Here is a 72089-nt window from a genome sequence, read left to right as displayed (position 1 = left end):
ATATAAATTATCCTTAAAATTCAATATTGTTTTTTGTAGGCATACCTAGTTAGGTGAATAGTTTTTAGGGTAAGTTTCCCCCTCGGTTAATAAAGTAGGGTTCGGCAGGTTAATGCGAGTGTGAAGCACTCTAGTTCGTTCAGATGAGTTTACGACTTTCATGTGAAATAGTTTACGACTTTCATGTGAAATAGGGCCGGAAAATAGGCCGTTAACACGTTATTTATTTAGCTGTACTAATATTGAGAATTCAAAAGGAATTAAATTGTTAAATTGGGATTGTAGTTACAGATATTATGAACTAGGTATGTATTCTTCATAATTTAAAACGAATTCATACAGCGCGTGTCGTAATTAACAAACTCGTACTGTGTAGGTATGTATTTCTTTTTCCTTATTTTCTCGTAATGCATGTTAATTATAAGATGTAATTTTTTTTTTAAAATGTGTCCCGCCGAGTTTGTTGCCGGTCCCATATTGGGATACCCTCCTCCAATTGAGGGGGGATTTAAATCTTCTCGGGGCAGAGGTGTAGGGTTGGAGCCGGTCTACCTAGCTTTATTTGACGTTCATAAGCGCATTGTAATTATGCCTACTTGAATAAACTATCTTTTATCTTATCTTTATCTTTATTGGTACAATTGAAAAGGCTTCAGGTCTAATTAAGTCCATTATTTTACCCTCTTTGTAGGAACTTGACTTCTGAGTTCAAAAGCTGCCCCATCCAAAATAACTGAAAAAAATACCACTATTGTTTGTAAAACAGCACGGTTATTTCTTGAACTTCCCAAACAAAAGGTATGCCGGCTAAAATACCGGTGTCAGAATTGCCACGGCTATTTTATTGCATGTGCCGCCCGCAAACCATTATTATCTTTATCTACACGGGCGACGTTAATCCTACTTACCTACTTCTTTACAACAAAACCGCGGTATTCGGAAAATAAGATAAGCTCTAGAGAAGAGAATATGTAGGTACAGTCAGCAGCAATAGTTGCTAAGCTGGCCAGGTGTTCAAAATGATCTTGACGCGACTTTTTTGTTCATGGAATAAGAGCGCGTCAAGGTAATTTTGAACACCTCGCCCGCTTAGCAACTTCTGCTGCTGACTGTACTAGATACCTGGTATAGTTTAGATTTCAACTAGATATCTTTTGCAGCTCAATTCGGATAACCAATGTCACTACAGTACGTAGCGGCCCCCTTTCTTAAATATCTTTCGTTAAATTGAAATAATCACGATTATTTAGCAGTGGCGCTAGTGTGCGCGTTGATGGGTTCTTAAGCTAGTTTTTATACTTTTCGTCAGGATAGACACATTACATAATTATAAGTCTATCGACGCAGCTTTAAAAATGTACTGTCAATACATTTGTTCATTTTGAGGCTCCGTAAAGCTTCCTTTGTCATACGTAAAAGGTAAAGTAGCATGTGCTATATGCTACTCGTATTTATGTCACCGTCGTCAACGCGGTATGGAAATTGTTTTCATGGCACCTGTCGCAAAAGGAAAATATAACATGCTACGTTATGAATATTTATTTAATTTTAAAAATTGCTGTATAAATTCTGAAATTTGCGGCCGCTAATAAAAAAACCGGCCAAGTGCGAGTCGGACTCGCGTTCCAAGTTCCCGTTCACGCTTGACTGCACATTTCTCTAATAAGTTTTCCTGTCATCTATAGGTAAAGAACTATTTTGTGTATTTTTTTCAAAACTTTAGACCCAGTAGTTTCGGAGATAAGGGGGGGGGGGGGGGGGGGGGAATGGTCATTTTTTGCCTATTTTCTTGAATAACTGCTAAACCAGCGGTGGCAAACCTTTTAGCAGCCAAGGGCCACATAGTAGTTAACGAAGTTGACGCGGGCCGCACTTTGTTAATACCTATTTATGACTAGACTAGACATTGTCGTTTGTCAATATTACGTACATACAAAATAGCCAAAGAGGCTCGTGGGCCGCAAGTGACAGGATCACGGGCCGCGGGTTGCCGACCGCTGTGCTAAACTATTAATCCTAAAATTATAAAAAATATATATTTGAGATCCTTACAATGAGCTATTTTATTTGGTATATAACACGATATAGTTTGAAAAACTTTATTTTTTAATTTTCTCATTTACACCCCAAAATGGCCTCCATATTTAAAATTCATTTATTTACACGTCCATCTTTGGGTCACAAACTTACATATGTGTGCCAAATTTCAACTTTTAATTGGTCCAGTAGTTTCGGAGAAAATAGGCTGTGACAGACGGACGGACAGACAGACGCACGAGTGATCCTATTAGGGTTCCGTTTTTTCCTTTTGAGGCGTACCTCCGGCGGCGTAGGGTTCCGTAGAACCCTAAAAAAGGAGGGGGGATTGTTTTTTTTTCTTTCTCTAGCAATATGGGTACCAAATGAAAGCTAGTGAAAATACCATTTCAAAAATATAATTATGTAAACTGTCGGGTTTTTTGTTTGTTTTAATAATAGTTGCAGTTATTATACTTTTTTCAACTTGATGTACTTTTCTTATATTTTGATATATCTGGTTAATTATTTTTTAATATTATATAGAGGATATTCACAGTCACTTGGTATGTATTTAGGACTATTTAGAGCAGTTAGAAGTCAACTGTGGGTTGTGACATTTTTGAACGTTTTCTAATAATTTGTTAGACCAAATATTGAAAATGTTACATTATGTTATATATTTGTGATCTACTCATAAAGCCCTTTCATTTGGTACCCCACATGGTATGTTTAAAAGAAAGAAAAAAACTTTGTACTGCCGGCTTTATGACGTCACAGCAACTACCCCCACCACTTTCGCGCTTGTCATCTCATATATTTGTGTTCAGGGCATTACACTGAATACATCGATACCATATTCACCCATATCCGAGACGACATGAGCGAAAATCGATTTCTAAAAGACTTTTCTTTCGCTGGCCGCTTTAGCGCAATATAGGATTTTGAGAGTTTTGGGACGGGTAAAACAAACTGAATTACGCATTAAAAAAATAACGTAACGAAACTAAATCGCGTGTGGGATGCGAACAGTCTGCTTTCCAATGTGTAAAATGGGATTCGATTTCTAAGAAGTACGATTTTATATGACAGAAATCAGAAATTATTTGCATCGATACAGTATGGGGATGTTACAATATATAGTGTTACAGATCATGTACCTAGCTTGCATGCAATCGTGCAAATTCATCATTATAATCACCACCCCACCAGCCCACCATCAGCCCACCGCTAATGTTGTAAAATACGATCAAATATCAAATGATCATGTAATGATGTAGGTATGTGCCAACATTTTGATTACCTATTTAATATCAAATAAATATCAAATCATTTATTTGCTATTAATACAGTCAAGTGGATGTTGTTAAATACATTTCAAAGAACAGTGTATTCAGCCAGCCGATGGGCATGTAATTCTTACGTATATAAAGAAAGTAAAATTAATTAAGCAGTATTTTCCTATAACTGTGACTACATTTTATGATAACAGCATATTAGAAAAATAATAAAGTTACAGACTTATACCTACAACATTATAGTAAATTTAATAAATATGCGGCATATACGCGTAGCTGTACGGTATCTGATAGCTGCCCTCGCTGACCCAAAAAGAAAATCCATCCTGTATATTATATCAAATTAGTGCCGTTATTCATAACCGCTCACCTACAATAACTTACGTAGGTAGGTAGTTTAATTTAAATTAAACGATGAGAATGACAATCCTATCCGCTTGGTGGTGCAATCGTCGACATGACACGTTATTCCGCTGTTGAGCGGTCTCGCGGCCTAAATGGATCAGAGATTTAGGGGATGAAAACCTAATCAGGACGACACGTGCGTGCGGCACATACTTACTGTCATACGAGAGCGACCAGTCCCGTGTTCACTTAAATTGAGTAATTACCAATAATTATCTCAATCAATCACGGGCAGATTAAGGCGGCTTTATTGTTTTTGTATGTCCGGTCGGAAATGAATTATTATTGATATGTCATGAATTGTATTCTTAAAAGTGGTGCCGTTCCCCCCACCACCCCCTTGAAAATCCCATATAAAATGTTCATAGTCTTCTAATGGTTTTAATTTATTTTTAATGACTTATTCGTGTTAAAATAATGACATATACCGTGATATATAGAATAGTTTGACGGAGCTGTTTTTGACGGTCGAGGCTTAGCGAGGTCGTCAAGTAATAAGTTTTATGAGCAGTTCAAATATGGACTAGTATAATAATTTGCACACTACAGGGACGTTAAATCTATATTGGATAGTTTTTATTGCATATACAGGTAAACAAAATGATGATGAACATTTTTGTAAGTAAGTTTTTCTTTAAATTTTCAAATAATTTCTTCTGGTCTAATACTGTTTATAAGGCGTTATTATAATATAATAAAAAAGTCAAAAATAGGTGGACCAAAGTACCTGGATTGCAGAGATTTCTTTGTGAGCGCTGAAAATAAGTTACAACTTGTAAAATTTCTTTGCAGTTTGCTCTCATGCTTGCACTTATGCCCCAGTAGACGATAACTGAGAGTTAAATACATATATATATATTTCCGGTGGGTTTGAAGATCCCACAAAATGTTTTAAATTAGAAGGTGCTGGGATCTAGAGATGCACCGGATATCCGGTTACTATCCGGTATCCGGCCTATCCGGCCGGTATTTTCGTATCCGGCCGGATACCGAATAGTAACTTACTATCCGGCCGGATACCGGATAGTAAAATTAACACATATTGGGGTAAAAAATGGAATCTAAAAAACAGTCACGGTCATAATGCTAACGACACAGTAGATAGAAATGAATACGTAACCAATGTCACACAATACACTTATTTGTTTACACAAAAATACGCGCGCGCACTTGTAACTATAAACGAACTTAGTCATTTAGTCATTTATTCAATATTGCATTGTCATGTACATAATAAGGTGTTACAATTTAAGAGGCCAGTTCATGACACCCTGTAAGGGCACACAATAGTAGGTACTTATATTTACAGTTATATATTACTTACTATACGTAATGACATGATAAAACTTAAAACTCGTTACGATCCTAGAAATGTGTCCGCGCGAACGTTCACTACCTGCAAAACTCAAAATATAGGTATAGTTCCGCCGGCCGAATAGCCGGCGGCCGGATACCGGATATCCGGCCTAGATCCTGGCCGGATATCCGGTATCCGGTATCCGGCCAAACAACTATCCGTTGCATCTCTACTGGGATCCTTTTAATGTACCGAAACTTTTATGACCAACTTTCGTTTCGCAACCAAATTTTACCAACTGCACGTTTGTCAACTCAATCTTTCCCATATACCTAAACATTTGACAAACTTAAAATCCGACAAATAATAATTTCCCATCAAACTCTTACTTTGCAACTTTTATAAGACCAACTGTTTTTTTTTCCAGATGTTTTACATGGACTATAAATGTTCGCTCAAATTTATTTTTGTCAAATAAATCACTGGACAAAATTATTTTGTCCAAAAATATATTTACTCACTTTAATACAAGATACAGTACATAGCGGCCCCCTTTTTTTTAAATATATTTCGTTAAATCTAATACCTTTAAACGAGCAATTCTTGTTTATTTATATATTTATTTATATATATATATATTTCGGGGATCTCGGAAACGGCTCTAACGATTTAGATGAAATTTGCTATATGGGGGTTTTCGGGGGCGAAAAATCGATCTAGCTAGGTCTTATATCTCTGGGAAAACGCGCATTTTCGAGTTTTTATATGTTTTCCGAGCGAAGCTCGGTCACCCAGATATTTTTATATAATCACGATTATTTAGCAGTAGCGCTCTTTAGTCTCTCTTTCCACGACGCGATAGGAACGAACATATCAGTCTGGCGGTAATTGAAAGCTCGTAAAATAAGATAAATTTAATAGCGTAGGGATCGGATTTGCTGCCGGCGGGGCTGTGTCTGTACGTGTACAGTATAATATGTATGTACGTACCTGTGCTGTCGTGCTGATACTCCCACGGCATATCGAGAACTTTGCTTCGGGCGTACAGGGGGCCTAGCCAAGATAACAATCGTTGATTAAAAACGTTAATCGAAACTTAAATAATGTACTCATGTACTAGGTATGGAATTAAAACATCTTTTATAATCATTTATTTACAAACAAGATATATACAGTGTATTACTAAAAGAAATTAAAAACTAGCTTAAATCTAAAATAGGCCCTTGAGGCATTGTACCAAGGATGCTGGCGACATTTCCTCGCTGTATCGCAATGCTGATACGTTGTGCGAGGTAGCCGCCAGCTCTTCGGTCACCAGTTACGTCAACCAGACGCTTCGCGATTTCTGCGAACAACTTATGCGCGCTGGGACCCCATGGACCTAGAGTTTCAACTCCAAATGGTACAAAATGGTACTCTCTACCGAGGCTCTTATATTTGTTACGTTTTAAAATTTCGGCGCTTTCCGCCGCCCCGCCCGCTCCAAGGAACTAAGGACACCCCATCGGGCCTCTTGCCATCGTCTCTGAAAATGCCAGTCGGCTCAAGAAGAGCAGGCACATTGATGGTGGCAAGAGACCGACGGATTATGTCATTAAGCGACGCATGTCTCGAAAAGCGTCCTGCACTTTTTTGACAAGATAAAATCCATGTATGGTATGGAATTAGTCACGTGATCCCAATTTTTTTTCTATTCCTTTGGCGTTTGTCGATGCACGATTCTGCCGGCCTAGCCTAGGTGAAAATCGCTATCGCTATACAACAACGAAACGCTTTGTGTCTCTCTGTCACTCTTCCGTATTAGTGTTATAGTGACAGCTATAGGCAGTCTGATCTTGGCTAGGTGCTCAGTAGTCTCAGTACGGATAGATTAGATTAGATTAGATGATTTATTTCATGAAAGACAATTACATAATAAGTTTGCATTGATGTCAAAAATATAAGAATTTCTCATCATGATAGTCAAAATAATAACAATATGAATGAAATAAAATTATAGCTCTAATAAGGATTATCAACACAATACTTAGGTACTTAGGTACTTACTACTTAAAAAAATAAATTTACGAAATTACAAAAACAGTAAAAATAAAAACAATGAATAAAAGTCAATTTCCAATTGGAACAGTCGTTAATAAGAGTAAGTAGGTATAAAATAATATAAAATTATATCTCCCAACACACAACATCAACAATATAAAAAAAACAATGAAATACCTAGTATCTCCCAATAAGGATCGTCTCTGATAACTGAAACAATGGCAATAAGAAAACAATAAGAATAAAGCTATTTCTGAATTAAAATGTAATTTCCATGAACTCATTATTTATTGAGTACAGAGGGTTTTTCAACAAAAGGTTTCTCAATTTACGCCTGAATATTTCGTCGCATTGCTCGTTTCTTATCTCGGCAGGTAGGTGCTCGAAATATGTAGGTCCGACGATTCGTGGGTTCTTTTTTGAAAGCACCAAGCGACGAGGAAATGTTCTGAGACGACCTGTGTTACGCAAATGTTTTCCCGGACAATCTACACGAGAAAATTGAGCAATATTGTTTCTGACATAAATTATTAAATCAAACAGGTGTTGTGAGTAGTCCGTCATTATGCGTTCCGAAATAAAACGTTCCTTACAAGGGTGTCTGTGTTTTACTCCAGCAAGTGTACAAATTGCTCTCTTCTGAACTATCAGGACTAGGGTTTGCAATCCGGATCCGAAATGTATGCAATTATCCGGATCTGGATCCGGATCCGCGGATCTTCCCATACATTTCGGATCCGTCGTGCAAACCCTAATCAGGACTCTTCTGGCATCAGTGGCATCAGTGGAGTTACCCCAAATGAGCGTGCCGTACGACATGATAGAATGGAAGTGAGCAAAAGTATACCTGCTTTAGAGCAGGGATGTTGCGGATACAGATTTTTTGACATCCGCGGAGGCGGATGCGGATGCGGATATTTAAAGGCTCACATCCGCGGATGCGGATGCGGATGTCAAGATTAAGTAGGTACTTAGAAAACGTCAAAGATTACATTTTTAGTATTTTTTTATTAAAAAAAAACGAAACGTTTAGTATTTGAGCAAGAATATAAGTGCGTTATTTTTAATAAACAGTAACTTGGCCGACTTTTCTGGATCTAGACGATTTCGTTAGGTATAGGTAATGACAAAATTACCTAGCACTTACGCCGCCGCTAAGACGTTCCTGTACCGACTTGTTCGACATCCGCATCCGCATAAGCTCCGCATCGATTTCATGCGGATGCGGATGTTGAAAATAATGCGGAAGTTCCGCGGTTGCGGATGCGGATGCGGATGTTCGCAACATCCCTGCTTTAGAGCTTCCTTCGAGATAAGTGGCTTCATCTTTCGCAACTCAAAAGATTGCACTGTCACAGACATAGTCAACATGGTGCTTCCAATTTAGGTTACTGTCAACTATAAACCCAAGAAACCTACTCTCATTGCACACTGGCATCGGACTATTGGCAAAGCATGGTGCCAGTGGAATCTTCCGACCAGAGAATAGCATCACGTTTAACTTGGAACAATTTAGTATGAGCCCATTTGCTGAAAACCAGGTCTGCAAGGTCTGTAAGTAACTGCGCACAAGCATTACTTATCTGTGTGACAGTGTCCGACTCTTTGATCGGGTTTACATTTGTAAGTTTTACTCATGTAAGTAACTTACGCGAGTAACTTATGGTGAATTTGCAAATGTAAACACCCTCGTAAGTCGCTTATCATAATTTCTTCCTACTAGTTAGGCCGGGTTTAGACTTGTAAGTTTCTAACGTAAAATTTGAATTTGAAAAATTGCCCCCAGCGTTTTTGGGTCGAAAATATAATCAAAACGATGCCTTTTGAAGAGGTAATACTGTAACGTATTACATTTTCTTAAATTTTAATTAAATATATTTGGGTTGATTCATAATTAAAAGTAATAGTATTTTATACAATCGTGATATAATGGAGAGCTTTTCAGTCGTTATATCACTATTGTATACAATACTTTTTCTACGAGTCAACAAAAAAAAAATACTTAAAACTAGTAGAAGAATCATATATGTAGGTAAAAAAACCAAAAGTATACAGCTAAGATGCGCGAGCAGCCGCGATACCTTCATACTCGTACGCGACCCGGCCCCCCCTCCCCGCGCCCCCGGCCGGTTGCTCAACGACACCTTCTCGTAACTCATGAGGCCCTGGTACTTGCTCCGCGCTTTCGATTGGTCAATTTCATTATAGTTGACTAAACTGTATCGAAATGAATATTATAGTTGCCTAAACAGTATCATAATGAATATTATAGTTGCCTAAACAGTATCGAAATGAATATTATAGTTGAGTTGGGGTCCCATAGTGAAAAAAGTATGCGATTTCACTTTGGTATACGAAGTCTTAATTCAAGCATTGCAGTCGAAGAGTAGAAAAAATACCTTTTTCTTATTTCAACGATTTTAACAATACACTGATTTAAACTTTCACTATTTTTACACATTATTAAATTGTACAACGGGACTTAATCGCGTATCTAAGTTTTAAGATTTACCTCCGACGTTTCGAGGACGGCGTTGTCCCCGTGGTCTCGGAGAAGACTGGCTTAAGTTGACATCAGCATCTTCTAACCGCGCGAGTTTTTCGAACTACCCGCACTTGGTCTTGTTTATCCGCTTGAACGTTTTGCGCACTAGGGATGTCACTCTGTCGACACACAACACTAACGATATTCGATATTTTAACAATATCCTAAACAAACTCGATTGGTTGTATTTCTATGCATAATCTGTTGCATTCAGATGCACTTTTTGATGCTTATCTGTATCGGGGTTGTCGTATAAGTTAAAACAACCGGCCAAGTGCGAGTCGGACTCGCGTTCCAAGGGTTCCGTACATTACACAATTTAATTTTTTATGTGAAACGTGAGTGAAATGTCTATTAAAAACCCGTAGGGGTCGGATCAAAAACTAAGTAATTAAGTCCTACTCACGCTTGACCTCACATTTCTAATAGGTTTTCCTGTCATCTATGGGTAAAGAGCTATTATGTGTATTTTTTTTCATAATTTTATACCCAGTAGTTTCGGAGATAAGGATGGGAATGATCATTTTTTGCCTATTTTCTTGAATTACCCCTAAACTATTTATCCTAAAATAATATATATTTGAGATTCTCACAATGAGCACTTTCATTTGATATGTAACACGATATAGTTTGAAAAACTTTATTTTTTAATTTTCTTATTTACCCCCCAAAAGAGGCCTCCATATTTAAAATTAATTTGTTTACGTTACATGTCCGTCTTTGGGTCACAAACTTACATAGGTATGTGTACCAAATTTCAACTTAATTGGTCCAGTAGTTTCGGAGAAAATAGGCTGTGACAGACGGACGGACAGACGCACGACTGCCGTGTCACGCGCATCTCATGTAACTTTAAAAGTTGAGTTTCGAGATAATTACGTTTAAAGATACAAATGCTGTTATCGTTGACGGTTCATCGTAATTTTTTAATTTTTTCTAATCTACATGTAGGAAATATGGTCACAGAATAGGATCTTTAATTTTTTTTTCGCATAATTGAATAGTTTTAATTTTATTCGAATTAAATGGTTTCGCATAACCACCACTTCCATACTATAGTGGTCACACGAAGTCATGTAAGTCAAGTTACATGACATAATACGCGTGATCAGACGTGGCAGGTATTACTTTACCAATAAGTTTCCTGACTTATTTTTTCTGCATTTGAAAAACTATTGTACCTGATTCAAGTCTTCGTCGAACTCAAATTTGTCAACAATTTAATTGATCCTTTTATGTTAGGTACGCATAAAATGTCATGAATTATGCTTGAGTTTAGTAAAAGGTACCTATAGACCTATACCACTTTGTCGGTTGTTGCTAAGGTTCCAAATTAATCTTTATGGCATTAGCGCCTTATGGACAACCGACAAAGTCGTACCTTTAGCCGAAAAACGTCACAATTTATGGGTTTTGTTCGTGATTCGTGATTCGTGATCGTGTTATCGTGGTATCAAGTCGGTTAGAAATTTTGCAGCCGGCTCTTCTACCATTACTACCAACATACAAATTCACGCGAAGTCGCGGGCAACACAGCTAGTACTTAAATACATAGATGACAACCATAATGACTCAGGAACAAATATCTGTGCTCATCACACAAATAAATGCCCTTACCGGGATTCGAACCCAGGACCATCGGCTTCATAAGCAGGGCCAACTAGGTCAGACTGGTCAGATCCGATAGGATATTTAAAAGTACCTACCTACTAAGTGACTGCTGGTGGATTTTGACTGTTTTGACTTAGATTATATATTTACCTTCATATGACTTTCTCATAAAACCGTTTTCATAATTGTCCTGGTCTACTAATCTGACCTACATCATACAAACACTGCTAAATAAACTAAAAAACAATTGTCAATGGTTGTTTTGAGAGAATGAACTGAACGCAATCATTCTCCACTTTATCACTGTAATGAGTCGTTGACGACAGATCACTACGCGTAGGTAGGTAACCACTTAAAATCAAACTCTCAACTCAAGTCAAGTACCAAAATGACACATCGATAAGATAACCACAGGCATCCAGCCCTATTTCCTTGACACTTATATTGACACCGATAAAGGAAAAACCTAAAATCTATTTTTTTATTCGGTAGACTAAAATGATATTTCATAGTATGAAATGACACATGATGTTCATACTATGAAATGTCATTTTAGTCTACGGAATAAAAAAATAGAGTTTAGAGTCGGACTAAGCTGACTCTGCAAGCAATTTGCAATAACAAAGTGTGGCCATGTTATCATTAATGTCAAACTTATATGAAAAGGTTCATAATGACACTCAAGTCACTTATGAGTATGACACTCACAATGTCACTATTGTCACTCACTTACTCGTATGTTCAAGTCGGAACAAAGTTAGCTTAGACGGACTCTACGAGTATTGCTGCAATGCATGGCTTCATTTCAACATGGCGTATTTTATAAAGGTACTTCTTAGAGCATACAGTAACTGCAGTGCCCTTGCAGTAACTTACCTCATTGTCAAAAACTTTGCAAAATGTGCAAACAATCATATAAAGACATTTTTCTACTCCCGTACTTTTATTTGTCATTTAGAGGGTCGTACATACACCTTTAAACCCCTATCTTATAGTTGTCAAGACAAGTCTTTAGTCTATTCCCCAAAAAATATTTGTGCATACACGCAGTATCTTTTTGGCACTATTACGATACTTCGTGTAATCACCACTTAAAAAATATTGTATGAAATACATTGTTGCCAACCTAATTTTAATTGTCATCTCTGACAGATGAGTGAACCACAGACATGTTTTTTTTTATTTCATTCATTCTTTTCCCGCCCGTACGGCATTGTTTGCTACTTCTTGAATGGAAAATATTTGTTAAAACAATTTTATTTCAAAGTAAGTGCTTGGTCGTAGAAAAAGTATTGTATGCAACGTTGTTTAACTGAGTCAAAAAATACTCATGGCGTCTTTATTCACAATTTTCGGCTTCGCCTCAAATTGTTACTCACGCCACTCGCCTTTTTTGACCTCTCTTAAACAACGGTTGCATAAAATACTATTCTTTGTGTGAAAAAAAATAATCGGCATAAAAATTCGGCATACATTTTTGTACGCGAATACGACAAATAATATGTATAAGGTTACTCCAGTTACTGTACAACCACAGAACGTATTGTACAACTAAGCGTGCAAGTTACAATTTCTAAACAGTTTCTAAAGCCTAAACCGGCAACATTATCATCATTTTCATAATTGATCAACGAACTACGTTATCAATGTTGCAATTCTTTGAAAATCAGGGTTGGCAAATGTCTCTACCGCAGGGAACCCTAAGTGATGCCAAACTACGCCGAAGTAAAATATTTAAATCATAATTTTACCAATAAATAGATATCCATTAAATTCACAATAGAAAGAGCTGAGTAAAAATTAAAAGAGCTGAGTTAAAAATTATCCTACCTATCGATAGGCCCTGTTTAGTGTTATTCGAGCATTGCTTATTCCATACAGCAATCAAAATAAAAAGTAGAAATGGCGAGAAAACAATCGCAATAAACGTATTCGCATTTGATTGTTTTCCATAAGTAGGTATAGAACAATCCACAAATATATTATATTATGAAGTATTCTCAGAGAGACGGTGAATTATATTATAAGTATGATATGCCAGCACCAGAGTTTAATGTTACCAAATTGAATGAATAATTGATTTATTGCATTATAACAGCTATGCTTTGCGGCGTCGAAGCTGAAAGTAGGCACAGTTTGTAGTTTTGTAGTTTACCGAGCTTTGGGCGCTTAAGGCGAACACGAAAACGCTTTCGGTTCCCACTTATAGTTAGGTTTTTTTAGCATTAGAAAGAACTTGCAAGAAGGTAAGCGATCTTGTCATGTCTTTTAAATGAAAAACGCTTTTTTAAAATCAAAAACTATTACTTATGAAAGCAGAAGAATATAAATGATCGTATTAGATTCATAATTGTTACATATTTGCCGTAACTTATTTTTAAAATGTGTTTTTCAATTAAAAGACACATCAAGATTGTTTACCTTATTTCTAATGCTAAAAAAAACGAATTATAATTGTAAGACGCAAACTTGGTTTGATATCATAAGGACACTAGTCCAGGCTTTAAGTAGGCTCATAGTTATGAATAATAAAAAGCAGATACATATATATATATATATATATATATATATATATATATAGTAATACCTATATTATAAAATGTTAGGGGCTTAATTAAAGGATAACTGGAACAATACTAAAAGCAATTAAACATTATAGTTTGATAATGGAATACTGTCATATAGACATAGTCAGAATCAGAATGTGGTCAGAATCATGCTGTCTTTAGAAGTGAATAGTTTTCATTTAATTCTACTGTTAGGTAAGTAGGTACTGCAAAGTTTGCTTTGCCGTAAATTATTTTCGTTTTATAACATTACATTATCAATGTAATGTCTAAACCAAAATACCAAAACATCGATCTGCGACCAATTGCAACGTGAAACATTAGGTACTTCGGTGTATGATGAATTGTAAACATAGTATACACAAAATAGAAACAGCATATGGTGGAGCTTTGGTTCGAGAAACAATTTTAGAACTCGGTTACGTTGAATGTGATAGTCTGACAGTGAAAGACATTTCGTAACGGGGACCTTAGGTCATGAGCCTGTTTCATTGAACACTGCACAAGTGCAGTATGTTCTTCATATAATAATACTTATTTTCAAACCTTCTTGCAACAATTACATCGACCTGAAATGTAGGTATGTTTACTCGTAAAATGTTATTAATGGTAAGGGATTTGACTGGCCACTCCGGCCAGTCGGACTCGGCTCCCTTGAATGAAGATGGCTATACATCTCCCTCGTGTCAAATCAACTGTTTCAATATGAAACGTTGAAAGGGTTTAATACCTACCCGCCTACTCGTACTTGGGAACAATAAGATAATTTGGTTAGCGTTCCTCGTAAAAATCTATAGAGTCTGAATCTCTTTCAAAAACACGAGTTCTAATAGATTACAATATCACGTAAGATTTTGTAACAGGTAGTATAACAGTATTGTGATTTATAACTATATTAGTACCTATACTTGACTAGGCTGACAGTTGCTATCAGATATACAGGGTGCCCAGTAATTAATGGATAACCATCTAACCACCAACAGGGCACCTTAGGCTGGTCTAGAAAATGCACTTATAGGTCTAGTAAAAGTTTCGTGGTTTTCGAGATAATCCAACTTTTCTTTTTTTTTTATCTAAATTTGAAGTATGGTGCTAGCATACTTCAAATTTAGAAAAGTGCGATTATCTCGAAAACCACGAAACTTTTACTAGACCTATAAGTGCATTTTTTGGACCAGCCTAAGGTGCCCTGTCGGTGGTTAGGTTATCCATTAATTACTGGGCACCCTGTATAGGAGCGGCGAGCGGCCAAGGTGTTCACATAGGTATATCTGAACAAAGCTTACGCCCTTTGAGCCTACAGTAGTCGTTATATTCTCAAGATGTTATAGTCTATGTTAAGATATTTTGAGCACCTTGGCAGCTCCGATATATGTGATGGTGACTGTACTATGTTTTTTGCGGAAAAATCTAGGTTTATATTTAAGAAATTATTGGTTTTCGAGTTAAAATATTTACAAAGTATATAAAATTGCAGATGATGTCTAAATTCAATACTAGCAAAGCTTTGTAAATAACAATGCTCTTAACTATTTAAGAAAGCGTATAACGGCATAGCTAATAAATTTACTTTGCGAATAATATACAGTTACACCGTTATTACTTACCTACCTAATAGAGTCTCGCTTGTTGTTACGTAATGGCCGACAACGTTCGTCTTTTATTTTATGTTACAAGCACTTTCGCTAACGTATTTGTGCTAGTCGACAGAGGAGCTGGATTCCTGACGTCAATGTTGCTTTATGACTCAATCCGACGTTGGGTAGTGAGCTCTCTTTCAGCTGAGTGCAGCCCGCGCTAAAAATATACATCAATTTACATACAATTTTAATAGGCCACCTAAGGCGCCATCCCTTGCAGGCCACCATGGAAACCATGTTTCACCCTAATATGTATCCGTGACATCGAATACTTTGAAACAATTTCATTGTAAGGACGGACGGCAATGTTGAGTGTTTGATAGATCGCGACCGCACTTATCGAGTGTTTCTGCACTGACTAAAGTTAAGTAGGGATGTGTTGCGTACATTGAGGAAGTCGTGAAGGGTTGTGCTTGGCCACAGAATAAATAATAGTACTAAGTACAGAAGACTCACTCTCTAACAAAACGCGTCTGTTACGATCAGCACAGATATGGCCGCTAGGTGGCGACAGCGCCACGCGCGGCTTATGGCTTTCCCCAAAAGTGGGGCCGATCGGATGTACTTTTAGCTACCTGTAGCAAAGCGACGAAATCGCGGAGTGAGACACGCCTGGCTTGGCGCGTGATGGGTGCTTGGGAGACGAACACAGCACAGTGTAGGATTTTTCCTGAATTTTGTTCATCATGTGTTTATCGTTTTAATCGTCGCTTCATTCTATAAGAAAGCCAATATGGAAACTCCCAGTCGTCTAACATGTTTACATTTCAAGAAAAAAAATGTTAAAGATTAGATCAATGACGTCATCAAAACATATTTTTATCTTTCCGGTGGCGAATGCACTAGTCTCAAAACGCACTATTAGTCAATACACTCTAATTTCGAAAGCCCCTCTTCTCATAAGAAACTAGACCCAAAATACCATATTTCCAAAAAGGCTCATTCTTGATTTACACGAGAACCATTGAGAACTAGTCCCAAAATACCCCAAATTGTGTTCACCTGTGCGTGGCGTAATACTTTATTCTCATAATGCATAGGTCTCAAAACACTCTAGTTCCAAAATACCCTATTTTTTTGGAATGTCTCTTTATAATTGCTTTAATCAGCCGTAACCATTACCCGTTTGATGGCAAAATATTTTTTGCAAAAATAGGATTTATTTAATTATTATTTTGAGCTATACAGGGTGTAATCGTTAAGTGTTGCTCGGCGATATTAGTTCCGTAAATATAGCAGATATCAGAAAATTTCAAAATGATAATATCGAAAGTGTATACAGTGAAAGTGAAGGGCAATATACACACGAGTGTTGTAATGCCTAATTATGATAGTTCCATACACTGCTTTATCCACACAGGCATTAAAACACTCGTGTGATGTTATTATGAAACTCGGCTGACGCCTCGTTTCATAAACCCACGCTCGTCTTTTAATGCCTTTCATCATATACAGACACATAATAGAAGTTTATGCAACAGTGATATAATAAGGGTTATTAAAACTCAAGGGTAGCCATTACAAAACGAGACGTAGTCGAGTAATAGACCCGAGAGTTTTAAGAACCCTTACTTTCACTTTATGCACTACTACTAAGAAAAAAATTAAATTAAAATATTGCAGGATTTGAGAGATATGAATTTACAAATAATTAAGTTAGGGTTGTCACTTTTTAAGTAGGTATACCTATACGATTTCAAGTTTAATTATGAAGTGTTATTTTCTTTTTGAAATGAAACTAAATTTATTAATGTATGTTGAGAAAGGGTTTTTCGAATTAAAGCTATTGTACTTCATTTGATTTCCTGTAGGTTTACTTGAAAGTTGGTAGCTATGAAGATGAGTCCCCCAATTGGTTGTTGGTCATGCGCATTGGTACGGTTTAACTGAGACTATTATATTCGGCGCACGCTTTGAGTGCAACGCACATGAGTTAGGAAACGTAAGATAAGTACTCCGAACGATTGTGTCAGCAATCAGCATAATCTGTTAAATCTCTGATGAAGGATATCATGTAGCATTGGGAAGGGCTCCGCCCTCTTTAAGCAATTGCTGAAACCCAATGCCAGTAATGCACTTTCGATATCAATTTGGAATTTTCTGATATCTGCTATATTTACGGAACTATCGCCGAGCAACACTTAACGATTACACCCTGTATAGCTCAAAATAATAATTAAATAATTTTGCAAAAAATATTTTTGGCATCAAACGGGTAATGGTTACGGCTTATTAAAGCAATCACAAAGATACATTCCAAAAAATTGGGTATTTTGGAACTAGAGTGTTTTGAGACCTATGCATTATGAGAATAAAGTATTACGCCACGCACAGGTGAACACAATTTGGGGTATTTTGGGAAAGGTGAATTTTGGGACTAGTTCTCAATGGTTCTCGTGTAAATCGAGAATGAGCCTTTTTGGAAATATGGTATTTTGGGCCTAGTTTCTTATGAGAAGAGGGGCTTTCGAAATTAGAGTGTATTGACTAATAGTGCGTTTTGAGACTAGTGCATTACAGGAAATGAAATGAAGTACAATAGCTTTAATTCGAAAACCCTTTCTCAACATACATTAATAAATTTCATTTCATTTCAAAAAGAAAATAACACAAATTTGTCGACAAAAAAATATTTTTGAAATTATGAAAAAATTGGTGATACCGTCCTCTAGAGTCATCAATTTCAATTTCTAGTAAATGATATCGGTGTATTAAAAATACCTTAACATAAATTTATAAGAATGATTTTTAAACAGAGGCAGGAAATGTGAGTAATTACAGTTTTCAGGTTTATATGGACTTCTATGGAGGTTTCTCTATTTTTCGAAAATATTCAAAACTATGATACATAGGACTACGGGAGTTTCAATGTTCGTTATCATTTGATATGGCAGACAAATTAAACAATTAAACATAGTTTCGCAAAATTGAGGAAAAATCCCACACTGTGCACAGGTGCTCAATTATTTTATTTTATTTTTATTTTTATTTTATTTATTATCACTTAGCAAATTAAGAACAGTTAAAAACGAGCTCGCCTCGTAAGATCGTAACTAGATGGAAAGAAACACGAGGAACGTGCTGCGAAGCCTTTTCGCCTTAAAAACATCGCACATTCGTAGGATTCACGTAATTATATCGAGTTTATTCTATCTATAGATTTTTTTGAAAGTATTGTATGATTTTAATACCTTCAATTGGGAACTGTAGCCCAATCCCTCTCGTGCATAGAGGCCTGTGAACAGCAGTGGGACCTGAACCAAGTCTTGCTATTCCCAGCTATAATAAAAAAAAAAAAAAAAAAATGTTGGTGGGGGCCAGCATTCCTACTTAACTTTCTCCACTTTGCCTTGTCCTTGACATCGTTCTCAATTCTCAAATAACTTGCACTCAATATTTATCTTTTAGCTAGCACCATATCCTTCCACCTTGTTCTGTGTGTGCCCGGAGGTTCGATCTGAGATGGAAAGGTGTAGTGCCTTTCCTACGTAGTCGGAAGGCCTTCTCTTTACGTGATCAAACCATTCAGCATGCTCTCTCTCATTTTGTCGTTTAATATCGGATAGCCGCTGCTTGGCTAAAATGGCGAGAAGTGACTGTAATGTGACTTGTGATAGGAGAATACCGGTCAAACTCAAGGGTCTGGTATATACATATAATAAGGCCGATTCTTATACAGAGTGCTTCCTGTAACAGGAGCAATAAATTAAACTGTAGGCTGTACTCCTCAAACTGACCAACATTTGTTCAGCAACTTTTGAAAATAACTCTGGTTTTGATTTTTATTACAATTTAAAGTTTATTCTAAGACGCAATGTATTGCAAATTTTGTTATGTTTAAAGCGTGACAAGCAACGTCAAACACACTGATGTGTGCGTACATTGAAGGCAATATTTATTTTGTATGAAAAAGAGGAAGTCTAAAGGATTGATTATTTTCCTTAGAGCCTTTCCTAATAAATCATCCTGTATGGGTTAGAGTCTAACTGTCTAACCGTTAAACAGTACCTACTTTTGAACATCGAAGGGTCATGATCTACAAATAGTTTTTCATACCTATACTCCGTAGATTCTGCAAGAGATTAGTGAAATGAAAGAATCACCACATTACCGTCAACACCGCCGCTTGCGCACGCTCTTTACGATCTTTTGGTGTTTCCGAGGCACTAAACAATACACATTTTATTAATAGCCGCATTTAATAGGCACGCCATGGCTACCCTATTTCTGTTCTGAGATTTGGTAAGTACCATTGTTGTGTAATTGTTTACTGCGCAAAGGTAAAACTGACGAATGCTTAGAAAATATCGCGTTCCAAATAGTTCATAGTTGCTATTAATTATGTAAACTGTTTGATTTATATTGAAAGGGTTCAATTTAGTAATTCTGTGTCGGATTATTATTTATGGCCACGAGTTCGAGAACTTACAAAAATAGATAGAGTAATTAAACAAACGTATTAGTCAATGCAACGAACATAAATCATAAATCATTTATTTTTCGTAATAAACTAGTTAAACATACAAAAGTAACATAATAAAGTAACTTGATTGAGTGATATGAAGAAGTATATAGATGTATATATTATATAGATGGTATTGTAGAGAAAGTACGTTTATTTACCTTTACAATTTAACCTTGTTGTTAAATTACCTTGTTATTGTATAAGTAGTATTTTAGTACATAGTTTCATTTAACAGAAAATTATACTGATATTCCAACTGATGTACTTTTCTTAATTTTTGCTATATGTACTTATCTGGTTTATTATTTATACCTAGACAATAGATAGAGGATATTCAGAGTCACTTATTGTTAGTAGGTATGTATTTTGGAATAATCCAGTTAGTCGTTATCTAATAATTTGTTAGACCAAGTAGTGAAAATGTTACCTATATATAGTATGTCATTATAAATATATTTGCAATCTACTCACAAACAAAGACCTGAAAGAATTGATAACTTTAAGGGGAAAAGAGAGAGTTTGTATTATGTTAGAAAAATAAAATCCTTGATGATTAAGCTGACTATAAATAAAATTTCAACAAAGCAAGGCCTGAACAAAGGAACAACCAGACATTTGATATGATCACTTCGCAGTCTTGTCAGTAGACTGTCATCTTCAGCCTCTGTGTCATTCTTTTCAGGGGGCCTAGCCAAGACGACTATCGTTCGCAGAGAAACGAAACGAAACGCTAGCAGTCGCTCTATCGCACTTATAAGGAAGAGTGATATGGCTATTAAGGTCTATTTATTCTTTCCGTAGACTAAAATGACATTTCATGTGTTGCTAGTTTTTTACGTCTTTATAAATAGTGATGTGCTACAACCGGTACTAACCGAAAATAAACTATTGGGAGATACTTATATTTGTTGATGAAGTGTCTGTAACACAATGAATGGATACCCGTGACGTGCTAAAAGGGGACACTAGGAGAGGTTTTAAAAATATGAAATAGCGTAGGTAAAAATGCCATCATTTTGAGGTATTTAGAAATTTTGTATCCAGGTCTATACACAATATTTCTAATATTTTAAAGCGATTTTATTGTAAGATTAACAGTCACATCGAAGCTACATATCATATAGCTCATAATGCACCAAGTTACTCATCCTATTTCTCTACGTATATGTACTAAGTTTTATGAGAACCTTACTTTGTACTTTTCGTGACCTGTTTTATAAAGGAACCATTTAGAGTTCATTTTTTGTTTATTTTGAATCAAAAATATATTTATCGGTTATTCACAAACCGAAATCAAAGTGTAGTGAGGCCACACAGCTGATCACAGCTGATCAGCTGACAAATAGATAAATTATAATTCTTTTCACGCTTCAATAATAATCGGCATTCCAATGTAACTCGAGACGACACAATAAAATACAATTAATATTATTATGATTCATTGCGATTTTCCACATGATTGAACTCAGACAAAGGATGTAATAGTAGTTTATGCAACAGTGATATAATAAGGGTTCTTAAAATTCAAGGGTCGAAGTTACAAAACGAGACGTAGTCGAGTTTTGTAAAAAAAGACCCGAGAATTTTAAGAACCAATTATGAGCTGTTGCATACATTACTTTTTCTATGACAGCTGCAGCAAAAAAAAAAGAGTTATTATTAAAAAAAAAGAGTTATTATTTAAAAAAAATTGAGTTATTATTTAAAAAAAAAAGAGTTATTATTGTAAATGAAAACATACCTCTTTCAATCAAGATGATCGGAACTTGTATCTTTAAAAAAAATAAAGCAGTTGTATTATACTCATAAGATGACTGCTAGCAGTCATCTTATGAGCCTATAGACAAATCATTCAAATGACATTGCTTTAGATATCACTGTCAGTCATTTAATTGACACATTTAAGTGCTGGAGTAGAAAAATTAGTATATAAGGCCAACAGTTTCTATTAAAGTATTCATTATTTACCCGACTATAGTGGTGTTACTTTCTACCCTTCCGCATCATATTTCATGGCGACCCTGCCAGTCGGGCTGCTTGAGGCAGCCCCAGTTTAGACGCCGCCCAGTAGCCAGCCAGCCAGCCAGCCACCCAGCCAGCCAGCCAGCCAGTCAGCCAGCCAGCCAGCCAGCCAGCCACTACCAACACCGCCTGTGCCCAACAGCAACCACCAGATGACTACAGGGCATGACGAGTGCGGCATGCGCGCGCCGGCCGCCGACGCCAGCGTGCCCCCGCACCTGCGCTACAACACCGAGGCCGCCCGGCTCCGCACCTTCAAACACTGGCCCAAGAGCATGAAGCAGAAGCCCGAGGAGTTCGCCGAGGCCGGCTTCTACTACACCGGCCAGAGCGACAAGACCAAGTGCTTCTACTGCGACGGAGGACTCAAGGACTGGGAGAAGGACGAAGTCCCGTGGGAGCAACACGCGCGTTGGTTCGACCGGTGCGCGTACGTTCAGCTCGTCAAGGGAGGAGATTACGTCCAGAAGGTCATATCGAAGACGTGCGTCGTCCCCAAAACGGTACCCAATATGAAAACGAACAAGTAAGCACACCAACTACTTAAGATTATTATATCGCCTTATTAAAATTATCAGTTAAAATTAACATTAAGTATAATATTAATCAAATCCATACTTTATCTATCTATGGGAAGATAGATCTATAATCTTAATAATGTATAATCTATTCTTTAAATATGCAGATTCGTCTGCGAGCGATATTCCAAATTCTACTATCTATTTATCTATTAATACAATTTTAATTAATTTACGATTACTACTTTATGACGAAAAACAAAACATGAATACATGTCAAAAAAAAAAAATACATATAAATACATATTCACCAGTAAACCACAAGTAATTAATTTTAAAGTAAACAAAAAACAAAAATATATTTTTCACAGTAAAAAAAAAAAAAATGGTTATATACATACATATAGATAAAATCAAATATCAACAACTTATTAAAATAAAACAAGTAATAAAACATACATATAGATAAAATTAAATATCAACAACTTATTAAAACAAAACAAGTAATAAAACATACATATAGATAAAATTAAATATCAACAACTAATTAAAATAAAACAGCTAATAAAACAAAAACATTTTCTAGTATCCATCAATAATTACACATATAACGCGTCGCATGGTTAACTCAAAAAACTTTACACAATCAGCAACGTTAAATAATTAACACGGGGGTGCATTCCATTATTCCCATCTTTGCAATTAACTTAAGTATATTATATATTTTAAAGACCACAATATAAAAAAAAAAACCACCTCAACAATAACACTAACATTGACGTCATAATAACATCATTTAGCTTCAGTAAAAACGAAACAAATCACTAACCCACCACCACCCACCACTAACACTAACACTAACAAACTAACCTAACATTTCAAAACAAAACCCATTTCCCAAGACAAGGACAAAACCACTAACAAACTAACCTAACATTAACTTTGACTAGCTGACAAACACTAGAATCTACTATTCCACACATTAAACAACATCACTTATGGTCTTTTCAAATTATTATCCAATTTAACATAAAAAAAAGTAGCTTTCACACCATTTGGTTTTCAATAGGTAACATATTAATATATTTTTGCAAAGGCCCTCTTAACCAGTTACAAATTAATTTCGTGTTTCCAAAAAAAAAAAACCCCAATCAAATCATATCACTATTGCAATTAATCAATCAAACTTTTATTGGTAAAATAGAAGTATTTTATATGTCAGCACTTCATTACTATTCCAAAACACATTATTATTTTATACATGAAAACATTACTTACACAGAATATTATTATTATTTTAGGTCAAATAATTTCAGCTTACATATACTTTAATATCTTTAATGCGAATTATAATCTATTTTTTTTAATATTATCTGTTCAATTTAATAATTTGATTTCATTTTTTTTTATTGATTAACGATATAACTTATTTCTATGACATGTAGTCAATCTGAGTAAATATTGTGTTTTTAAATCTAAAGTGGATAAATAACAATCTTACATTAACATACATTAACTTACATTTATATATCAATAATATTCAATCCGCGAATCTACTACATAACTAATGAATTATTGCATAAAAATAAGAAAATGCCATCACCCACTCACCACTCTCATATAAGTACTTATAACAACCAAATATAAGGAATAATACAAAAATTTAATAAGAAAAACAATATTCACATCCAACAAATTACCAATAACAACAAAACATACAAAGTAACACAAACATATCAACACTAACTACTAATCAACTTAAACATATGATTAATGGAATGCACCAGACTTGTGAAGGCCGCGTCACGCGTGCTCGTCACACGTCAACCAATACGGAAGCACATGCAACATATGCTATGTCATCTAAAAATTTCGAGTACATAGAAACAAGAAAAATAAATAACCACACAAAAAAAAAAATATACATTTGACGCATTAAAAAAAATATATATATAAAACTAGAAATTATTCACAACATTTAGGTATTATACGAGTAGCTATAAAAAAAAAATATATAATGAAAGAAATAAAATAAAAAGAAAGGAAAAATATAAATAACACATTGAGAGAGCTAAATCAGATAAGTGTTGCAAACAAACAATTAGCCTGATCACCTAAAAGTTATTGCGACTCTTATATGCTTTAAGTTTTCAAAATGATGGTTTCCTTTCAAAACTGGGAAGCTCGTGGAAATAAATAATGTAAGCAAGGTACACCAGGATACAACCAGGCAATAACCCTTGAAACCTAGACAATTCGAGCGAGCTCTCAATTGCAGCGGTCCTTGGGCACACGGAAAGTTTTTTACAGCTGTTCCGATGTGTGAAAACAACTGTCTGGCAATACATATTAACGCGTAATATGTATTAGCGCGCTATAATAAATAATAAATAATGAATTTTTGTATCCTTAATAAATATGTTGTATGTAAACAAAGGGTCGGCCGACCGAGAGCGCTATTAAAAGGCGCCGTGTACTTTTTAAAAGACAGGTGACAAGAATCACGAAGTCAGCTTACATTATTAGGTCACAATGCAGACATTACAAAATGGCTCATTGGCAATCGATTCTTGGAATAATAAACAATTTCCCACAAATACCGAGCAAGAATTATGATTTAAAAAAAAAAAAAAAAAAAGAAGAAAAAAAACCCAGGAAAATAATAGACACTATAACACTATTAGGTTAGATTTTTTTTTTACTACCAAACACTGAATCCTTGAGACATCATACGGTCGAGTTACCTAGCATGAATGTCTTTGGACACATAGTATGTTTATTAATATAAACATGTGTTAAAAAACAGCCTGTAAAAAAAAAAAAAAAAAAATCATATAAAAATCTAAATATAACATTACACTAAATAAATAAATAAATAACAACTCAAACAATACAGAAAAGAAAATAAATATATAATTAAATAAATTATGAACTAAATATATTTAAGAATAAAACTAAATTAAAACAAAGAACATTAACCATATCTAAATTAAACGTAATACTTACATTAAATAAATACCTAAAATTACAGTGATAATGATAAATAAATCAAGTAAACAACAATATAAATACATACTTAATTAAATAATTAATAATAATAATTTTATATTTTACTTTTATATTCATATTAAAAAAAAAACCTAACCTAAGATGAAAGATAAATAAAGAATAAAATAATAATCACATAAAATACCTTACATGTAAAATATGAATACAATACACGTTGTATTGTGTCAAGAATATAATAATAAATTAGTGAATTAATGAATAGTTTACATGTCGAAGAGAATTAGCAAAAATAAGTACCTAACAATCTACTTGCCATACCTACAATAGGTCCATATAAAAAAATATAAAAAAATGAATAAAACAAAATAAAATAAAACCCACTTAATTTAAAAGTTAGAGTTTGTTCGTCATCAATGTAGAAAAATTCTTTGTAACCACATAGTTATAACTACCCAATGTATAAAGGAGCCATTTACTGTTATTCAAAATCAGGGTACAAATATTAGCATTCAGTAAAGCATACACACACACATTTTTATGAAACCTTTATATTGTCAATGACATATTATCAAAAGTATTATTTAATACTTTTCGGCATCTAAAAAAAAAAAAAAAAGTTTAAATTAAACCGTAATCATATATAACAAATATTGTAAAACAAATAGACCCATTATAATTTTAACTCTTATCCCATAGACCTTAAGTATAGATTACAAAAATCCCAAGAGGATGCTAGAAATAATTTAATTAAGTCAAAATTATCAAGAAAAACTAATTATGATGTAAAAACCAATCCCATAAATTATAAAACAGGAGATTTAGTATTAGTGAAAAAGGAAAATAGAGATAAAATGGACCCAGTGTATACGGGACCATATACGGTAATTCAAGATCAAAGTGAAAATGTTAAAATATTAGTTTCAGGAAAAGAATATTTGGTGCATAAAAACCGAACAAAACCCTACCATGTATAAATAAAAACAACAAACAAAAAAAAAATTTTTAAGAAAGAAAGTGAATAAATAAATCCAAGATAATAATGTAACAAAAAACCTAAGATCTGAGCACATACCGCCATCCAAATAAGGAACCATAAGTAAAAGAGTGTCCTATAACGCATAACATGTAGATAAAGATAAACACATGTTAGTGCAACAATGCATTCAATAGGTATCTTAAAAATGTAATGTTAGAAATAGGCATGTAAGCAAATTATGTATCCAGGTAGCAGTAAGATTTGTTTATTTAATTTTTAAGAACCAATATGTATACTGTAGAATTAAGTACATATACTTGTAAATCAAAAATAGTTCTGTAAATGTACTATTTTTGTCTCAAAAAAAAAGGAGAGAGTTGTAGTGAGGCCACACAGCTGATCACAGCTGATCAGCTGACAAATAGATAAATTAAAAATTCTTTTCACGCTTCAATAATAATCGGCATTCCAATGTAACTCGAGACGACACAATAAAATACAATTAATATTATTATGATTCATTGCGATTTTCCACATGATTGAACTCAGACAAAGGATGTAAATTAGTATATAAGGCCAACAGTTTCTATTAAAGTATTCATTATTTACCCGACTATAGTGGTGTTACTTTCTACCCTTCCGCATCATATTTCAAAAGATCATCACTGTTTGTTTTAAGCTGGCCACATTATTTCTACGTTTGACATTTGTGGTTGTCATTTTAGTCTACGGAAAGAATAAATAGACTTTAGGCCGGCAAGTGTCAGGTGTCCTACGATATCGTTTGTTTTAAGGGGAAAATATTTATTTGTTTTACAAGGGGGCAAAGTTAATTGTTGTTTAACTGCTCGTGCTAATATCGATACCAGAGCAAGCGAAAGATTCCAAGAAAAATGGAACCTTGAGCGTTGCGAGGGTTTCAAAGGACGAGGGTTAAACAAAATTTGCCCCTGAGTGAAACACAAACATTTTTACTACACATCCCAACAAACAAAAATTCTTCTTGTTGTGGTTTAAAACGCCAAAAATAATATTCTTATATGAGCCATATTGTTATTAAAATTCCGGACGGAGGTGGTGAATTTTTTTTTGCTATTTTTGAGGCACGTCGTCGCTGCTTCATTAAAAAGCACGTAACGTATTATCGCAAGAGATGACAACATCGAATATTTTAAATTCTTAAACGTCATATCGTGGGAAATGACGGGTTAATTAGTTTGTCTATTTAATATATAAAATTTGATTTAATAACTTTTAATTTATACTTAGTTGCTATGTAGATTTCACTTTGTAGTATAATTTATAGCTATAACTACTCTTTAAGTAGGCCAATTAAATTCGATCCATGAAAGCGTTTTGAGGCATGAATTCCCAGCAAGCTGGAAATCTAGTAACTTTAAATACGTGTAATCCGAATTTGCGCAATCCCAGGAGGTGTGCGCAACCTGTCATTTAAATAATTTAGCCCCTCAAATCGATTGTTTGCATTTTAAAATAAAAAAAATAGGTTCAATTGTTATTACTGGGAATACCGCCACTCATTTTCGAATGGTAGCTTGTAGCCGTACTGTGAAAAGTATTGTAATGGAGTGGTCGCGTGCTAAGGCTGCGTCCTAGTTAGGGGATGGGAGAGCTCCCATATGCGTGCAGAGAGGCCGGCCCCTATTTCACCACGGCGACAGGTGCGACAATTCGACAAATGTCACTGTTGCTGACGTCACAGGGCATCCATGGGCTACGGTTACCGCTTACCTACCATCGGGCGGGCCGTATTCCAGTTTGCCTCCATCATTGTATTATTTAAAAAAAAACTTTATTATATCGGCAAAAACAGGTCTCTTTCGAAGTTTATGATGATGATGATGACAATTGTCACACGATTTAATAGAACTTTCGAGAATTCTTGACAGGTAATGAGTTCTGTGTCGGAAGTTCGTGACAATTGTCGTGTTTATTGTGACAATTGTCATTAGCTTCGCAAAATAAGTAGGTACTTATTTATTGGCGATATAATGCAGTTTTTTTTAATTAATATGTTGGTGGTAAACAAGCACATCGCCCGTCCGATGGTTAAGCGGTTACCGTAGTCTATGGAGGCCTGTGACGTCAGTAACGTGATGTCGACAATTGTCGCACCTGTCACCGTGGTGAAATAGGGGCCAGGGAGCGACGCGGGCACGTATCGCGGCTTCACGGCGGCTTTTCTTCTAACGATAGAGACATATGCATGCCAACATACATACACTTTACAATTCGATTTTTCATCCCATTTCTCAGTTTGTCAGGTGTACCTACTGTGCTGTACACTAGTTTAGTGGGAAATAAATATTAAGTATAAATATCTACTTACCTATTATATGTATAAGAATTAAGATTAAAGTGAGCGGGTTTATATAAACGTCATATTTTCATATAATTTTGATATTAATGATGACAAGTTCACACTTTGTCACTGCAAATGCCATGCAGAGTTATCTTGGCCCGACTTTACATAAGTATGTGTAGAAAACTGTAAACATAAGATTATTTCGTTTTCTTTTCTTTTGTATTACGCCTGAAAATGAATGCTAACAAGTTTTAATTTTGAATGTAGGTAGGTATTTTTATTTTAAGAAACAGGGTGCGTAGCCAACGTGCCAATCGTTAACGCTCCGTAGCGAACGAAACGCAACTGGTACTGTCGCATAGTGTGAAAGAGTGATAGAGCTCTCTCTATCACTCTTTCACACTATGCGACATAGTCATCTCTATGACTACGGAGCGTTAACGATTGGCACGTTGGCTACGCACCCTGGTAACCCATAATGGGAGAAGGAAGGTCACTCAACATACACACCTACTTATCATACCTCAAGTCTAATACTTATGTCTCTTGCTACAATTTCTTCGCATTTACATAAATATATTTACGCAGTCCTAACCCTTTTTAGCATTAATTTGGTTTATTTGAATACAGAAGTAGTTAGGTAGGTACCTGCCTAAATCCGACCGGTCATTACGGGCGACCTAAACGGCAGGTACTTTTTCGAACGTACCTCGCTGAGCTCTCAACTTTATCTTGATATCTATATCATTTTAGTTACTAAGCCAAGTTTAGTACCTATCATTTTCGTATAAATCGGGGATGCCGAATTCATTTATAATATCATAATGACACCATTCCGATGTAAAAAGATGCAACGGATAGTTGTTTGGCCGGATACCGGATACCGGATATCCGGCCTTGGCACTGGAAGAATATCCGGTATCCGGCCGCCGGATATTCGGCCGGCGGAACTATACCTATATTTTGAGTTTTGCAGGTGCGCGTCGTGCAGGTTTCGACTACTTTCGACCTGTTTCGTAGTGAACGTTCGCGCGGACACATTTCTAGGATCGTAACGAGTTTTATCATGTCATTAGGTAGTAAGTTCGTTTATAGTTACAAGTGCGCGCGCGTATTTTTGTGTAAACAAATAAGTGTATCGAGTGACATTGGTTACGTATTCATTTCCATCTACTGTGTCGTTAGCATTATGACCGTGACTGTTTTTTAGTTTCCATTTTTTACCCCAAAATGTGTTAATTTTACTATCCGGTATCCGGCCGGATAGTAGGTCACTATCCGGTATCCGGCCGGATAGTAGGTCACTATCCGGTATCCGGCCGGATAGTAGGTCACTATCCGGTATCCGGCCGGATACTAAAATAACGGCCGGATAGGCCGGATACCGGATAGTAACCGGATATCCGGTGCATCTCTAGTAAAAACACATAAAATATGAAAAAAAAAATCTTTTTTTTTAAATTCCTCTTAACGCTTAAACTGCTGAACCAATTTAGTTGAAATTTGGTATAGAGATGGTTTGAGTCCCAGGGAAGAACATAGCTTACTTTTAATCTCAAAAATAATCCCTTAAGGGTGTAAAAAGGGAGGTGGAAATTTGTATCCCTTACGCCCTTTGAGCCTACGGTAGTCGATATGTCTCCGACTTGGCCGGTGGTACGCATACTATACAACAGATGGCGCCTGTGTTTGCTTAACGAGAATGTTCAGTCGAATTTGTATGAACGCACTTATCCCTACTTAATATCGTTGGTTGAAAATGATACTAAACTTGACTTAGAACCTAAACTAAACAGAATTATTCAGACGTCGCAAAAGCTTAAAACCCCTCCAACCCCCACCTGCAACAAAAATCTGGGTGGCTCCACTTCTTAAATCCATGCTTGGGTCCTAATAAGGACCAATCCTGCCAAAGGAAATCTCTTGTTCACGCAACGCCGTCGTTGACCTTTTTATGCTCTGAGCACACTCGACTAAAGTAATATCCTTTGTGCAAACATACAATTCTATTCATATTTTTTGGCAACCGTAGATCTAAAAGCTCTACGGTTTGCTGGCTGAACGCACTGCACCTTAATATCTCGCCCTATTTCAAGTATGGTTAAGTTTTAGGAGCAATCGACTGAGCTTTCAATTGCAGCATTAGTAGTTTTAGTTTACTTCATTAGAGGAGTCTTTGTTTGAACTAGTGCGGACTGCGACTAGCGCGGATTGTTTGAACTGCAAATCCGGAACTCAGCCCAGAAATTTTCCCTTAGACTTGGCTCGTTACAACTTTTACAGCGGAAGAACCAAGCTATTGTCACTGAAGTTCTTCAATAATAATGGCGGTTCTTAGTGGCGGTTCTCGGGTAAACCGTACCAGGTGCTGTACGGTTACCATCAGTTTGTCACTGACATTTTAAACGCCGTCGAGAACGTAATTTACTTTCTATACATCTCGCTCGCACTCGCATATTCGTGCAAACGGGATGTTTAGAAAGTAAATTACGTTCTCGACGGTGTTTATGTCAGTGACAAACTGATGGTAACCGTACTGTGCTGTTAATGGCTTCGAGACACTGTGGCGCGCCTTCGATTCAGATTATTGTATTTTATTTAGTTTTGCTCTAACAGAAAAAACTGTCAAACACATACGCCACGAACATGTAACATACCTATATCTGTCTGATATCAATGTCTGTTGCTAAAAATTGTACATACATACATACATATAATCACGGCTATTTCCCGGAGGGGTAGGCAGAGACCACGGAGGGACGGACCACTTGCTACGATCCTGGCATACCTCTTTCGCTTCCTTCACTTTTATAACATTCCTCATACACGCTCGCCGGTTTGGGGTGCTCTTGACCTGGCCATTCTTCAGGATTTCCCCGATCTGATCAGAGAAAGTCCGCCGAGGTCTACTACCTCTTCCGACTCCCGCTTCTACTTCTCCCTACAAATTGTATAGCGAGTAGAAGTTTTGTACGTAAAAAGCTTACTTACTTAATTGTTTACGTTACTTTTGTACGTGTGTGTCTTAATACTTAACTTAATCTAGATTGCAGCTTCCCGCGAATTGAAAAAAATACGGTGAATAACGCTAGTGAATTATTAACCAAATCTAAAAATATGGATTAAGTACATATTTCTACGTTGATTGCTATTCTAGATTGCAAAGATAGTAGAATTTTGTAATTTATGGAAGACCGGGAGGTCAATTCACATCCAAGTCAAGTTTACATTAGATGTCAAAATTATGTAATTTTGTGTACAAGTAACCATAGGTTTTCATTTAATAGCCAACACGTGTATGTGCAATGCATATTTTGGGTGCAATATGCAATATTCGCAACAAGGCGGGAGTCATTTTGATGACGTCATTCCGCTGAAGTAGATGGCCGGCGCCGCTGTCTCCCGGCAGTTTTGGAGACGAAATACCATGCCCAACAACATACTAAAAGTTGGTAGCGGTTTCCGGATCTGAACTATCTCTTCGACCGTTTCCCATAAGGCATGGTACTATAAAACAAACTTCGCCACCCGAAATGTCAGCAACCGTTCTGTCGGTTTTTCAGCCGTGTGATTTTAAGCTACAGTGACACACTAAACCCAGATCAATAGCACCCAGCTAGTGTTTAAGCTTAAAGAGTGAACGGAATACATTGACCCATTTTCTAACTTCCAAACATTGCCATCACGTACCCGAACCGGCTCAATGTCGACACAAAGTTAAAGGTTTATTTGTCAATTTTGATTGTTAATTTTCCTCTAGAATACATTTAGTGATCGGCTGATCGCGCGGTATTTGTTCGTGAATTCGAAAATTAGCGTACGCTTAAAGCTGCTTCGTTGTCTGCTGACGTAAGTACGTATTTTACGTACGCGTACGTAATTGTAAATGCATCAAGGCATTCTTTGCCAGTTAACCATTGGATCAAAACCAATAAGTGCAGGATTGTAGACGTCGAGAATGTCGAGATGAAGTATGAAATACAAATGAACAATAATGCATTGTTTTATTTATATTTTATACATTTACACATATTAAAGTAATAACAACAACTAAATTATAATGTATCTTAGTATAATTAAGTATAATTAAAATTAAGCCAGGCGGCTGACTTTGAGCGATGAAAAACGCTTTTGGCGCTTTTGGCGGAAGGGGGAATGGGGTGTCAAAATGTTATTAATGGATAATACGAACTTCATATTAAAAGATTCAACGCAATTTTGCACTATATCGGGACAAATTTTAACTTGAACATCTTCACACGGGGAGGATTTTCATGTAAAGTGCCAATCTTGAGAGGATCTCGGATTTCGAACTACGGAAGCTATAACTGCGAAAATCGAAGTTCGCAAATTGCGGGCATTTTTCTCTGTAACTATAATTCGTTGTCTGCTGACGTAAGTACGTATTTTACGTACGCGTACGTAATTGTAAATGCATCAAGGCATTCTTTGCCAGTTAACCATTGGATCAAAACCAATAAGTGCAGGATTGTAGACGTCGAGAATGTCGAGATGAAGTATGAAATACAAATGAACAATAATGCATTGTTTTATTTATATTTTATACATTTACACATATTAAAGTAATAACAACAACTAAATTATAATGTATCTTAGTATAATTAAGTATAATTAAAATTAAGCCAGGCGGCTGACTTTGAGCGATGAAAAACGCTTTTGGCGCTTTTGGCGGAAGGGGGAATGGGGTGTCAAAATGTTATTAATGGATAATACGAACTTCATATTAAAAGATTCAACGCAATTTTGCACTATATCGGGACAAATTTTAACTTGAACATCTTCACACGGGGAGGATTTTCATGTAAAGTGCCAATCTTGAGAGGATCTCGGATTTCGAACTACGGAAGCTATAACTGCGAAAATCGAAGTTCGCAAATTGCGGGCATTTTTCTCTGTAACTATAATTACGCCTTCACTGGAATAAAAGAGAAAGATCCCCGCAATTTGCGAATTTCGGTTTTCGCGGTAGCCCCTAAAAAACGGCGAGCTTTTCGGAATCACAGCAGTAACAGAAATAGAATACAGATACAGACTGTAACTTTTTTCAATGTAATATTTACGATTTGACCCGTCCCTACTTAGGTAAATAATTTGGCTCCGTAGAAATCTTTAGAACATTTAAGTAAAAAGATAATTTAATTACCTTTTACTTCGTAATAAAGCTATTAGAAAATGAGCGTCGAGTTCTAAATTGGATTGTAAGGTGCCTTAGGGTAAGTTGAAGACAGAAAGTCTTCTGTAATGCCGTGCAATATTTTAAGCGCTGGGAGCCTAGCCAAGATGACAATCGTTCGCAGAGAAATGAAACGTTATCTGCCTCTATCGTACTAATATGATAGCGAGACAATAGCGTTCCATTTTGTATTTTGTCGTCTTGGCTAAGATTGATCCAACTGGTATTTACTTGTGCCCCGTCGCTTAGTACTCATCAATCCCACTTGGAGTGCGAAATTAAGTACCTAGGTACGAGCAAATAGGTCGCTGGTGTTAATATTATTGTCATGTAGGTACGTGTAATTGACGATTTTCAAGCTTATCACACCATCGCCTGATGTCTGACTTCACTTACCTATAGTGACGTTTCCATAAGTGCTATCCAAAAACGTTTACTGTAAAGTAGATCATTTTCATTCAGATGCGACTTAACGTTTTAATTTTGGATGATCGGCGTAGGTAGAGGAAGGGCATCTTAAAATTATAATTGTCGTTTGAATTTCAGAATCGCAAAGTCCTCCGGCCTAATTAAAAGTTTGCCTTCGGTAGCATTTCATCCACCTGTCACTTTAGCTGGCTGCCGAATTGGACCGGTTTACTGAGCAGCGATAAATAAATTAGGGATAACAGATTTAGGATTAAAATGGGTTAATCGTAAAAATATAAACTGCCAATATTTTAGCGAATATTTTAAAGTTAACAACTGTTCAAGTGTTCATTAGTACGGCCCTAGAAATATTTACCAACATGTGATTAGTAGATACTCGTACAAGCAAGATGCACTGCGAATAAATATTAGTTTTATAATGTTAATACTAGGTACATATTTCTAATTTGCTGAACACTGGTACCTATACTGATACTATGAAAAGTGCCCGTCTTTTAGGTACCAATTTCTCTCTGGGGCCGCTCCCTGGTGACCGAGGCGCGTGCTCAGCCTCAAGCCCCATTTAGACGGATCAAGATTAAAGATTCATCGTCCTCGAAGCAAATTCTAAACGTAAGAGACGCGCTGGACAATAACCGGTGGAAGCAACTTGTCCGATCCACATACCATGAAGCCCCATTTAGACGGATCAAGAACTTGCGTGAAATATTCGATACATTGCTAATAACATAGTACAATGAATTCAGTCGATACTAAATAACGCAATGTAACTAAAATTACATGCGATGTCTTGGTAGTGAAAGACCACCAAAGACCATAATTGGTCATATAACTTATATTTGTAATTTATTAACATAATTACAATGTACATATATACCTAATTATAAACATACCTTATTAAAATAAGCCAATAAAAATAAACCAATTATAAAATTGCATATTCTATGACCCTGCCTTATTATGAATATTTCAGACATGATTTGAAAACTTACCAGTTTTATGCTTTAAAACCAATTTAAAATTTAGATTGCTAGTTTATGCAATTCCTTGTAACCTTTGACATTTAAGTTAAGCGATCGAATTACCTATTAAAAGTTAGAAGAAATCAGTGTTCCAGGTTTTCTAGGAGTTGTTCATTGCCAACCACTTTCTGAATACCTATGCTAGGTGCGACTGTTGTTTGTTTGAATAGTTTTTTTTTACACAAAAGGTACATGCTCGCAAACAAAATTTATAATATCGCCAAACTGTAACCAGTTTGTTGGGGAAGGAAGCGCTCACTTAACTAATCGAATCATGCACCTAAACAAAACAATTAGTATAAAACAATAGCATTTAAACAATAGGTAATCCTTATTATAATCTAAAAACTAACATGCACACATATGCTTAACAAGTTACATATCACAATTTCCAAAATTTTAATTTTCTAATATTTTTAATCTCTTTTTAAGGACCGGCTTACTTAACTTAGGTTTCCCTCTTAACCACCCTATTTTGTTAAACAGTCTCTAGAGGCACTAATATTTATTTAACCTTTTCCCATAATAATTAACCGTAATAGTGTTGAGGTATTTTCATCGCCAGACGAAACCGGTTGTCAATTTTACTGGTAGTTCCAAGAGAGCGCTAGAGTAGGTAGTATAAGAGCGTTTTCCAAAAAAAATGTACATTTCATTCATGTCTTCAAAATATTGACTTCTTGGGCTCATTTTACTCAGAATCATTTGTACATTTACGCCTCATACATGAAAAAATGTGTCCCAAAATTATGTATGAAAATATATTTTTCCAGTGCGTCACGTTCATACAAATAAAAAAATTATTCATACTAAAATGTAACGATCTGGAAAGGAAATCTTGGGACACATTTTTTCATGTATTATGAGATTTATGAGGCGTGAATGTACAAATGATTTGAGTAAAATGAGCCCAAGAAGACGAATGAAATGTACATTTTTTTTGGAAAACGCTCATAAAGTAAAAGTAAAGTAAAATTTTATTTTTGAAATCAGGCAATTACATATGTTAATATGTATCAATTTTGTGGATCACACTAGGCTAAGCCTGTCCCGTGACTCCACGTTTACGCATTATGTTAAGAGCCATTAAATATGTAGTAGTACATTATGTTTATATAGTTACAGTATATATGTCGGCGGCAGATCGTAAAATCGGGCATATCGAGATATTCCTAGGCATATCATGAAACGCCGCCATTTCATGATCTGACTATAAAAGAGGCGGCAGATCGGTCAGACCAATGTATTCGTTGATATTCCTAGCTTCATACCGGGCGCATCGTAAAATAATTGATGAGATATTCCTAGGCATATCATGAAACGCCGCCATTTCATGATCTGACTAAAATTAACTCAGGCATATCACGATCTGTCTTATAAAAGATTCGGCAGATCGATGGGAGCAATGTATTCCAGTGTTGCCAGGGCTCTGGAGTCATAAGTTACGTTTCGTTTCCCTAAAAGTCACGTTTTTGCTGCTTAAGTCACATTTTTAGGGTTCCGTAGCCAAATGGCAAAAAACGGAACCCTTATAGATTCGTCATGTCTGTCTGTCTGTCTGTCCGTCTGTCTGTCCGTCCGTATGTCACAGCCACTTTTCTCCGAAACTATAAGAACTATACTGTTGAAACTTGGTAAGTAGATGTATTCTGTGAACCGCATTAAGATTTTCACACAAAAATAGAAAAAAAAAACTACTGGGTCTAAAATTTTGAAAAAAATACACAAAATAGTTCTTTACCTATAGATGACAGAAAAATCTATTAGAAATATTAGAAATGTACAGTCAAGCAACTTATCACCATAAAATTAAAATTGATGAAACTGGCCAAATTGGTGTTTGCGTCCGCGCGTCCTGTTTTGATCGGATAGTTTGGTCGGAGTGGGGGGGGGGGGGGTTGTCTTCGTCTGGGCACGTCGGTCGGAGTGGGGGGGGGGGGGGTTGTCTTCGTCTGGGCACGCCTTAATCTACCAACCTTAACCCAGTCACATCAGTCCACAAACTACTATAGTCCGTCAACCAAATCTTGTCAGTAGCAATGTAAAGCAAACTAAAGTAGGGCAACACTCAAAGAGCAGTATTGCGCTAAGAAAAGCAGCAATGTACATCGAACCAAAAGATTTTTTTTTTCCGCTGAGCGCGCCCTGCGTACGTCAATTCAAATTGTCACTCGCGGTTTATTGAAAAAAATTGAAACATGGACGATGGACGGACAATTTAAAAGCGATGTTAAAACAATGTTAATCAAAATGATGAACAAATTTGAAGATATCAAAAACAACTACCTATCGTAGTGCTTATATTCTCTTTGTTCCCTATCTATGTCTTCTAAGTTTACTAAAATAAAATCATATCAAAATGCAGATAATTAGATAGTGCATATATTTGTTATTTACAATATAATATGCCACTTGTTAATGTAAATTAGTGTACTGTTCTGGATGAATATGAATACCATACCTGTGTATTTTTTTTGATTGGTACAATATACATATTAAAAATAAAACAACTGATATTTCGGTGTTTATTTAATTTAAAGGTAAATAAGATAAGGGTCACTTTTCGACTTGGTTGCGTTGTACACGTACATAAACCGCCATAGGTAAGTATTGTCTGAAGAGATACTACCTACTACGAACGCCTTATATTGGGCAAGATTTAATCCTGCAACAAACATGTATGGATTAGGTAGATATTGCGAAAGAACGGCGATATAATCAAGGCTCTTAATACTGTTTAAAAGGTTTACCTTTGTAAATAGTCACAACTGATTGCTGAAAATATTAGACATGTGGGCCTATGGACGGTTTCCAGGACACAATTTATGGTCTTGTTGGATAGATTTAGGCATACGTTTTAATTTTATTTATGCCTTTTAACCCTAAAACAAAAAAAAACTGAACATAATCTTAAAAGTTCGAAAGAGTTCTTCCAGTACTTGTTTGTTTGTTTCAGTAATGTTTACCATCAACGAGCATGATTGTACATTGTAGGCCCCTTAGCTTTGCTTATTCTTATTTAATGTATTGGTATTTAATGGTGACAGCTACAGTTAATTTTAAGAACATATATTAATTTGTTGTTTTTTTTATGGAGCGACATGCTCACTTCTGTGACAAGCTCAAATAAAGAGAAAAAAAAAATGGTGACAGCAGAAATATCTCTTGAAAAACGATTCAGAATGAAAACAAATAAGGTGACGGCTGTCATTCACGATCCACATTCCACAGAAAAAACACAATGACACGCGTTTTGGAATTATTTGAACACAGTGTTGCTAACCCGCGATTTTTCAAATTTGCCGCCTTTTACTACTGACAAGATTTGGTTGACGGACTTTAAGAAGATACGAGTCACAGTCAGTCAGTGCGAAAAAAAAGTTTTAAAAGTTTACACTGTCGCGGTGTGGAAGCGCGAACGCGAGTGTGGAGTCGATTTCCCTGTCTGCGAATCTTTAATCAAAAGAAAATAAAAAAGTATATGCGTAAATAATTTACCCCCGGATAAAATTAATGGTTTTAGAGCGCTCAAAAATCTCAAAATGACTGATGCAGTACAATGAGTAGTATAGATACAGACTAAAAGAAATGAATCATTACACTAAAAAAAACTACTACTATCAAACTATATAACACCGTCACGTCAAGGTAACAAGTCTCATTTTGCCATGACTGATAATAAACATGATTGTTGATGTAACGTCAAGGGTCAGCGCAAGTGTCAAATTTCTAGAGTTCCTAAATTATACGAATTGCAAAAATAAACTTGTCCAAAAATCGACTATCTTAAAAAGTCACAAAAATTGCCTCAAAATCAAGTCACGCACATGTCACACGAGAAGGCGAAAAGTCACGAAAAATGTGACTTTTGTGACCATCTGGCAACGCTGATGTATTCGTCGAATTCCTAGCTTCATTCATAGCGATCGCATCGTAAAATATGTAATTGCATTTTTTGCCACTGGTGGCGCTGCATTCTATATGGCTCTGCGTCCGAGTCCAGTGTTGCCAGATCGTACCTTTTAATACAAGTTTACGTTCCTTTTGAGCCTTGAGGTTTGCTTGATATGGCTGGTGGTCGCTAGGCATATCATGAAATTCCGGCGTTTCATGATCTGCCTAGGAATATCACCCATTAAGGTTGGCACGATATGGCTGATGGTCGCGCTAGGCAGATCATGAAATGCCGGCGTTTCATGATCTGCCTAGGAATATCACCCCTTGAGGTTTGCACGATATGGCTGGTGGTCGCTAGGCAGATCATGAAATGCCGGCGTTTCATGATCTGCCTAGGAATATCACCCATTGAGGTTTGCACGATATAGCTGGTGGTCGCTAGGCAGATCATGAAATGCCGGCGTTTCATGATCTGCCTAGGAATATCACCCCTTGAGGTTTGCACGATATGGCTGGTTGTCGCTAGGCAGATCATGAAATGCCGGCGTTTCATGATCTGCCTAGCGACAACCAGCCATATCGTGCAAACCTCAAGGGGTGATATTCCTAGGCAGATCATGAAACGCCGGCATTTCATGATCTGCCTAGCGACCACCAGCTATATCGTGCAAACCTCAATGGGTGATATTCCTAGGCAGATCATGAAACGCCGGCATTTCATGATCTGCCTAGCGACCACCAGCCATATCGTGCAAACCTCAAGGGGTGATATTCCTAGGCAGATCATGAAACGCCGGCATTTCATGATCTGCCTAGCGCGACCATCAGCCATATCGTGCCAACCTTAATGGGTGATATTCCTAGGCAGATCATGAAACGCCGGAATTTCATGATATGCCTAGCGACCACCAGCCATATCAAGCAAACCTCAAGGCTCAAAAGGAACGTAAACTTGTATTAAAAGGTACGATCTGGCAACACTGGACTCGGACGCAGAGCCATATAGAATGCAGCGCCACCAGTGGCAAAAAATGCAATTACATATTTTACGATGCGATCGCTATGAATGAAGCTAGGAATTCGACGAATACATCAGCGTTGCCAGATGGTCACAAAAGTCACATTTTTCGTGACTTTTCGCCTTCTCGTGTGACATGTGCGTGACTTGATTTTGAGGCAATTTTTGTGACTTTTTAAGATAGTCGATTTTTGGACAAGTTTATTTTTGCAATTCGTATAATTTAGGAACTCTAGAAATTTGACACTTGCGCTGACCCTTGACGTTACATCAACAATCATGTTTATTATCAGTCATGGCAAAATGAGACTTGTTACCTTGACGTGACGGTGTTATATAGTTTGATAGTAGTAGTTTTTTTTAGTGTAATGATTCATTTCTTTTAGTCTGTATCTATACTACTCATTGTACTGCATCAGTCATTTTGAGATTTTTGAGCGCTCTAAAACCATTAATTTTATCCGGGGGTAAATTATTTACGCATATACTTTTTTATTTTCTTTTGATTAAAGATTCGCAGACAGGGAAATCGACTCCACACTCGCGTTCGCGCTTCCACACCGCGACAGTGTAAACTTTTAAAACTTTTTTTTCGCACTGACTGACTGTGACTCGTATCTTCTTAAAGTCCGTCAACCAAATCTTGTCAGTAGTAAAAGGCGGCAAATTTGAAAAATCGCGGGTTAGCAACACTGTGTTCAAATAATTCCAAAACGCGTGTCATTGTGTTTTTTCTGTGGAATGTGGATCGTGAATGACAGCCGTCACCTTATTTGTTTTCATTCTGAATCGTTTTTCAAGAGATATTTCTGCTGTCACCATTTTTTTTTTCTCTTTATTTGAGCTTGTCACAGAAGTGAGCATGTCGCTCCATAAAAAAAACAACAAATTAATATATGTTCTTAAAATTAACTGTAGCTGTCACCATTAAATACCAATACATTAAATAAGAATAAGCAAAGCTAAGGGGCCTACAATGTACAATCATGCTCGTTGATGGTAAACATTACTGAAACAAACAAACAAGTACTGGAAGAACTCTTTCGAACTTTTAAGATTATGTTCAGTTTTTTTTTGTTTTAGGGTTAAAAGGCATAAATAAAATTAAAACGTATGCCTAAATCTATCCAACAAGACCATAAATTGTGTCCTGGAAACCGTCCATAGGCCCACATGTCTAATATTTTCAGCAATCAGTTGTGACTATTTACAAAGGTAAACCTTTTAAACAGTATTAAGAGCCTTGATTATATCGCCGTTCTTTCGCAATATCTACCTAATCCATACATGTTTGTTGCAGGATTAAATCTTGCCCAATATAATATAATATAATTGCGATTCATAGCGATCGCATCGTAAAATATGTAATTGCATTTTTTGCCACTGGTGGCGCTGCATTCTATATGGCTCTGCGTCCGAGTCCAGTGTTGCCAGATCGTACCTTTTAATACAAGTTTACGTTCCTTTTGAGCCTTGAGGTTTGCTTGATATGGCTGGTGGTCGCTAGGCATATCATGAAATTCCGGCGTTTCATGATCTGCCTAGGAATATCACCCATTAAGGTTGGCACGATATGGCTGATGGTCGCGCTAGGCAGATCATGAAATGCCGGCGTTTCATGATCTGCCTAGGAATATCACCCCTTGAGGTTTGCACGATATGGCTGGTGGTCGCTAGGCAGATCATGAAATGCCGGCGTTTCATGATCTGCCTAGGAATATCACCCATTGAGGTTTGCACGATATAGCTGGTGGTCGCTAGGCAGATCATGAAATGCCGGCGTTTCATGATCTGCCTAGGAATATCACCCCTTGAGGTTTGCACGATATGGCTGGTTGTCGCTAGGCAGATCATGAAATGCCGGCGTTTCATGATCTGCCTAGGAATATCACCCATTGAGGTTTGCACGATATAGCTGGTGGTCGCTAGGCAGATCATGAAATGCCGGCGTTTCATGATCTGCCTAGGAATATCACCCCTTGAGGTTTGCACGATATGGCTGGTCGTCGCTAGGCAGATCATGAAATGCCGGCGTTTCATGATCTGCCTAGGAATATCACCCCTTGAGTTTGCACGATATGGCTGATGGTCGCGCTAGGCAGATCATGAAATGCCGGCGTTTCATGATATGCCTAGGAATATCACACCCTACTTATTTGATATGCCTAAACGTCGCTAGGCAAATCGTTAAACGTTGATGTTTGAACGATATGGCTGGTAGTCGCTAGTCAGATCATGAAATGGCGGCGTTTCATGGTATGCCTAGGAATATCGCGATATGGCCGATTTTACGATCTGCCTCCGACATATACATTACATTTTTAAACTTATATCTAGTACAAATAATTAACAAGTTCGCTTATGAATATGAAGATAAGATGTAATTTCAGAATTAATTAGATTAAAAGTTGCAGGTACATTTTTGATTGACAGAGTAACAATTATTTACTATTTTTATTATTTTACTAGGAAGCAAGTTCATGCATTATACATAGTATTTTATTTAATTATTTGTTATCTCTAGTTTTAATGTATTATTTTCTTTATTTATTTTATTATTATTAGTTTGTGTGTGTGTGTGTGTGATTGAACTACGATATGATTTTCAGGATGCTTTCAGCTTCTTTTTGTTCAATGTCGAGTAGCCATTTCCTCAGCAAAGGTTTTGCGTCTCGAACACGCTTAACACGCTTTTCTTTGATTTCGCACCTTTTTAAGACAGCATGGTACAAATAGGGATGTGCAAAGTCGGCGAAACGGCGGGCAAAAGCAGTATGCGCTTTATTAGCTACTGGGATTTTAAAAGTTCTAGTTTCCAGCATATTGTTGTACCCCTCGGACTGTAGGACTTGTTTATGTACTTTACAGGTGGTTTCCAAGATGTAAAGCTTGTGGACACTTAAAACTTCTGCCTCTTTGTACAACCGACTAGTTGGGAACTGCCGAGGCTTCTTAAGCGTAAACGAATATTTCATTATCAATTACCCCACAAAAGTGGCCCCATGTTTAAAATTCATTTGTTTACGTTACATGTCGCTTTGGGTCACTAATTTACATATGTCTACCAAATTTCAACTTAATTGGTCCAGTAGTTTCCGAGAAAATAGGCTGTGACAGACGGACAGATAGACGCACGAGAGATCCTATAAGGGTTCGGTTTTTTGCTTTTGAGGTATACGGAACCCTAAAAATTTAAATGATTATTGATTACTGTTATGTATGTATATTGGTGGAGGGTAGGGTTAAGTCTCCCCGCGCGCCCTCTGGCGCCGGCTATTTTGTAAGACTTGTCAGTCCGGTAATAAACCTATGTACTGAACGCACGGTCTTCTGCTTTACACCCCCGAGAACCCTCCGTATCATCCCCCTGGCTTATATATACCAATTACCTATTGAGTTAATAAACAAAACTATTTACATAAGCAAAACAAACTTATTCGCGAAAGTTGTTGCTACTTGTTTGAGGTTCTTCAAAGTTCAAAGTATTCTTGAATTTAAATTATTTTATTTTTTGAAGTATTTGTAGGTAGCTATTTGGCACAATGACATCATCGTAATTTTTACATCTAATAGAAGCACTAACTACCTTGTTTTTTTGCTTTTTATGCTACCCTACATCTGCTACATTTTTAAAGTGGCCGGTATAATAATAATAATAAAGCCATTTATTCCCACAAAAACATAAAATTCAGGCAAAAATAATTATAGGTAAGTAACTAAAATCTACAAAAGATAAAAGAATTACATTTAACATATTAATTCATCGTTAAGTGATTCTAAAAGAAAATCGATTAACATCAAATACTTAACTAATCATAACTTACTCAATAGGTACTCATATCATGCAAGTGATTACAATATTATTGGTTCATTTTATTTTAACAATCTAATTATAAATTATTGATTATGTAAAAAAAAATAATGATTAAACATTATATGTATATTAGGTAGGTATTTGTGCATAGGCAGTTTTACAAGTATTATCAATCACTTTTATTTAGTTAATAATTTATTTAATATCTTTAATTTTTTGTTTGTTTTTTCTTTTAATTTATTCGTGTAAATAAACATAGCAGTTATGTATTTAATTGTATAAGCATATTTAAAATTAAATTACGTTCTCTACTTTCTAAGAAAGAATATTGGTGTTATTATTTAATCAGTAGGTACATCAAAAATTTCAATAGGTATATAAAGTTAAAATTACTAAGTAATTAAAACAAATTATCACAATTAAGTACAAATTCTATTAAAATCTAAAATAAATTTAATTTCAGTTTTTGGGGACCCAATTTTGGCTAAAGGCCTCCTCCATGCATGACCACGATTTCCTATTTTGCGCGAGTCTAGTCCAGGAGGCCTACCGCGAACCACGTTCGACGTGTTGCCTCTCTGTCGCACTTGTAAATTCGTACGCAAGTGTGACAGGGAGGCAATACGTCGAACGTGGTTCGCGGTAGGCCCTCAGGTCCCGCCGGCGAACTGTTCGATGTCGTCTCTCCAGCGTCGGCGCGGTGGCCCTTGCGGGCTCTGCGGCGCGACTCGTTTAAATCGACTGCAAATGGGCGTAACTGTCAATAAATTAGCACAAATTTAATAAAATTTCCGATGTAAAAGGGCGTATCGTACAAAAAATTGGGAGTTACGCCAAAATGTCTCACAACATTTATTTGAATTGGCAGATACGGCAAAATGCGTTGGAAAATTGTGTTCACGCATTGATTTTTCGTAGGGCTTAACGGACATTTTTTTCAAGTTATGGAGACGTTAAATATACCAATCGATAGAGAAAAAAATACTGAGTATAACTGCATTCATGACTAATTTTCGTCATTTTGTCCCTTACGCCCTTTGAGCCTACGGTAGTCGATATATTATAATAACAGTGATGTATCCACGTCACGTACAAATACACACTCCTAATACAAAGTGTACCGTTGTTACCGTCACAAATAAATCTAGCTAGATCAACCAATTTAGAGACAAAAACCGAGTTTGGCGTAGCAGCATGATCAGATATAATAAATCGTACACATAAAGGTAGGCGGTCGTGTAGGTACACTTGTCGTAAAATACGTGAGTGAGGCGGGCTCGGCGATGTTCACCGTCCCGCCTCGCCTGCTGTTCCCGTGTTCATTCATAATTCAACGCTCCAGCACTAAGATCGGACACTCGCAAGTTCTCTGCCTTAATGAATAGAGGCACCAATCAATGCAAATTGAAGCTTTATTAATTACGCAAGCACTTCGCGTGCATTTAATGAGCTCTGAGTTCAGAGTAAATAAGAATGGCTCTGATATTAAAGTTTTAATGGGAATGGGCTGACCTCCATCACAGAGTATGCGGCTGCGGTGTGGTTTATGCGCGCTGCTCATTTCCTTTTCATACAAATATCTAGATAGACTGTGCTCGTTAGCACAATGGGTGCCTCGCATCTGATCGCTAGTAGTCACGTTACTAAATAATCATTAAAATAAGATACCTAACAGTTATTTTTAAAATTGAACACTTATTTTTGGATTAGGTTATTATTTAGGTTTTTGCATAGGACACAACCACGAATATAAGTACCTAAACAATTTTCATTATATTCTATTTGCTGGGAAGCTGTGAAGACTTCTGTCAAATAAGATGGGCCGCTATTACCGGCGGCGGCTGAGCCCGGTCGCTCGGCACTGAGAACGTCTCCTTCCTACTGCTAACCAATCAACTGATGCATAAATCCATCCATGTGAGATGGCGTGGCGTAGGTATTTAAAAGTTGACTGACCGGCAGAATAAGCTGGTTGCTGAGATACTAGTGCGAGAGAGATGTATAGAAAGTAAATTACGTAGACATTAGCGTAGGTATATGTCAGTAATGACATTGACACTGCCAGTGACTCGTACGGGTACAGAAAACAAGTGAAGCTTACTGTAAATGCAGTCGCGAGCCTGCACCGTTACGTTAGGTTCTACAAGTTGCGATGTTCTTCGTGTACCTATTGGTTAAATGTGCTATGGATCACCGTTTAAAAGTTATTTACGAACTAGCAAAAAGCAGAGCTTTGTAAGGGCTCGCGGAGTTTTCCTACCTAAACGTACCGGACCGCGACTTTGATCCAGTCCAAGGCTTGTTATATGATCGATCGAGTGGGTCCGTTAAGAACGCAGCTATAAGTGAGAGCAAGAAAGAAATATACTAACCGGACCCCGGTTGCTGTCTGGTAAGCCTGTCTGTTACAGCTTTTACTTCGTCCATTAAAAACGGGTCCAGACGACAAAATCAAATTGCCAATATCATCCACATATAATATACAATTTCATAAGCGCTTATTATTACATCCTACACGGTCGCTCAGTACTTTTTGTAAGGAAGCAAACTGGCTTTCCTACATAATGTTGGGTCAGCGAGCCAATGTCCTTGAATTTAATTTTTGCGTCCACACCACACAGTTGAGCGAAAAACTATCCCGTCTGGATACCTACTGGCGGTAATCACGCTGCTCCGCACATAAACAAACACACAGTTCCACTAGCTACAGCCAGGGTTCAGCATCAGCACTATCTTGGGTACTGCTCTTCTAAGTGCTCATTAAGACATGTCAGATGACCAAAACAGCGTGTGCCTATGTTGCCCCAAACCTATCTTGGGTACTAATCTCCTAAGTGCAACGAACCTGAGTTCCACTAGGTACTGCCAGAGTTCAGCATCAGCTATATCTTGGGTACTGCTCTCCCAAGTGCTCATCATGACGAGTCGGATGTCCAAAACAGCGTATGTCTATGTTGCACCAAACCTGAGTAGCAATAAGTACAGCCAGGGTTCAGTATCAGCTTTATCTTGGGTACTGCTCTCCCAAGTGCTCATTATGACGAGTCGGATGTCCAAAACAGCGTGTGTCTATGTTGCACCAAACCTGAGTTGCAATAAGTACAGCCAGGGTTCAGTATCAGCTTTATCTTGGGCACTCTCTCCTAAGTGCTCATCGATACGAGTCGGATGACCAAAACAGCGTGTGCCTATGTTGCAACAAATCTGAGTTCCACTAGGTACTGACAGGGTTCAGCATCAGCTCTATCTTGGGTACTGCTCTCCCAAGTGCTCATCATGACGAGTCGGATGTCCAAAACATCGTGTGTCTCTATGTTGCATCAAACCTGAGTTCCACTAGGTACAGCCAAGGTTCATCATCAGCTCTATAAGTGCTCATCAAGACGTGTCGATTGATTAAAACAGCGTGTGCCTGTGTTGCACCAAACTTGAGTTCCACTAGGTACTACCAGGGTTCAGCATCAGCTCTATCTTGGGTACTGCTCTCCCATGTCCAAAACAGCGTGTGTCTATGTTGCACCAAACCTGAGTTCCAATAAGTACAGCCAGGGTTCAACATCCGCTCTATCTTGGGTACTGCTCTCCCAAGTGCTCATCATGACGAGTCGGATGTCCAAAACATCGTGTGTCTCTATGTTGCATCAAACCTGAGTTCCACTAGGTACAGCCAAGGTTCAGCATCAGCTCTAAAAGTGCTCATCAAGACGTGTCGATTGATTAAGACAGCGTGTGCCTGTGTGCACCAAACCTGAGTTCCACTAGGAACTGCCAGGGTTCTGGGTCATTTTGTTGAACTGCACGCCGACGTTGCAATTGGCGTGCAGTCGGCGTGTAGTTCCCATACAAGTTGCAGTCGTGTATCGGCCCTAAGTCGCTGAAGTAGTAGTAGTAGTAGTAGTAATCACTTTATTGTACACAACACAGGTTTACATAATATTTACAGAAATAAAGGTACAAAGGCGAACTTATCCCTGTAAGGGATCTCTTCCAGCTAACCTTCGAGTAGATGAGGGGAGAATTCAAATTAGATAGACAAACTTACGGAATGTACAGTAACACTTTAAAAGTAAACTAACCTAAATGTCCAAAAGTAAATAAAATACATAAATATTATTATAAAATAAAATACATGCTACATACATAAATACTAAACATATATTACATATAATATATTATTATTGAAGTTTGTATTATAATATGATCTTTATTTATAATTTATAATTTTAGCAGTTCCAAGCAATAGTAACACTAAAGGCGCCATTCATTAATTACGTAAGACATTTTTTTCCAGTTTTTGACCCCCTTCCCTATATGTAAGAATAGGCTGACCCCCTCCCCCTCTCATCCCTATATTACCATATATTACGTAAGAATCTAAAGGAAAAAATGAGTACACGTTTGGTTTGTTTTAGTGTTTATTATTCAAAAATATATTTTTATGAATGTTTATTTGTACGTACGTTGGTACAGGAGAAAGGTACTTGAGCTCGTTTAAGCTAACTCTGCACCGTGTTTGATAGCATAGAGTGTAGAAGTTCATATTATTATTATTTTAAACGTCATAATTTCGTAGAAATTAAAAAAAATCGCATCTTTGTGATCTTACTTACGTAAGAACTATAAAAAACCCCTCCCTCCCCCTAGTAACAAAAAATTGGAAAAAATAAGATAATTATGTTCGACCCCCCTCCACCCCAAAATCGTCTTACGTAATAAATGAATGGCGCCAAAACTGTTTCTCGAACTGAAAATACCCGATTTACGTTTGCTAACACAACATGACTGATCAGTTCATCAGCGTCACAAAACATACGAGTAAATTGACCTCCGCAGTGAATATACAGCAAGATTGATTGTTCTAGTCTAGTAGGTAGGTATTCACAGAAACTTAATTGCTAAATTGGGAATCAAACCAAGCGAAGCGAGGTGGGTCTGAATCCAAAATGTTAACCCACTTTTGTATTCATCGTTGTTAATGGCGTAAGCGCCATCGACATTATTGAAATTGAAAACACCACATAGGTATCGTTGTCTGAGTCTTACCCACAACACAAGCCTTCTTGAGCCTTTCTGGGGCTTAGTCAATTTGTATAACGACGTCCAATATTTATTTATTTTTTTACTTTTAACGCCATCTGTTAGAAATAAATAATTAACATTAGCACGAATGTTAATTCATTATTTTGCCAACAGATGGCGCTAGTAGTAATACAAAGTGTTATTACATTAAGTATTTAATTTTTTTAGGTTTATAAAATGATATTTTTCTGTTTGATAACACATCTAGACATTAATTTAAATTACTATGTTAAATCTCAAACCTAACAGTGCAGTAGTTTTTCCGTAAAGTGTACCACAAGAATGCATAGTTTGTCGAATAGTGATAGGGCTCGCTTCGCTCGCCCTAATAACTATAAAAAGCGACATTTAAGCCCTTAGAAATCTTGAGGCTTCTCTAGGGTCTTCAGCGATTCGAATACTGAATTTTTGACTTTCGCTCGATAGAAAAAGGTTCAAAATGCACTTTAGCTCACGCTTACGCTCAGTAAAAGTGAGACAAGAACATGAATGTGCTGGGCCTTAAAATCACTTATAAATCATTTAGGTACTGATTAATAACGTACATAGGTGGATTCATAAAGATTAACATTGTTGAGATAACTAAGTGAAAATAAGAATCGATTGGCATCCTCACCTCATGCCGCCGGTTCATAGGTAGCCCTGGTCCCGATGGATTAACTGCTCGTGGCTTAGACTGCCAAGTCTCATCGACATTAAAAATGTAATCCGAATAGCGAAAACGAGTTTAGCTTGCTCAGAGTCTTCGTCCTTTCTGATGAATAAATAAGAGGTATAAAAAAAATTAAAATTCCTTATTTCAGACCAAAAAAAATTAAGTCATTTACACAGATGGAAGTTGTTGCAGATTACTTCCATAATTGTCTAAGAGATTATTTATCATGTAATCTTCAAAAAAATGTGGTGTGAAGTGTGAATGTTGTAGTTTTTGTAGTAAGATTTAGATTTTAAAAAACCCGGGAAACAAAGCAAAAGCACTTAAACAAAAGTTTTGTATTTTCAAGCAATGAGTGATGTGATGTAAATACCTATTAAACGAAACAGTCGTCAGCTGCAGTTAAGGACATTGAGTAATAATCCTTAATCAGAACGGGAACTTTAGAGTGACATTTAGGGAATTTTATTTAAGTTAATGCAACTTGCACATTATGGTTGAGGACAATATAGCGTTATTTTTCAAAGTTTTTATGTAAATTATGGTAAAACTATAAAAAGGAATTCGCGTCAGATATTATTTATTACTTATGATTAATTTATTTCATGAAAAACGAGATTTACGTTACAAAATACCAGATTTCAGATTTCATAGATAGGCGCTGTACTGTACCTAGTAATTTTGATACTTACCTAATATGAATTGCGATCAAAAGTAACCATTTCTGAAAATACGAGTGATTTTTTTGAAGCGGCTAATTTGGAGTTTGTATTAGAGTGTACGTACGATTATTTGACTGATGGCGACTGTCCATATTGTAGGTACAGTCACGCTCCGTGATTGGTACGCCATTTAGGGTTCTATCTAAATTGAACATTCCATAGCGAAAGTATGGAACAACCAATTTATTTAAGTAGTTACTTTACCCATGACATGACTTACGCATGATTTGATCTCTAGACATGAAAACCAAACTAATAATACGTAATAAAAATACCGATGGTTTGTTTCAGGACTTCATTTGTATAGATCAGGGAATAGAAAAATAGAGAAAAAATGATTTATGCGCGTCAAAATAAAATAGTTTTCCTAACGTTTCCTAATCAAGATACGATACCGATTATGATCTTAAACGATACCTACATCAGTATTTTTGTTACACACACTCTTACTCTCACTGCTGATTTCAAAAGTAACATGATCCAAAATGAAACAATGCAATCAATGTCTGTCTTGGCGATAACATTAAATTCATTTTTAAAGCCTGAGGCATTATATTTGTATTATCCCCGTACCTATTGCTGTTGGGAAGTTTGGTTAGTTGGTTCGTAACTTCGTACCGCTTAATTCACTGTTTTGCGTACATTACCTACTTAATAGAGTGCCTACAAAAGTATTTTTTTTTATTGATGAAGTGGAAGAGACAATACATGACAATGAAGTCGTTTTCAAGGTATTCTTAATTGTATTCGCTTTCGTATATCTTGGCCACTGGAGTTGTTATCAATTTATCAATATCTGAGAGACCGAGCTTTGCTCGGAAAACATACAAAAACTCGAAAATGTGCGTTTTCCCAGAGATAAAACCTAGCTATATCGATTTTTCGCCCCCAAAAACCCCCATATAGCAAATTTCATCGAAATCGTTAGAGCCGTTCCCGAGATCCCCGAAATATATATACATATAAATAAATAAATATATAAATAAATAAATATGCAGGAATTGCTCGTTTAAAGGTACGAGTATTAGATTAGATAGTAGGGTAGGTCTCTTTTGTTTATTTATCATATTTTTTAATGACAAGCAAAATCCCAATAAGTAGGTATTATATTGTGTTTTAAGTTTGAAAAACGTTTGCAATTTGTGGACACGAAATCCTACTTTTGAAAGCTCAGCAAGTCGGAAGTTGGCCGTTTTTAAGCGGATGTGACAGAAAAAGCCGGATATCAGGCTTATCCGGGCTGAAATACGAGGGGGTCACTGTAGTAGTACCTACATAAATAGCGTAAATACATTTGCAAAAGAAAGATGTAGCTTTAGTAAAATACATAGACAGGTAACAATTAATGTAGCGTGTAATATTATAGTACCCATTGTGCTTAATGGCCAAGTTGAACGAAATGATTGGCACAAAAGATTTGTAATGGCTTTCTACTGAGCTATAAGATGTATCAGGTATCAGATAATTTACCCATCGCCATCGTTCTAACAATGGCCTGACATTTTACACCATAATTTTAACGTCAGTCAGCTGCAGAGAGAGGTGACCGCCCTGCATACAAAAAGTTCTATGCAGGTGGGGTCACCTCTACTTACCTATCTACTTACGCGTAACCTTTCAAAGACAAAACAAAAACAATTCGGAGAAACACAAGACCTGTCTTGGTGCATTATTGGTGTGTATGTGTTATTTTATTTTATACAAATGTAATACTCATGTGAAATTAGTAGGTAATTTTAACACCAATAATTTGGAATATTAAAAGCAACGTTGTTGTTCAAAGTATGTATTTACTATTTACATTGTACTTATAAGCTGTCCTTGATTAGCTAAGCAAGCACGAGAAAGATATTGTAACGTTTATTTTATTTAATGTTTTCTCTACGATATACAGAATTACAGAGAATATTTAGAGGAAAACCGCAGAAAAATAGGCACAGAGAATGCTGTCACGAGCATGTCCCGTCTCCAAGGAGTTTGCTCAATGTTCTTGTGGCGAGAAGATAGCGGGTAACAAGTCGTTTGATTCGAACGCGCTCGTGTGATAACGACTCGCCGGCGGAACTGCACACAGAACTCTTTGTAACTTTTCTTCATTATGTGCCTTCATGTGCTTACGGCAGTTGGTGTGAAACGTTTATTTCATAAGGTTTTGTTTAGATAGTACAAGTAGTACTTTAACAAGTTTAGTCGACAACGGTTTCACTCACTTGAATTTTTAGTTGCTATAGGCGACATGTTTCGGTCCCGTCGCGGGTCCTTCCTAAGGCTCGAGTGCTCGCGGTGGCACGAAGTGCAACCGTTCTCGTCTAAACAGTTTAAAATAATGTCTCACGAAAACTTAATTTCGATTAGTAAGTACTTTAACGTCCACAAAAATAATGTATCAAGGGTGAAGTCTTACTTGCATAGACTTTAAGAGCCCAGCAACGTGCACACTAGCGCCACTGCTAAATAATCGTGATTATTTAAATTTAACGAAATATATTTAAAAAAGGGGGCCGCTACGGACTGTATCTTGTATTAAAGTACCTTTTGAATACATCAAACTAGTTTCCATGTTGCTGGATTCGTCAATCCATGCGTCCAAAGTTAAAACGGCCGTTTTTGTTTTGAGTTTATAGATAATGTATGTATGCTTGTTCGCGATTATCTCGCGTTTGGCTCAACCGATTTTGATGCGGTTTTCAGAAAAGTGATTGTTACATTTACATTGTGGAGCAGGTTTTAGTATACATAGAGCTGAGCTGATGCTGAACCCTGACTGTACCTATTAAAACTCAGGTTTGGTGCAACATAGACACACTCTGTTTTGGTCATCCGATACGCCTTAATGAGCAGTTGGGAGAGCAGTACCCAAGATAGAGCTGATGCTGAACCCTGGCTGTACCTAGTGGAACGGTAAAAATCTTAAATCAAGTCGCCTTAATAGAAAGGTGGGAAGGAGGGTGAAGGGGCGGGGGGAGGGGGGAACCCCCCTCCAACTTTCCCCCCGCGGAGATGCTTGGTTTTTGAATTATTAATGGTTATAATTTGAGGTTATGACAGTGCCAAAGATTATAATACAGAGAGGGGGGGAGGATGAGGTGGACTCCGTGGTGGCTCCGGCGCTGCGGGAAGCGCAGCCCCGCCGTCCTGGCGTAGAAAAGTGCGGCACCAACGCTCGCCTCCGCAGCTTCGGCTCACTCGGTGCCTGCACTTTCTTACGGCAGGCGGGGGCTGCCCTCCCTCCGCGCCTCCGGGCTTTTACATACACTCTAGGGCAGCCATTCTCAAAGTGTGTCAAGAATTTAGAATTATGCTTATTAATAAAACAAGCAACAACGGTTGCACTCCAGGAGTGCCGATAGAAGTGAAAATTCACCTGACTATGTTACCGACGCCCGGTAACACGATACATACGTTTAGCGGCGGTATTCTATTTATTTATTATATACGTATTATTATCATTCTCAAATAAGATCACACTTTTTCATCGACATGTTTATTTACATACCTACTGCCATGACAACGTCAAATTATTTGAACATAGGTAAAGAGTCTCGAAAAGGAATCCGCAACATAAATGTCAAATAACATTGAGTTTTTCTTTATTGATTTAAATGCCATCTAAATTAACCTAACCTAACCAAACCTATCCTATTGAAGCGCGGCACCCTACCGCTGCGCGCGAGGCTGCCCGCCTCCGCGCCGGGCGCCGGGCCCGAGCACCGCTCCCCGATATGAGTGGCCATCTAAACCTTACGCCTCTTACGGTCACGTGATCGCCGCGACGCTGTCTCGAGTTTATCATTTTTTCCCTACCTCAAAAAGTGCCCAGCGCCGCTAAAGAAGTTTTCACTTCAAAAATACACTTCTAAAAACTATTGTTTTATTGTAGGGTTCCATCAAGTATTTCGCTTTCCAAAAGGGTTCCGTCAAAAAAAAAAGATTGAGAACCGCTGCTCTAGGGGTAGGGACCACAAAGACCACGTGGGGTCGGGGTTGACAAATTCGGTTCCAAACAGAAAATATGCTCGGCTCAGGATAGACAAGATCACTCGGATAGTGGAGTGCTCTGATTCGATTTTTGGTATGTATGGTGTACAAAAGTAGCTACAAAATTAAAAAAAAAGTTATCTCCGGTTAAAATTGCTTTAAATCATTTAAAAACAACCCAAAAAACCCCCCACAGCGTCAGTTATCCTCAAAGAAGGCGACCAAGGCCACGGAGTCCACCTCATCCTCCCCCCCTCTCTGTATTACAATCTTTAGCACTGTCATAACCTCAAATTATAACCATGAATAATTCAGAAACCAAGCATCTCCCCAACCAAGGTTGCCCCCCTCCCCCCTCTCCAACTTTCCCCCCGCGGAGATGCTTCCCACCTTTCTATTAAGGCGACTTAATTTAAGATCCAACCCGAGCAGTACCCAAGCTAGAGCTGATGCTGAACCCTGGCTGTACCTAGTGGAACTCAGGTTTGGTGCAACATAGGCACACGCTATTTTCGTCATCCGTCACAACTTGATAAGCACTTGGGAGAGCAATACCCAAGATAGAGCTGATGCTGAACCCTGGCTGTACCTAGTGGAACTGAGGTTTGGTGCAACATAAAAATAAAAAAATAAATAAGTTAAAATATTAACCGCGTATTAACATGCACGCACGAACCTCCCCATTGCAGCTAACGTGGTAATATAGGTATGTCTTACGTGTGTGACGCTATTTATTTAAGACTAATGAATATTCATAAGGTGCCTAAGTAAAGCTAGAGAAGCAAAGCTATTTAACCGCAAACTATGGCAAGCATAAAGATAAATTGTTTTGTTAGACCAAATTTCTTATCTGTGAACATGTTATTACTACGTAATATAAGCCAGTAAAATTGACGAATTTTTGTAACGGGGCTCTTTTGCGTCAAATCCGTTAGTTCTGATTTTTTGCAGACTTATTTATGATGTTGGCCCAATGAATAATCCAAGTTTGTAACTTCGAGCGCCGAACGCAACTTTGTCAAGAATCGAAAAAACCGCATAAAATGCCCAAAACTAAAAAAAAAAACGAAATTTTCGCGGTTTTTTTTAATTTTTGACAAAGATGCGTTCGGCGCTCGAGGTCCTTGGATTATTCACTGGGCTAACATCATAAATAAGTCTGCAAAAATCAGAACTAACGGGTTTGACGCAAACGCTAAATGTAAATTTACTGTATTAATAATAACGTCGATATCGATCAAATAAGGATATTTCAATTTTGAACATCGCTGAAAAACAAAGGAATTTGTGTTAGTTTTCTAGTTTCGTCTAAAAGTAGATTCGATAAAAGGTCTTCGACGAAACAACTATCGGCAAAACATCTTTCGAAATGGCGTAGGTAACCCTCTAAAGTCTATTTTTTTATTCGGTAGACTGAAATGACAGTTAATAGTATGAAATGACATTTCATGTTCATACTATTAACTGTCATTTCAGTCTACGGAATAAAAAAATAGACTTTAGTATCAGTCAAGATAAGTTTTTATTGAGTATGTTACTAAATGCCGCAAAGGCGGTCGTAATTTGCGGTTCCTGAACACGTCATAGAGAGTACAAATAACTAAATATGCGTGTAGCTAGAGAGATCCTAGCAACGCGATCTAGACGGTGTCAGAGCGACAAAGCGGCGGGATTACACCGACAGCCTTTTAGTTCGTACCACGACTCGTACGGATTTATTTTAAAGCGAACCATTTTGTACAAACTTTAAAATCACAATAAGTATAAATAATTTGTAGTTCTTAAGGTTTTAAGAAACCTAGAGGATTAAAAGCAAAACACCAGTAGGTACCTAGTTAATAGGTAGAACTGTTACTTTGTGCACGTAATTATTATCATAGTAGGACTAGTAGGTACGTATTTAAGATAAATTCATAAAAATCGACCTGTATTTGTATATGTCACCGTAATATTGTGAACCCGTTAGTTTATAATCTAACGTAGGTTAGGTTAGGTTGGATTATAATCTCCCTACCGTCAGTTTATAATGTAACAAGCTTTTATCGCTGACTGTACTTTTTTTACGACAGACAACTAATACTCATCGAGACAATCATAGTTTTATATTAGTTTTAAGTATGTTGTGTGCCCTAGCAGGGTGTCATGGACCGACATTATTTGATTATTTAACACCTTTCTAATTTTATGTACATGATTTTACAACAAATAAATGAAATAAAATGAAACAATTCTAAAAACCCGTAACACAATTAGGTTGCGTTGTTTTATCACAGAGTTCCTATGGCCAGCTCCTTTCTCCATCATCAGATCAGGTCGATGGTACCATAATATTGCATTGTCACCCGACTTACATGTGTATGCAAAATTGCAGCTAAATCGGAAACCGGGAAGTGGATCAAATTTAACTTGCAAGATTCCATTACATAGTTACATACAGGTCGACCTAATAAAAGCTTGTTAACAAATGTGTATTGCCCGCCATGAGGCCATGACCTACGCTCGCGAAACATGGACGCTAACGATATCTGCGCAATGAAGAGGCTCAAAGTCGTACAAATAACTATGGAACGCTCCGTATATCTCTCTGCGATTAGAATCCGAAACGAAGTAGATCCTGCGACAGACCAAAGTGTAGACATCGGCCCGGGCCGGTTAATAGGCTTATAGATGACTTATAGATGATAGAGGAGGCAGAGCAAGCGTGTCCTAGCGTGGAGGCTTCGGTCTAAAAGACCGGATGACAGACCTCCAACCAGATGGAGAGGCGTATACGTCCCATATTTGTTGCCGGTCCCATATTGGGATACCCTCCTCCAATTGAGGGGGGGGGGGCTTAAATCTTCTCGGGGCAGAGGTGTAGGGTTGGAGCCGGTCTACCTAGCTTTATTTGACGTTCATAAGCGCATTGTAATTATGCCTACTTGAATAAACTATCTTTTATCTTTTTATCTTTATCTATGTCCAACAGTGGACGCATACTCTCTGGAGAAGAAGAAGAAATATACATGCAAAATATGATACGAGTATGACCTGTAAGAATAATGTACGATTTTTACAAGATTTACCAAAAAAATGCATAAAACTAACAAAAACACCAAGTTCAGACTCCAAGAAAAATATTTCGACTAAACAGTAATGTGTTCAGTAACTAAACAAATAATGTGTTCGAAAACGGTTTTTATATAAACATCCTTCTCTTTGCTAACAAAAAACGTAACAATACAATCCACGACTCTTCTCTTTCCGCACAGACTCTACCGTTCGACGCACAGACTCTATCGTTTTATTGTGTTGAAATGTTTTCCTGTGAATATCCAGAGAGGAACAATATTGTGTTTTAATTTTCCACCACAAAACAATTTTATTGTAAAATGTAATTAGGGGTGCCTGTCACGGATTTCCAACATTCCACGGCGAGACAAGTAATTATGCCGCAAGTTTAGGGCCAGGCGCCTGTTTCTATAGCGCGGGGCAGCGCGAAGGCGGCGACGCGAACAGTTACTAATACTCGTTAGGTAAACGTACTATTGCTCGACATACTAATGCCCAATAGATGTCATCCTGCTGTCACCTCTATTGACAATGACTTAAGTTTCAAGATGACATGTAGGTACTGGGACCGCGTCGAGCACCAGTAGGTACGTTTACCTTAATAATAGGTAAAGCTGTGTTTCACATATAAAGTACAAGCCGACTCATACTACGTATTTCATGTACAGTCAGCATATCTATTAGCATAGCACCCCTCTGCAAATAAAAAAGTAGGCAGGGGTGCTAAGCTAAATAGTAGCCATTGCTGACGTTTCATCGAATAATATGCTTATTAGAAAGTACGAGATACCTACAAAATGATTGCATGTCATGCAAATTTGCAGAAAAGATTGCCATAATGCTATTTTATAAATGGATTCTGTAGATGCTGGCGGTTAGCTACTTATAGCGACCAAATTATTCTATAATAGAGTCCTTGTCTAAAGGAACAAAGATAACGGACTTTCAGGAAATTGCCTTCAGAATCTTCGAGATAGAAGGTACCTAAGTGTAATACGGTGTTCCTGGGGTTTTTCATTTGTTGTAAATGGCAAATAATAAATTAAATCTAAAGCCTTTATCGGAAATTTCTATCAAGCGTATTGCGAAAATATTTTTTTCTACTCCCGTACTTTTATTTGTCATTTAAAAGGTCGTACACACACCTTTAAACCCCTATGTTATAGTTGTCAAGACAAGTCTTTAGTCTATTTCCCAAAAAAGTATTTGTGCATACACGCAGTATCTTTTTGGTACTTTTACGATACTTCGTGTAATCACCACTTAAAAAATATTGTATTCTGAAATACATTGTTGCCAACCTAATTTTAATTGTCATCTCTGACAGATGAGTACTAAGTGCATTGCTGCCAATTTACAAAATATTCATTAGGTTCTATAGTAGAAACAATAAAATTGCTTCAGAAGTCAAAAACGCGCATGTGACACCCGTAATATAGCAAGATCCATAGACTACGAACACCGCTTAGCGTTGCTTGTTAGTCTCCATAGGCTACTGTGGCCAAAATCGAGAAAAAAAACTATCCAAAATTGTAATTTAACTAAGAGCAAGTGCCAGGGCCTCATGAGTTACAAGAAGGTGTCGCTGACCAACCGGCCGTGGGGCGCGGGGCGCGGTGGCCGGGTTTGGTTTGTTTACCTACATATATATATGTCCTATATGATTCCACTTGTTTAAAGTATTATTTTTGTTGAATGAAAAATATTTGTTAAATTTACAATTTTATTTCAAAGTAAGTGCTTGGTCGTAGAAAAAGTATTGTATGCAACGTTGTTTAACTGAGTCAAAAAATACTCGTAGCGTCTTTATTAATAATTTTCGGCTTCGCCTCAAATTGTTACTCACGCCACTCGCCTTTTAAACAACGGTTGCATAAAATACTATAAAATATAAACGTAAAAATATGTTCAACTAAAATGTTTATTTCTTTTTGAAATACGCTAGTCGCTGCTATATTATATATATTTGGTAAAATAATATGAAAGAGCAAATATTTATTTTGTACATAAATTAATTGTATGTACCTAATAGGGACTTAGTCATAATTCCAAGTAAAGATGTAATAACAGAGTTTATTTCTAACGGAAGACGATACCTAACTAGTTTATTTATTAATCATCTCATCTTCCTCGCGTTGTCTGGGAATTTTGCCACGGCTCATGGGAGCCTGGGGTCCGCTTGGCAACTAATCCCAGTAATTGGCGTGGGCACTAGTTTTTACGAAAGCGACTGCCATCTGACCTTCCAACCCAGAGGGTAAACTAGGTCCCAATACGGTTTACGGTTACGGTTAGTCCGGTTTCCTCACGATGTTTTCCTTCACCGAAAAGCGACTGGTACCTAAATATCAAATGATATTTCGTAGGTACATAAGTTCCGAAAAACTCATTGGTACAAGCCGGGGTTCGAACCCGCGACCTCCGGATTGCAAGTCGCACGCTCTTACCGCTAGGCCACCAGCGCTTCACCGCTAGGCCACCAACGCTTCCACCAGTTTATTTATTAATATAAGTGTCCTATTTCAGACTCCATGAGTAACGCCTTTTTATATTTGTAGGTAGTATACAATATTCGTAGTGTAGTATAAAGAAAATATAAATTCCGAACCCTCTGTGAAACTTTCGTGAGACATATTTTAAACTGTTTAGACGACAACGGTTTCACTCACTTGAATTTTTAGTGCAGTGCACGAGTTGCAGTCGCCGCGAGCACTCGAGCCTGAGGAAGGACCCCCGAAGGGCCCGGAACATGTCGCCAATAGCGTTTATGTATAATATACAGGGTGTTGTATGTAACACGAGCAAATAATTAAAACATATATTATACTCCTTAAATTATAAAAAAACTATTGTAAAACAACTTTAAAAAATTATGAATCCTTTACACTTCCTCTTTTTCATACCTATACAAAATAAATATTGCCTTCAATGTACGCTGACATCGGTGTGTTTGACGTTGCTTGTCACGCTTTAAACATAACAAAATTTGCAATACATTGCGTCTTATAATAAACTTTAAAGTGTAATCAAAATCAAAACCTATGTTATTTTTAAAAGTTGCTGAACAAATGTTGGTCAGTTTGAGGAGTACATACAGCCTACAGTTTAATTTATTGCTCCTGTTACAGAAAACAACCAAAATTCCAATTTTCTTGTTTTCCATACTAAAGGGGGTTACCATTTCGCCGGACGATATCAGCCTGTCAGTTAATCACAAAAGGCCACAAACTAAAGGGGCCCACTGATTACCTATCAGTCCGCCGGACCGTATCAGCCTGTCAGTTGTTCGAAACTGATACTGATACTCAGTGGGGTCCCTTAACAATTCTCGTTCAGGTTTCGGCCTGTCGGCTAACACGAACCGAAAGTGTGTGGCCGCTTGACAGGCCGTGGTCTGAAATAGAACTGTTATTCATTCGACACCCTTCCTTTGGGAGGGTGTGAGGGGTCTCGACCGCATTCCTGCTTCGAAGACTGTCTCCATTCGCGCCCCATCTTCGTGGGGCGGTCTTCCGTCGTCTTTGTTTTATGCGACTGTGTGATCCGGTGTGGGCCAGCTTTATCACTACTGTTACTGTGTCGGGCGAGCTGTCAATTTACAGGGCCCTGATGTCAAACTTATATCAGACCGTTGCCGGCGGGAGGCCGTACGGCGAAAACTGACGACTCTCAACTGCTAGTTTATAGTCGCAGAGGTGGCAGCAGGCCAATGCCGGCAGGCAATAAACGCTTATGTGTGTGTGGACGTTATCGGCTTAGGACGGCAGGCAGGAGAAACCATAAACATTTTTTTTTTATTGTACGACTCTGTCGGATTTATTGATTTACAGCTTTCTAGCACTAACGATCACGGAGCAAAGCCTCGGACAGACATACAGACGGACATGGCGAAACTATAAGGGTTCCTAGTTGACCACGGATCCCTAAAAATTGTCATCTAGCATATTCTACTTGGTTTTTCTGTTCTATGTACAGCTATAAGAGAAAAATTTAAGTTCTTCGATTAAAATGGATTAGTCTTTCCCATGTTATTTTCTCTTAAATATAATAGGTGTAATGTTTGATCTTTTACAATATAAGTTTTCGCAGCTGATGTAATAAACTTTTCGTTTCAAGTTGAATAGTATTGGGCTGTGGTTCGGCGAGGTCCCGATTTATTATGCTCTTGGGATTTCGTTTTACTCGTCGGGGCAGAGAAATGACAAGCTTGTGTGATTGCAATGACATTTAAGCTAAGTTAAGGTGATCAAAGTAGCAGTGTTTTAATGAAATGTATCATTCTAACATTATGTAGCTGAAGTTGATTTAGTAATGTAGATAACAAAATAATAGTAGAAGAGCCGGCTGCAAAATTTCTAACCGACTAGATACCACGATGAAATGCACAATGGTTTCTTATAAAAGTGATCCCATCAAAAACATTACATGTAAAAAGGTGCAAGTCTCGCAACGCTTTTACTACAAAAAAGTTTTGAGATGTAATGTGAAACCAAGTCGGTTATTTTAATCAGTGCCAGGGGGTGTTAAAACCGTATCAATAAGATATCTTCAATTTGTAATACCTATAATGACTTGGCCATCGCACGGCTGCATAATGACAAAAGGATCATCGTCACCTATTAAAAATAATTCTAATTGAACATAACGCTAGCGCTAATTGCAGTTTGAGCATTACACATATTTACGAGTACGGTACGAGTAAAGCATTATGTGCGATTGCCAAGTCATTATATGTATTACTAATTAAAGATACCTTATTGATACGGTTTTAACACCCCCTGGCACTGATTAAAATAACCGACTTGGTTTCACATTACATCTCAAAACTTTTTTGTAGTAAAAGCGTTGCGAGACTTGCACCTTTTTACATGTAATGTTTTTGATGGGATATATCTCATCTCTTTTTGTAGGCAGTCCTTCTTTTCGGGTACTCATACCCATACTATGTATACACATATCATAACTAAACATATCTTCATTCATACTCACATCGTACATCGTAGTGTACTTTTACTTTACCTACTATTTGTAGGAACTGCAACAGTAACTTTGTAATATCTTATATTTATATGGGATTACAAACTTACTTATGCAGTTCTTAGATCTTTAAAACGTGACTAATATTGCAATATTTTTAGGTTTTCCCTTTATGTGGCCATTAAACCCTAACTCTGTACTAAATTTCAGCTCTCTGAGTTTATGGGAAGTACTAGTTCTACTCTGATGATCATGAGTGAGTGAGTTAGTGAGTGAGTGTCATAAATGCGAAACTTTGCTTTCGCTTAACTTCGGAACTAAATGACCTACAGACTTGAAATTTTGGATTTTAAGTATGTGATTATAGCTTACTGGATGACGAAAATTTCTGCGTTCTGGTCTTATCCAGAGGTTCTCAAATAGGGGCCTGAAAATGCGGCGAAATGGTTCCAGTAAAGGATGGTACGGCAGTGTTTACTTCGCGCTCGACTTGGCGGGGGCACTGCCGTGCCCCCAGATGCCAAGTCCGAATTCGATAGTCTGCCACGGCGGAACTTGCCGAAAGTACGAAAAAGAAGGCCACTTCCGGTGCGAAAAAAGGGGGCTGGTTTAACCCATCTGATACCGAAATAATAGTTATGGGCAGCAGTTAGAAATTTACATGTAGACACAGAAAAGCGAAGTCTGCCAGTTTTTTTTCCGGAAGTGCTTGGCAGACGCTCTCAAAGGTAACCATCGGGACCCCTAAATTAACCCATCTGATACCACCATGAAACCAATTCCAGTCGGTAGGTATGAACCCTCATTTCAGGAATATATAAGTCTGCCAAGGCTTTTCCTGCCGAAACACCTTGGCAGACGAGATTATGTAAGCAAGGTCACCATCGGTTACCCTACACTAACCCATCTGATACCACCATGAAACCAATTGTAGTCGGTAGGTATGAACCCCCATTTCAGGAATATATAAGTCTGCCAAGGCTTTTCCTGCCGAAACACCTTGGCAGACGAGAGTCAGTCAGAGCAGTCACAATCACAAGTTTAGTTAAGATGTAATATTTAGGGCTATTAATGTATATGTATTCATCGTCAATTCACTAAGCGTGACATTTATATGTGCCATACGATAAATAAATAAACCAAACCCGTCAATTTGTTTGTGCTAAAGTATAGTATACTAAACAATGTGAGTTGTTGTAGCGGTGAGCGCGCACGGCAGGGGTGCGGCGGCAGCGGGCGGGCGGGACGCGGCCCCGAGATGTGAGCCCCGCGCGCGCAGCCCGGCCGACCGGCGGCCAGCATGCAGCGAATACGCTCCACCTTCAAGCGGTCCAAGACGCCCACGCCCGCCGACATGAGGACGCAGAGCAGCCTCGAGGTGCCTAAGCAGGTGGGTGCTGACGCTACTATTAAACTTACCCCATAATTACTTTTAAAAAGCTGATTGCACTTTAAATTATGGTGAAAGACTACATGTAGACACCAAACAATTTAGTAAGGTATTTATCTACCTAATCTTGTTGGTCTCATAATGTGTAGTCTCATTCGTTTTTGTTTAGTTCTTGTTACTTATTCTGTATTTTATCACTCGTTCTTTAGGTACACGTTTTCGTCTAGTCGTCTTTGGTCAAATGTGCCAGTCGACATACAAGTCATACAACTATTATAAATCAGGCATCTGAAGCTAGGTACCTAACGAACCTAACTTACCTGCCTATTGACTTAGTGTGACTATCGTAATAACATTATAAGTACACTTTTGGGAAAAAAAGCGATTAGGACTGACACGGTCACTGACACGGTGTAATAAAACTTAAAATGGGAATAATGCGATTGGCAATTTTACTACGCAGAACAAACGAATTTAGAAAGTAGATTGAGCTACTTGGACAGATAAATGACTCAGGTATAGTAAATCTACTATATATCCAGGCGAACTTATAAAGCGGGAAAACTATGTATATATAATTATGTGCACGATTTTGTTTATGTAAATAAGCATCGCTGACAAGGATAAGTAATGAAACGTTTAGGGACTATCAAGCTAGGTGTAAATAATCAGACAACACAATTATAGAGTTTGGGCCCGTTGGAATCAACATTGGATAGCGGAGTGGTAGTATCTCAACTCAATAAAGTATTATTATATGACAAAAGTCGTGTTTAATTGTACAAACAAATGTAAAATCATATATATGTATGTTAATTTATTAATTCATACAAAAGTTCCGTCTAAATGAGTGAAGAATGTGAAGGTAAAATACCTATTAATACAAAATACTGTGTTGAGTAACGTGATTTATTGAATTTATGCGCCCAAATACTAGTTAACCAGGCATGAAGACTCTGAATATGCAGTGTTGTATTGTACAGTACCCAGGTATCTCAATAATACCTATAATGACCCAGTTTCGCAATATTGACTGGCTGTCGACATCGCAACATTCGCAACCTCTGCTGGCACACCTGTGCTGCTTACTGGATACTCGACGAGTATTACTCGTACTGATCACATGGATCGTTTATGCTCATCGGCTCCGGAACGAATTTTCTAAAGTGCCGTCTTTTTTCTTAACCATCGCAGAGACTAACTTGGGAGTTTGGGACCCACTTTATCTAAGTAACTTTTAAACTCCGATGATGGCAAACATGTTCAGGTCCAGCCAGATAGTAAGCGGTCATCGTAATCTATGGACGCTTGTTAGGTACTCCAGCGGTGTCACAAGTGCGTTGTCGATCTTTCACAACAACACAAGGGCTCGGTAATAAGGACAAGGAATCACATATTTAAATTTATTACTACTAGATAATATTTATTAATATAAATGCAAAATATACTCATATTTATCTGTCTGTTACCTCTTATTCACGCTTAAACCGTTGAACTCATTTAGACAAAAATTGGTATGGCGATACTTTGAGGTCCGAGTAAGGTAGTTTTTATCAGTCATCCTCATCACCCCACGCAGTCGAAGTTGCGGGCAGAAGCTGTGATATAAGGTACTAAACTATACTTAACAAGTCAGCTTTTGTCCTAAGATTCAGTACCGTTCTCCGCCTTTTTATAGATAACCAAATACACATAAATTTCCTTTGCAAGAATAGTCCTTTGGAGAAACAAATACTAAGGGCCCGGCCACATGTCAGAGGTGCGACGCCGCGTGCGATGCCGCGCTGCATAAAATTATGGCATAGTAATAAATAATAAAATTCGACTACCAGTGTTTGATCATGACATGGAACTTCGCAAGAGAAATATCTGTTTTTTGCCGATATAATAAAGTTTTTTTTAAATAATACAATGATGGTGGCAAACAGGAATACGGCCCGCCGCAGGAATATGGTAAGCGGTAACCGTAGCCCATGGATGCCTGTGACGTCAGCAACAGTGATGTTTTACAATTGTCGCACCTGTCACCGATCGCCATCCGAAAGTATGACGCGGCCGAAAGGTTCGGCAGTTCTAGGTCGAAACTGAACCTTTGGTCGAAACATGATTTTTATGCCGAAATCTGCCGGAACTGAAACCATAACTTCGGTCGGTCGGACATTAATTATTTTGATACGAACTTGAGTGAGCGTGCGCCGCTGCACCAACCGGCGTGAGTCACTAACGCTGATTGGTCCTCACAAAATGCAATCAGGAGTCGTCTTATGAGCCATCTCGCTCGCACTTATTGGTGCGCGTGAGATGCCTACGGGTCCAGCCATGATGACAATCGTACTTACGTCGATAAATGCCAAACGAAGATTCGTTCGAAGAAACGAGAACGAAGTTCGTATCAAAATAATTAATGTCCGACCGACCGAAGTTACGAGGGGCGTTCAAAATATTCTCGGTATTGATATCTTACGACCTCTTCTAAAATTTCTTTCGTTACTGGCCGCTAAGGTTTATTCATTGACATTAAAAAAAAGTATAATTCGAACCGAGATAGTCTTTTGTTTTTCTGCAATTGCTGAACAAACATGAACATCCTGTGCGAATTGACAATGTTAACTAAATTAGAACATCGATGCGTGATAAAATTCTTGACAAAACAGGGTAAAAATCAAAAAACCATAAAAGAGGAAATGGATTGTGTTTACCGTGAGTCTGCTCCTTCTTTATCTATCATTCAAAAGTGGTCAAGCGAGTTTAAACGCGGAAGGGAGAGTATTGAAGATGACCCTAGACCTGGCCGGCCTGTAGTAGCTACTTCACAAGAAAATATTGATAAAGTGGAAAAACTTATATTGGAAGATGGTCGAGTGAAGGTAAAATCTATAGCACAAGTAACCAATCTCTCTATTGGTACCGTACATGATATTATACATGACCATCTTAATATGTCAAAAGTAAGTGCAAGATGGGTTCCGCGAATGCTGACTCGGCTTCAAAAAGACATGCGTGTAGCTTGTTGTTCCGATTTTATTGACCTGTGCGGTGAAAATCCTGATGAGGTGCTGCAAAGAATAGTTACTGGAGATGAAACCTGGGTTCATCATTATGACCCAGAGAGTAAACAAGAGTCCATGCAGTGGCACATTAAGGGTTCAGCTCATCCCAAGAAGTTGAAGGTCATCCCTTCAGCTGGCAAGGTCATGGCCACGATATTTTGGGATTGTGAAGGAGTATTACTAATCGATTATAAAGAAAAAGGTGTAAATATCACAGGACAGTACTACGCTAACATTCTACGTCAATTAAAGGATGTAATTAAAGAAAAGAGGCGAGGAAAGTTAACCAAAGGTATTCTGGTTCTGCATGACAACGCCCCCGTCCATACTGCTCATATTGCCAAGGCAGCTATTGTTGAACGTGGGTTTAAAACTGTTACTCACCCACCGTATAGTCCGGACTTAGCCCCCAGCGACTTCTTTTTGCTCCCCAATCTTAAAAAGGATCTGCGTGGAAATAAATTTTCTGACGATGAAGCATTGAAGGCGGCAGTGGAGGAGCATTTTTACACGAAAGATAAAAAATATTTTTACGAGGGATTAAAAAAAATAATTGATCGATCTTTTAAGTGTATGAACATAGGGGGGGAGTATATTGAAAAATAAAAATATCAAACTTTTCGTACTTGTTTGTTTTCATTCTCATACCGAGAATATTTTGAATACCCCTCGTATGGTTACAGTTCCGGCAGATTTCGGGATTTAGATAGATATCTATCTATCTATCTAATACCTTTAAACGAGCAATTATTGTTTATTTATTTATTTATATATATATATTTCGGGGATCTCGGGAACGGCTCTAACGATTTCGATGAAATTTGCTATATGGGGGTTTTTGGGGACGAAAAATCGATCTAGCCAGGTCTTATCTCTGGGAAAACGCGCATTTTCGAGTTTTTTTATGTTTTCCGAGCGAAGCTCGGTCACCCAGATATTAGAAAATTAAGTCTAAACTCGAGTTCTTTTCAACTTGTTAGAGATCCGACGAGTCTTTTGTAGAAACTTGAGTCCTTTTGAGAGAACTCTCGATTTCTTTACAAAATAACTGATTTGCAAGACCGAAGTGATCCCATAAGTGTTCCGTGAACAAAGTTTTGTACGGAACACTAAAAAATGGAAATGCATTGTGCTTATGTAAAATTCGTGGATTAGGTACACAAAGCATACAATAATGTCAACTTTGTTTACTGTTATTTATAAAATTGATGATATTGATGATGGAATCTTTATTCGGAGGCTCGAGTCCTTTTGAGTTGCTCATAAAAAAGACTCAAACAAAGGACTCTACTCGGGACTTAAAACACTCGGAAGTTTTTTAAGTGCTGAGTCTCGTATAAACAAGTTGAGTTCTTCAAATTTAGACTCAACGGACTCGAGTTCCTACCAACACTAGTTGAATCCGTACCGTACCGTACCGACAAATAGCCTGTTAAGGTGAAAGGCCTACGCTTCAGTGGCCTCTTCAGCGTTTCGTACATATAGTAAGTATTTAGTAATTTAGGGGTAACTGGGAAACGAGATACCTGAAACGGTTAGGAAAATAAATTCATTTGATTTTTACCAGTCGCTTTTCGGTGAAGGAAAACTTCGTAAGGAACTCTGGGTTGGAAGCAGGGATGTTGCGGATGCCGATTTTTTGACATCCGCGGATGCGGATGCGGATGCGGATTTTTTAAGGCTCACATCCGCGGATGCGGATGCGGATGTCAAGATAGCACCATAAAAAACGTCAAATATTACATTTTAGTAATTTTTATTTCAAAAAACCTGCCAAGTGCGAGTCGGACTCCCGTTCCAAGGGTTCCGTACATTAAGTCCCACTCACGCTTGACTGCTGATTTCTAATAGGTTTTTTTGGTTAATGACTAAATTACCTAGCAGTCTAGCACTTACGCCGATGCTAAGGCGTTTCTGTACCGACCTGTTCCACATCCGCATCCGCATTAAATCCGCATCGATTTGATGCGGATGCGGATGCGGATGCGGATGTTGAAAATAATGCGGAAGTTCCGCGGTTGCGGATGCGGATGCGGATGTTCGCAACATCCCTGGTTGGAAGGTCAGATTGCAGTCTACAATTTGGAGAGTTCTAATTTATTGTAAAATGGCGAGTAAATTAGAACATTTATATAAAACTTTTGTAAAGTCATTGTATGGCAGTATGGCACGGACTTGTTGTGTGGATTTTATATATTATACTATACTTTTATTTGCCCTCCTCACCCCCATTATATTCGAAACTTATAGGTTTAAAAAAACACAGCAAATAGTTCTTACCCATTGATTACAGGAAAACCAATAGAGTGAGTTAATAACAAGAAAAATAAATGAACGTTTTTTTATATTTTAATGTGTGTGATTACGGAACTCTTGGGGAGTGAGTTCGACTCGCACTTGGCCGGATTTTTTTCAGATAAAACGTCAATAGTTTATTTCCCGTGAGGGTTTGCTTAACTTTGTCTTTCCAAGATCTAGATAGTACACACCTACTCTTACAACGAATACCTTTTTACATGTCAATAATTTATACTCGTTGCTCAAAGATTGATGGAATACTTTGAAAAGTTCCCGATCGATGGTACTTGTTATTTTTCACTGCTTTTTATTAATATATGTAATAAGCTGACCTTTTAGCATTTTTACGGCTGAGTCCTGGTTAATACGTCAGTAGTTAAATTGGCTCTCTGTTGCTAATAAAACCATCGTTAATGTGGTGACAGCTGTTGGTTCGCCGAACGAATAATAAAAAATAAATGAGGTTAGAATTTCAACAAAATGGGTAAGGAATTAAATTCCTTGACTGTAGGTAGGGACCTACCCGTAATGAGTAATGACCTTATAAATAATTATGTAAATACATAATAGTTTTTGTATTCTGTTTCTTGTTTTTAATTTCATTTTATTACTTATTCTTCACTGGTTTGTCTACATTCTTCTTTCTATCATCATCATCATAGCGAGCATTCCCAGTTGCATCCTGAGGGAGTCCGGGATCCGCAGAATTAAACAAAAAGCGGCCAAGTGCGAGTCGGACTCGCCCATGAAGGGTTCCGTATTTAGGCGATTTATGACGTATTAAAAAAAAACTACTTACTAGATCTCGTTCAAACCAATTTCCGGTGGAAGTTTACATGGTAATGTACATCATATTATTTTTTTAGTTTTATCATTCTGTTATTTTAGAAGTTACAGGGGACACACATTTTACCACTTTGGAAGTGTCTCTCGCGCAAACTGTTCAGTTTAGAAAAAAATGATATTAGAAACCTCAATATCATTTTTGAAGACCTATCCCACACGTATGGGTTTGATGAAAAAAAAAAATTTTTGAGTTTCAGTTCTAAGTATGGGGAACCCCAAAAATTTATTGTTTTTTTTTCTATTTTTGTGTGAAAATCTTAATGCGGTTCACAGAATACATCTACTTACCAAGTTTAAACAGTATAGTTCTTATAGTTTCGGAGAAAAGTGACTGTGACATACGGACGGACAGACGGACAGACAGACAGACATGACGAATCTATAAGGGTTCCGTTTTTTGCCATTTGGCTACGGAACCCGAAAAATGACAACAATCCTTACGATATTTTTCACCAGCCAGACCAGCGCTTTTATCCAACTTGACACCCATATTCACAACATGCATAGTTTGCTTGGTGATCCTCCACAGCTCAGCGTTTGTGATGCATCTAGGGTTTGCACGACGGATCCGAAATGTATGAGAAAATCCGCGGATCCGGATCCAGATCCGGATAATTTCATACATTTCGGATCCGGATTGCAAACCCTAGATGCATCTGTTCTAGCGAAAAATTACTTATTTGAAACTTATTATAGTATTTCACTATAGTTAGCTATTGTACTGTATTGTTTTAATCAGTGTACGTGCGTGTACGCAGGTGCGGTCGGCGTCTTTCGATGAGATCCAGTTGGAAGCGGCGCGCGGGGCCGCGGCCGGCGCCGGCTCCGGCGCGCTGCTCGCCGTGCCGAGCACCGGCGCGCGCAGCCGCTCCTTCGACTCCGCCGGCTCCGAGGATTCCGGGACCTACCGGGTAAATATTACTACATTACTACAGAGGCCGTGAAGTAAGGAGTTGCCGGCCCAATAGAATAGTAAATTTTGCTTCCGATTAACAGCGGAAGCAGAATTGACTTTAACTTGCTGCCGCCAATTGGCAATTTTATAAATTGAGAAAGTATGAAAAACGCCCACAGTTTATCAGAAACGGTTTTTCTGCCATATTTTAAAGAACTGAAAGTAAAACTTGGCGCCCCGGGCCAATACGTTTCGCCGCCCCAGAAGTTAAAGAAGAAAAACAAAATGCTATCCGCCGGATGGCCCTAGGGTAAATTAAATACGCCCCTGCTCTCATTCCAACTCCGACGAGTATAATTAATAGCTACTTGTTACAATTTTTTTGTGGAACTCACATTAAATAACAAAATCAACAACGCACAATAAACCTCAGTAATAAAATAGAATTTTTTCAACATTGCCTCCATAATTATTAAAAAGATAGCTACGCGTGTTTGAGTAAATAGGTAGACATTTTTACCGCTAACATTTAGATGAAATATTTTAAATGTTTATTTGTGTAAAGTACAGTAGAATCTGGTTATAATATAATGACATCGAAGGGAAGTGACAAACACGTCACACTAAGCGGATGTCATATAAAGCATAGTTGATTTACTTCTTCAAATCAAATCAATCAATTCCTTTGTGAGAGATGAGTTTTATTACCCTTGAACCAATTATCAAATTTCACCGAGAGTCACAACTAAAACAACTTACACGCCACGCACGCACCAAACGTCCTCGCAGGGAAATGCTTGGGGACAGCCACGAAAACCAGCGAATGTGTCAGTATAACCTGACATAATTTCATAGAAATAGGATATATAGGTCATATTAAGCGGTTTGTCACTTTAAGCGAAGTCATCTTATCCGATTTTGTCACAAAGGATTTTATATGAAAATCAAACTTCGCACAGTAATTGCGTCATAGTAAGTGGTTGGTCAGTTTAAGCGGAGTCATAATAAACGAATTCCACTGTAGTTAAATTTGTAATTA

At 37.4% G+C, this 72089-nt stretch overlaps 1 protein-coding gene across 1 annotated transcript; it reads left to right on the top strand.

Moving 5' to 3' along the window:
• The first annotated feature begins 22058 nt into the window (after window positions 1–22058).
• On the top strand, window positions 22059–54291 carry LOC134662595 (death-associated inhibitor of apoptosis 1-like). The gene is made up of 3 exons (XM_063518866.1): window positions 22059–22409; window positions 53634–53807; window positions 54214–54291. Exons 1-3 carry the CDS (start codon window positions 22059–22061, stop codon window positions 54289–54291), a joined length of 603 nt encoding a protein of 200 aa, XP_063374936.1.
• The last annotated feature ends 17798 nt before the right edge of the window (window positions 54292–72089 follow it).

This window comes from Cydia amplana, chromosome 3 (genome assembly GCF_948474715.1).
Source record: "Cydia amplana chromosome 3, ilCydAmpl1.1, whole genome shotgun sequence".
Classification (NCBI taxonomy): Eukaryota; Metazoa; Arthropoda; class Insecta; order Lepidoptera; family Tortricidae; genus Cydia; species Cydia amplana.
The sequence above is the reverse complement of the archived record's forward strand: the minus strand, read 5'-3'. Positions and strand labels throughout refer to the sequence as shown.

Bases quoted from the DNA above. Each gene is read 5' to 3' on its own strand.
- LOC134662595 (XM_063518866.1), top strand. From the start codon at position 22,059: ATGACTACAGGGCATGACGAGTGCGGCATGCGCGCGCCGGCCGCCGAC. The intron at 22,410-53,633 runs GTACCCAATATG...ATTATAATACAG, and splicing joins CGTGCGTCGTCCCCAAAACG to AGAGGGGGGGAGGATGAGGT. The intron at 53,808-54,213 runs GCTTTTACATAC...ATCCTATTGAAG, and splicing joins CCCTCCCTCCGCGCCTCCGG to CGCGGCACCCTACCGCTGCG.